This window comes from Triturus cristatus, chromosome 7 (genome assembly GCF_964204655.1).
Source record: "Triturus cristatus chromosome 7, aTriCri1.1, whole genome shotgun sequence".
In the NCBI taxonomy this organism is placed as follows: domain Eukaryota; kingdom Metazoa; phylum Chordata; class Amphibia; order Caudata; family Salamandridae; genus Triturus; species Triturus cristatus.
The window spans coordinates 1,819,678,636-1,819,750,724 of NC_140590.1; the positions used below are offsets into that span (position 1 = coordinate 1,819,678,636).

At 44.4% G+C, this 72,089-nt stretch overlaps 1 pseudogene across 1 annotated transcript; it reads left to right on the plus strand.

Moving 5' to 3' along the window:
- The first annotated feature begins 1,647 nt into the window (after positions 1-1,647).
- On the plus strand, positions 1,648-59,923 carry LOC146813265 (epidermal differentiation-specific protein-like; annotated as a pseudogene). Its single transcript, XR_014966968.1, has 4 exons — positions 1,648-1,713; positions 3,809-3,926; positions 7,239-7,335; positions 58,706-59,923. The product of XR_014966968.1 is annotated as an epidermal differentiation-specific protein-like (transcript).
- Positions 59,924-72,089: the final 12,166 nt, after the last annotated feature.

Below are 72,089 nucleotides of genomic sequence, written 5' to 3' on the forward strand. Positions count from 1 at the left end.
TGCCCCTGTTTCATAGATCGGAACAGGCACATCAGTCATGTTGCGTGGATCAGATCCAGCGCATCACCACTGTTGTGTGACCAGAACATGTGCATCGCCTTTGCAGTGTGGCTCGTCCCCCATGAATCACCTTTGGAACTACCACTGCACAATGCTCTTCCCAGCAAAAAGTCTTCGCATCTCCATTGACGGTATCCTCATCGATTAATCTCTGCATCGCAGCTCTCTGCTCATAGGAGCCTACTCATCATTGCTGCTGCGCAGATCAGGACCAGCGCACTAACATTACTGCGTGGATTGACACAGATGCATCACTTCAGCTGCACCCCTCATCTGATTGAGATCAATGCAGCAAGGATCAAGGTTTCTGTTCAGTGGGCCTCACTGGGTCCCTGTATTCGGCATGTGCTCCATTGAGGTCGGCCTGAACTTTTGGCTTTGTCTTCGTCTGGCGCAACCAGATTTCCCTAGTCAGCACTTACTGCTTCTAAGCACTACATTACACTACATTACAGTTTTTTCATTTACTTTTGGGATTTTTGTCTTTTTGATCTTGTTTTATTTATTAAATCAAAGTCTGTTTTTTAGCTTAGTGTGGAATGTTTTTGTGGGATGCTTTCACAGGTCTACTCTTTAAAGTGCTGCACTAATACTTTACACATTGCCTCCAAGTTAAGCCTGACTGTTCTGTGCGAGCCAACAGAGGGTGAGTGTACGTTAATTTAGGGTGTATTTGTGCCTTACCCTCACTAGGATTGTGGTTATGGATTGACCCATACTTACACACCAATCAACCAGGAACCCATGGGCATATTAATGACCCCCCTTGCACCGCCATAGCGTCACATTCTGTTATGCTCCAATGGCGCAAACTACAAAATAATATTTATGAGGTCATGCAAAGCCACTTTGCATGGCTTTTAATTGCCACATAGATATGGAGTAAGTCGAGGCAGCACAAATCGCTACATTCTCTAACTCTGTACCACAGAGGCGTTCCATGGACGTGGTGGTTTGTGTTCCCACACAACACCCATGGGTTTTGACACTTCCCCAGATTTATAAAATCATGTAAACTTGGAGATGTGCCAAAACCTTACACCTCCCCCGGGATGTGCAATGAGGAAAAATAACTTTATTTCTCCTCATTTTTACCACTTTCCATGTGTTTTACATTCTACAGCACACATAGAAAGAAGAAAAAGCCTCCAAGCATTGTTCTTGTGCAGTAAGGTGTGACTTCCTGTACAGAAACAATCTTGCTGACAATACAGGCACCCTTTCACTACTGTGAAGAGTACCTGTGTTGGTGCTAGGCTGCCGAAACGGCACAAACACAGGAGGAAAGGACAGGAAATCACCGTATTGGATAAATACAGTACATCTCCTCTTTGTCATAGGTCAGTGCAGCAAGGTGGCTTGCTGCACTGCCCTATGCAAAATCCTCATAAATGAGGCTCCCAATTTCTGTGAGTACTGCATTGCCATGCTGTTTATTTGCATTACCAGAGTAACCAGGAAGCATGACTTTCTGAGAAGCACTCTGGCAGCACACCAATATTAGTTTTCCCGTAAATGTTTTGATCTGTTCCTGGAGGCGTGACAAGACAAGCAGGATAAAAAGCCACCAGCTGGTGGTGTAATTTCATGGAACCAGAGACTCCTCTTCATCTTGTACCACAGAGACCTTCGCTAGTATTTAGTGAACATTCGGTAAGTTTACAGAAATGTAGCTTATTTTGGTATTTTTCAAGAATGTTTTGTCTTCACTTTTTATTCCATTGCTAGTGCTACCAAAAGTGTTGCCCTGTGGAATTAGGGGAAAAAACACACACACACACACACACGCACACATGCGCACACACACACACACACACACGCGCACAAGCACACACACACACACACACACACAGGGTCACACACAATCACATATAAACTCCAGAACTGAGACTGCACACATGGGCGGAATCTGTCCACCCCTCTATAACATGTTGCCTATTGTGAGACAGCAAGGCATAGAAGCGAGCAAAACAAATGCAGCTGACACAGGTGATTGATGCACAATACGCCCGGCTGCTGTGCAGTAAAACATATGGGTATTTCCAAAGTCTTATTAAAATGTGACTGCAATGAGTCACTGAGGTGAAAATCCAGGTAACGGGCATCCAAAGTCATGTGTAGGAGGGGCACAGTAAAGGTCCAGGACTACTTTGCAGCCAAACACCAACATCTACATATATTTATCAGTATCTATTATTGAATTCTCATTTGATCTTGGAACTTTGGATGTGGTCAAGTGTCTTGTGTAGTCTGTGTGCTTGTCTGTGTATGTGTGCATGTGTTATAATCCCACAGAGTCACCCAGTTGTTTCAACACATGTTCTAGCTGCAGGTGACAAATGAGGTGTCAGTTCGGTGCTGTTTAGTGTAATCTGTCAATTACATCTTGGGTGTCTGTGCAAACGTTCAGTTTTGTGAGTACATGTGTGTTAACTCCCAACCATACCTGTGTGGCTTATACTCGGTGAAGGTGGTTCCTCATAATATTGGGAATGGAGCTCTTTGAGAGGATCATGCTGTCATAGACAGACCTAGGACAGTATATAGAGCAATGATTAAATGGTAATTTAACATCACTGGTCCTCTGCACATGTAAGAGTGTATCCTACTCCTCTTGCAGAATACACACACCTTGCCCTTGGGCAAAATAGGATGTGTGGACAGTCTAGAGCACCAAAGACATCACATGTGAATGGAATGGCTTAGAAATACCCTGTTATGACATTTTTAAAGTGAATGTTATTGCCTGCATACATCAGTAGGTCATTCATCGCTTCAGAGAGGATTTGTGAAACACTGTGTGTGAAGTCTTGCTTCCAAATGTGTCACTCTGTGGGTGAGAACAGTGAAGGATGTGAAGCAGATTGAAGGCTAGCTATTTTAACTGCTGTCTTGCAACTTTTGTAAGGCACTTGTAAATGTATATGACTGCCAGTATTCCCAATAACCAAGCAAATTGCCCTCAGTATCTATGAGTGTTCTCATTTTCAGTGGATTCAAATTTGTAGGGTGCCCCCTCTCAGGCCTAGCAGCTGTAACATGTCCTTCCTCTATGTCTATGTTTTTGGCATCAGGATCAACAGGGACTATCTTTGAGCTCCAGAAGGGTGTTTGCTGCTGGCAGATCCATGGTGGTATGGGTGTCCAAGGTCATTGCAATCTTTTTATCATTTCCCTAAATGAGCAACCACCACCAGCTATTGGGAGATACATTAATGTGACCCCTCAGCAACCCAATGTCCAGAATAACAATACATGAGTACAGTAAAGTTTATTTGTGCTTTGTCTTTTTATTTTACTTCTTCTTCTTTACACTGTATTAGATGTTCTCAATACATTCTGTAGTCACTCTGGTAACTCCAGTGGCCAGGAATTGGGAGATGCTTTACGTCTGCTCAAATGTAGTTCACATGTTCCTTCAGAGGGTCCACTGACTTTATGAGTTGCCTCAATCGCACTGTACTTGATGGCATACTCGTGATCACATGAACAGCAGCCTGAAAAGAAGTGCCCTTCAGTGCCAGGGCTGGTATTTGTGGGCCGCTGGCGTTAGGCAAGCTATTTATTTTTTACAATTTTGAATATGTTTGCCAAGTTGTTTTTCATATTGCATGTGTTTGCAAAAGAATTGTAGTAGTGGATAGTGGTGGATGAAAGAGGTATGAGGTGGAATCAAGAATTCACAGCTTTCAGTAGGTTCTGAGAAATGCTTACGCCCAAGCCTTATTATGGTCTACTTCCACATCAGAAAGTGCCAGACGGTGACATACAAGGAGTTCACATCCATCTTATGAGCGCCTCACCATAACCCGGAACAGACACACGTTGGGCCGCATCATGAATGGCTGGGCTCGCTCAACACAGAGGTGAGCCCATGTTTTTAGTTCCGGCCTTTGAGACAGTTTTACTTCTCTTTCCAAAAAAGTACATAATACATACTTAAAGGGGCTTTTAATCAGGCTACTTCATCCATTGGTCAGTTAAATTGTCATTCACATTTTGCTCTCGCCTACCACAGGATACCGCATAGTACATTGTGGCAGACCACTTTAGCCTTTGCTTCTTCTATTTTAAGCAATTGCACAAAACCTGTGCACGCTGTTCACATCCATCTAAAAGTAGTCCCCTTGTTTTCCGTGACAAGTCTAGCTCAAAGTATATTTTATTCTATTTACCATATTGACTTATAGATGTTTATTTTGCCTGTACTGCGGGTGTCCAGTTAGAAGGTATTTTATTGTCTGTTTCATTTTAAAGTTGTTATTATTAAATGTTTATGTGGTATTGTAATATTGGAGCTGCGAGTGATTTGAGTGGTTGGTTATTTGGTGATATATTCTTGTCTCCTTTGCAAATCATATTGACAAAATGCATGGCACAACCATAAGTGCTGATATTTAAAAAAAATCACTAGTAAAACAGGTATTTTGGTAAATATTTTTTCATTTTAATTTGCTTATTGCTAACATATGTCTTCCACTTTAGGTAGCTGCATATATTGTTTCTGTTTATTTTTGTAAAAATGCTTGTAATAAAAAATGTAATCATCTCAAAAGCATGCCAAGGCCAGACTTTTTGAATATTGTGTATTGCTCTCATAGTATGAACGTATACTAAACACATTTCAACAAGGTTGTGTTATAAATACAAACTGTTGTTTCCCATATCATCCCAAGCATAGGGCAGCCACACGCAGGTGTGAGTGTTCGATCAACGCATGGGACAAGCACTGGAGAGATGTCAGATCCCTCTGACTGGCTCTGCACGAAAGAAAACAGGGTAGATGTAGGATCTCATTTTGCAGTTGCAAATCCTGTGATTCTCTAAATCACAGGATTTGCAACCACCAAATGGATTTGCAACCACTGAATGGCTTTCTTATCCAAATCGCAAAATGGGTTTAGAAGGGCACAATGAGGCATTATTTGGAAGGGGTTTGTTTAGGGTGGGCCCTTATTTATGGGGATTTGCCATAGGACACTGCAGCAAGTCATCTTACTTCGCTGCTCTATGACAAAGTGAAAGGGCAGAATGCACAGTATTGATGCAATACGGTGCATTACAGTCCTTTCTCCCTGTGCTGGTTCTGTTTTGGCTACCTAGTGCCAATTCAGGCACTCTTTCACCATGGTGCAAGACTGCATGTGTTGTCGGCAGGATTGTTTGCCTCTTCCTACACAAAAAAAAAATCCTAAGAGGCATTTTCCTCTTTCTATGTGTGCTGCATTCAGAATGCAGCACACATAGAAAGAGGAACATATGAGGAGAATTAAAGAACTCTCTCCTCGTTACTCCTCACCTCGGGAGGCTTAAGGATTTGGCGCCGTCCCAGTTTCACATGATCTTGAAAATCTGGGGAAGCATCAAAATCTATGGGTGCTGCATGGGAAAACCCACCGCAATGCCCATGTCAACAAAGTGATTAGTCTTGCCTTACTACATTTCTATGAGGCCATCCAAAGGCACTGACACTGGCTTTGCATGGCTTCATAGATATGATTTAGTAATCTGCTTTGCCAGAGTGTCACAAAAAGTGATGCTTCAGCGGCGCAGGGGCCTCGTAAATATGCCCCTTGGTGACTAAAATCTGGTGGAAATAAATTAAAAAGTTAGGGAGTTGAAAAGATTGAGACTCCATGGTTGTGGTAACACATTCTCAAAAAGTTAAGGGGTCCTCTTCAGACACCTTTCCTTTTGAGACTGCAAAAAAACTCTCTACTCTCAAAACAAAGTTAAGAAAAAAAAAATCTTTTTAATTGCAGCTCCATTTCCCATGAAGGCATTTATTCGCGAATAGTCACAATTTGCAAACTACCTCTTAAATATTGATTAGCTAGGTTAGTTTGCTACCCACCATAAATCTTAATCATTAATAAATAGGTCTGTTTTCCATTCGTGAAAAGTCGCAAAGTAGTTTCCATCCTTTTTTTTTAATATAAATGTTATACATCTGGTCCATTGATACTTAAACAGGGCTTCCACCCATCCACATACATTTTCCTTAGCATACTAAGTCAGTGCTTAATTTGTCTCTAAGATTTTCTTGTAAAAGAAAATGCCAGGTCACTAAGATTTTCTTTTTTTTTTTTAAGTGACATAGCCCTAGGTTTTTTTTGTTAAAAATGTGCCTGGCAATGTCCCTGCCTGATGAGACAGCTGGTGCCACATTGCTGAATGGTTCAAAGTGAGGCGTGATGTAATCGTTTCGCTAACCTGGCTCATCATTTTGAGACATATGAAAGGCACTACGAGAGACCTTGTGGTAGCAGTGCCAATCTTGAAATAAAAATGTGTGCACTCTTATCACAATTAGTGAAACTGCTCAGCAGCAGCAAATCTATCATTTGAAGTTTACAACCATCTGACCACTGCATAATCGGTCCAATCATGAACACATGCACCTCGAGTAGGCCCTGGGACTCTTAAATGTGTTCCAGACCTGAACACTGGCCAAACCTGGCTGATCCTAAGCACTGCACTGCAGCATGCATTTTAGAATGCTATAATCCACTCAGCCTGTCTCTATGCCTGTCTCTATGCTGTCCCACATAGAATGTGTTGATAAAGTTGAAGAGGGAGTCTCTTGTTTTTTTTAAGCTTGAGGTAAGTTTTCAATGAGTATGTCCATTTTTTCTGTGGTGCAACACAGCAGTAGGGATCCCCACTGTTCCATCAGTTTTATAGGTGGCTTTAAGGTAATTATCCACACCTTCTTCAAGGAGGCATCAGTGGTGGGTGAGTCTAGTTCACTGAATGGGGTGAAGGGCATGGGGTGGTGTGCAGCGAGATTCTCATCGTCTAAGTAAGTCATGGTCTCTTTATTTCCCATTAATGGCACTTTAGGAGGTTCTTGTGTATTTGCTTCTCTTTTCTGATATGGATCTCCTTTCTCATCATCAGGGTGTTTTTCTTTGACACACTCTCGTTGCACACTAGGCCAGTTGTTGCCGGCTTGTTTCTCTGTGCCTATTTGATATGACCAGTTAACTCAGTATAATCAGTTCTGAAGCACTTACACTGGTCTCAAGAAGATATTTTACTGGTTGCCTCATGAACATTCCCCAATAGTAGCAAGGCCTGGTGGCTACTGCTGTGGGGCTGTTGATTTCACTAATTCAGCTTCAATTAACTTACCTTAAAATGTTATTTTATCAACATTGTTTCTCTTCTCTTTGTAGATCTATCCATAATTGCTGCCTGGTGGGCAAGTTATTAAGAGCCAGTAGGAGTCTACTGGAAGCCACCAACATCTTTAGGAAAATCTTTTGTGGAGAGGTAAGTGTCATAGCTTTAGGTTCTTATGTAATAGGTTTCTTAATAGGAAGCAAATGAACAAGGAGGCATAAGAAATGAAAGGGCTCTGGTGTCCATGTTGACTGCTGAAGTTACACGAGACTAAAAGACACACAGATGATTGACGGAAAACAGAGCAAATCAAACATTCACCCCCAGTCAATAGATCTGGGTAAAATCCCTCATTCTTTTGCTCACCATGCCACCATAGTTTAGACCCAGCCATATGCAAAGCAGTCAGACATGAGTCTATTGCTCACTTTGCCACTGGATTCAAGCTAGTCTGGCTGATGAGGGTGTTATTCAGAAACCGGTCCCAGGATGCTTGTTTCTGGTCCAAGGAAGACCTGGCTTGGCAGTTCAGAATGGACTGTTCCCATAAGGAACAGGGTCAAGACTGATTTGCATATGGCTGGGTCTGAACTGGATTAGTGATGTGAGCTAAAGAAGGATGATGGAGTTCAACCCAAATCTGTGACTATGCATGAGTGGATGAAAAGTTTCAGCGCTCCATCCATCATCTCCTTGTGTTTTCTATGTTCACACTAAGTTGGCAGTGTGCCCAGACGTGGGTACCTTGCTCACTTTACCACTGGGTTCAAGCTAGCCTGGCTGATGAGGGGTGTTACCCCAAAACCAGTCCCAGGATAGTTGTTTCCGTTCCAGGGAAGACTTGGCTTGGCAGTTCGGTTTGGACTGCTCCTATGAGGAACAGGGTCATGACTGATTTGCGAATGACTGACAGATATCGACGGACAGAAAATCAACTTCCAAAAATATTGACACAAAAATATCGATGTAAAAAATATAGAAGTCCTATCTACATAATGGTAAGTGCAAAAATGTCGAGAAAAAAATATCGTCGTCAAAAATATCGTTTAAAATTAAGTAAATAACACATACAATTAAAAGAATCATAGTTAAAATTATTAAAACATGTTTAAAAATAATAACTAATACATATAATGTTAAAATAAATTAAACATACATGTAAAATAATATATATACTTACTCCACATAGTGCAACAGTAGGGAAAGCGTTAGATAGCATAGGGGTAAAATGTACTATTCCCACTCCAGAGAGACTGCAACAGTAGGGAAAACGCTGAATAGCATATGGGTAAAAATTACTATTCCCTCTCCAGTGAGTGTAACAGTAGAGAAAACGTTGGATTGTGTAGGGGTAAAAAGAACTTTTCCCACTCCAGTGAGTGCAACAGTAGGGAAAGCGTTGGATAGCATAGGGGTAAAAATTACCATTCCCACTCCAATGAGTGCAACAGTAGGGATTGTGCTGGATAGCGTAGGGGTAAACATGACTATTCCCACTCCAGTGAGTGTAACCGCAGGGAATGTGTTGGATAGCGTAGGGGTTAAAATGACTATTCCCACTCCAGGGAGTGCAACAGTAGGGAAAGCGTTGGATAGCGTAGGGGTACAAATTACTATTCCCACTCCAGTGAGTGCAAGAGTAGGGAAAGAGTTTGATAGCGTAGGGGTTAAAATTACTAGTCCTAATCCAGGGAGTGCAACAGTAGGGAAAGTGTTGGATAGCATACGGGTAAAAATTACTATTCCCACTCCATAAATATAACATTATTAATAAATACCAATAAAATTTAAATATTTACTTAAATAACATTAAATTACTCCCCACCCTATTCCCCCATAAACACACAACACACTACACATAAAAATAACACAATTAATGTAATTATCAATTAATCAATTAATAAAATTAATTACCAATTAATAATAAATTACCAATAAATTAATAATCAATAACAATTAATAAAAACATAATAATTCGTTAATTATAATTAAATTACTTCCCACCATATTCCCCTATAAACCCACAACCCACTACACATAAAAATTAACATAATTATTTTAATTATCAATTAATCAAATGATAAAAATCAATTACCAATCAATAATTAATTAACAATAAATTAATTATAAAGAATATAATGATAAATGAATCAATTAATAAAAGTAATAATTAATTAACAATAAATCAATAAGCAATAACAATACATAAAAACATATACATTAATTAATTATAATTAAATTACTTGCCACCCTATTCCCCTATAAACCAAAAACCCGCTCTGAAACCAAAATGCAAAATTTATTTTAAAAAAATGACTAATTTCTAAACATTTAATGCATATATTTAAAATTAATAAAAATACATTACAAAAAATGTTAAACATACATAAACAATACTAAAATACATAACACTAAAATAAATATCGATAAAATTAACAACGTTATTTTTGCTAACGGTATTACTTACTTCGATATAAAAAAAACTATATTACTTACCTTAAGGTTGATATTCTGGTCACCGATATTCTTGACATCGATATTCTCTCCCTATGATATTAAAAACTTAATATTAGTGTAGGCCGATATAAAAAAGTCGATATTTTGACTGTGCACCCTAATTTGCATATGGCTGGGTCTGAACTGGTGTGGCGAAGTGAGCTAAAGAACATTGGTGGATTCAACCCAGACCTGTGACTAAGGGTCCATCAACTCCTTCTGTTCACTTTGTTCGCCCTTAGTTGGCAGGGTACTCCCAGACATGGGTCCCTTGCTCTTTATGCCACTTGATTCAAGCTAGCCTGGCTGATGAGAGGTGTAACTCCGAATCTGGTCCCAGGATGCGTGTTTCTGGTCCAAGGAAGACCAGGCTTAGCAGTTCTGGCTGGACTGTTGCCATGAAGAACAGAGTCAAGACTGATTTGCAAATGGGTGGGTCTGACCTGGGGTGGGGAGTAGCTAAATAATTATGAGAGATTCAGCCTAGATCTGTGACTAGGGGTGAGTGTCTGAAAAGTTTCAGCGCTCCATTCATCATCTCCTTTTTGTCAGAATCTGTGCACTTCTCGGGGTCCGGTTGATGCAATAAGGGGTCCACCCCTTTACATTCCCAAACTCCAACTAAAAAGTTATAGAGCTGTAGGGCAATCATATCAGGGAAAGGAAAGGATGGGAACAGCGGGGAGGAGAATCTGAAATACAAAGGCACACAGAGTAAATAAACATACAATATGCTACTCTCATCAAGTTTCGCTAGGAAATCACATAAATACCTTATCCAAAATAGTAGTAGTAAGCAGGTATATCCAAGTGAGAACAACCCGTCTCCAAGGGTGGATTAGTCTACCAAAACAGAACACATGTACATGAAATTACACGTTTGTCAGATACATACTCTCTTAAGTATTCAAACACCCTACCCCGGGATCCCTATGCTCACCTAAACTAAGAAACTATGCAAAACGAGAAAATATAAGTCTTGTACTCAAAGAAGGCCACTGGAATCTTTATTTCCAATAGGAAGAAAGTCTAATCTGTGTCTTCTCCATACTTTCACCAGAAAAAGGATTCAAAATGAAATGAAATGCACTCAACAGTTTTTCCCACTCTAAGTGCACTGCTAGGAACGTAATCGGAATATGGAAGCTTTTCCTCTAATCCTGCTATGCAACGCTTAATCCTAGCACTGAAAAATGTATACTTCAATAAATTGACCTCACGGTTTAAACACACCATGGTCTAAGCCACAAAGTACTTTCCATGCTCTTTGCGGTTCAAGCACCGCGTCTCAAGCCACAAAGAAAGGTTCATGCGCATCGCGGTTACCTCACCGCCGCCAAGCCCACATCCACCTCCTCCAAGTTGGGCTGTGCGCTGCCGGAAAGTCGCGGAAACTCTCCGTTCTAAGGAAACCGGCCAGAATACAAACGGCTACATTCCATGATGCCTATTTCCGCTAACCTCCAGAAAACGGCCTCCGACGTCCTGTCGAGCCGAGAATGATTCAGGAAAAACAAAACAGTATTACGCACTCCTGTTGACATGCATCGCGTCTTCAGGTAGACGCGGTGTCCACCCCGCCTGCCTCTGGGAAATGTAGTCTATAGAGGCTACGTAGGCACGGAACCAAGCAATTCCTGGCACTTGTGTTCGCTTTGTTCACTCTGAATTGGCAGGGTATGCCCAGAAGTAGGTCCCTTGCTCACTTTGCCGCTGGTGTGGGTGTTACCCTGAGACCGGTCCCAGGATGCTTGTTTCTGGTCCAGGGAAGACCTAGCTTGGCAGTTTGGGCTGGACTGTTTCCATGCGTAACAGGGTCAAGACTGATCTGCATATGGCTGGATCTGAAATTGGGTGGCCAAGTGAGCTAAAGAATGATGATGGATTCAACCCAAATCTGTGACTGGGGCTGAATGTCTGGAAAGTTTCAGTGCACTGTCCCTCATCTCCTTGTGTTTGCTTTGTTCCCCCTAAGTTGGCAGGGTATTCCCAGATGTGGGTCCCTTGCTCCCTCTGACACTGGATTCAGGTTAGCCTGGCTAATGAGGAGTGTACCCTAAAACTGGTCCCAGTATGCTTGTTTTCGGTCCAGGGAAGACTTGGCTTGGCATTTCGGGCTGGACTATTCCCATGAGGAACTGGGTCAAGACTGATTTGCATATGGCTGGGTCTGAACTGGGGTGGCGAGGTGAGCTAAAGAATGATGATGGGTTCAACCCAGATCTGTGACTGGGGGTGAGTGTCTGAAAAGTTTCAACACTCGTCCATCATCTTCTTGTGTTTGTGAAGGTTCACAAGAGGACATACTCTTGTGAGACTTGAGAGAAAGCGTGGTGGAATCTGATGGACCTCCACTGAGAGGATGTTTATGCACTGCAGCGACTCCACTCTTTTTTTAGTGAATTGCCACTTGATGGTTAATTTATTTTATTTTGCATGTGTGGGCAGCTTACCTGGTGCCCAGCTTTACTTCACAGTGTTGATGAACTAAGCATTGGAAATGGTTTGTGTGTTTGTGAAAACATGACAGTGCTGTTCACATTTATGCATGCTAGGACAGGTGCCTAGCCTACTGTACCCATATGGTACTGGATAAGGTGGTCCTGGACTTTACCCCATTTTCTAGGGTCTGCCCCAGGGTCTGTGTTAATGGGACATAACTGGAGGAAGTGCAGTGCAAGCTGAAGGATATGAATCTGCGCTGCCAGTTCCCAGCATCTTTCCTCCCAACCACATGTTTTCCAGTGTATTAGATCAGGGTAACCCTAAAATCTTACATGGAATGTACCTCATAGTGCAGGTCAGACACCATCCTATCAGGCATGAGCATGTTAACTGTGTCCCTAGTTCCAAAGGTATTAATAAAAGAGTTTGAAAAATGGATGGACGTGAAGATTGGTGGTAGGGCAGTGGTAATCCTGCTTATGGAACAAGACCGCCTCTTCTAGTTGAGTTTTACTGCTGTCAGACTTTACTTTTTAATGTTTGTGTTAGAAAAAAAAAAACAAAGAGGCAATATAAAGGACAGAAGAAAATTTAACATATAAGGCAAAACATCATATCCATTCAGTCCATGGAAAAGAGACAAAGATCTTGGCCATGATAAACACTGTGCAAAAATTAAATGCAGAATAAAAAAATATATTTTAGAATCAGTGGTGTCAGTTAGATTGCTCAGAGTTTAAGTCTCCACACCGTTCTGCTGTCAGACTGTTTGCCAAACATTCTTCATGGCCTTAGTCTTCTAGTATTTTGAGGGACACCATAATAAATGTAAAAAAAAAAGAATTATCTAAAGGAGTACTAAAATGTAGGCTAATATGGTTCACTTCTTTGTTTTATTCTTGGTTTGCAAAACCGCCCTTTAGTGAATTCTTTAACCCAAAAGCACAAAATCATTGCTTTGTCCAAACAGGTTCTGAGATCTTTTAATTGCTTCCTCAGGCCTATAGATAATCAATGTTCTCAAAATAGGATTACATTCAGAAAACACGCTGGTCACATATCAACCCTTAATCATAATCAGCATTTGTTGCAAGTTATATCTCTTAAGTCAATTAATCAATCAATCAACTAATCAGTACTTGCTAAGCACAGCTACTTTCCAGTGAGGGTCTCAAGGCACTGGTGGGTGGGTGCTCAAGGTCCTGATGGGCGCTGTGGTTAAGTCGAAGAGCCAAGCTTTGCGATCCTTCCTGAATTGGTTCAGTGACGAGGATAGCCTGAGGTGGAGAGTGTCTAAGACATGTATCCCTTCGATCCACGGCACCATTCTCAAAAGCTTCAAACTTCTGCTTTGTTGAAGAGATGTTCCGTGAGTCCGCTTCTAAAATTGGGAGAATTCTAAAATGGAAGATGGCTAGCCGTAGGAGGGATGGACATTTTCTCTGCTCTAGCACAAATAAAACTGGAATTTCTGCAGTTCCATGTTCACTGTTTTAGGCTGCCCAACAGACTAATAATGATGGAACTAGGGCACTTTTATATCTACATCAAGTGCAGAGCAGAAGCTGCACACTCCTACCTCAAGAACTGAGTTCAACTTTTAAATACTACTTCTGAAAGAGGTGTACTAAGTGTTGAATGAACAATTTGTTATTTTGACTTGCTAGGGGTATTTGTTAGACCGGGTTTAAATAAAATCATATTGATTATTACCCTTCCATTTAGAGCTGTGGTCAGAAGGTAGACCCCAACAAAACAATGGAAACAATATTGCCAGGAAGTACGAGTGTGGGCAAAAGCCTTTGAAGGCCCTTGGGTCTTCGTTGGTAACCCTGGCTTTGATGCTCAATGCACAAGTAAAAGCACTGAAAGCTGCCAAATCAGGGCCTCCCTGGGACATCGCCCCTGCCATAGTCCCAGCAGCTCTGTCCAATCAGGTCGCCTCAGCCATCTTCTCCTTACTTAAGTTTTCAATCAGCACTGGGAAACTACCACTAGCCTGGATACCGCTCAGGTCATACCTACCCACAAGAAGGCTAAACTTCCAGCTACAGACCTGTGCAATTATTGTCTAATCTTGCTACTTCCCTTATTGAGTAAGCTGCTGGAGGGGCAAATAAACAGCCAACTTATGGAGTTCCTAGAATCTAATATGATTCTTGACACTTCCCAATCCGGGTGCAGGCCTATGCACAACACAGGAACTGTGCCTACTGCAGTTACAGACCACATTAGATGTTCTTCAAATGAAAATGTCATCTTTGCTTGTGCTGCTTGACTTGTCCACAGCCTTTGACACTGTGTCTCACCATAGATTACGTCTGAGGCTGCAGACAATTGGAATTCATGGAATGGCTCTTCAGTGGTTTGCCAATTTTCCATCTCAAAGAACCCAGATCATCAACCTGGGTCCTTTTAAATCACGCACCCTAGAGCTTGAGAAAGGGGTGCGGCAGGGCTCCTGTCTTTGCCCCACACTTTACAATCCACATCGCCCCCTTGCCGAAACCATCAGGGCTTTTGGTTTCTAACCTCCTTCATATCCTGATGATATTCAGCTCCTAATCTCTTTTGACAAAGACCTGAATAATACTCAAGCATGTTTTGGAGCCGGAATGAAAGCCATCTCTTCCTGGATGACCGATAACTGTTTCCAGGTGAACACCAGCAAAACGGAGATCATGCACTTTGGCAGAGCCCAACTGCTTTGGTCCCGACAAGTGGCTTTCTGAATTAGGTGAACCACCAACTCCTTAAAAGTGGCAGGAAAAAATCTGGGCCTTCTCCTTGATCAGGCGCTGACCATGAAAGAACTGGTAGTGGCTACCACTTCACCTGCTTTCGCGTGATACAGCTGTTGCGAAGAGCCTTTCCTTTACTTTCACTTTCTGTGCGTAAAACTTTGGTCCAAGCATTGGTTATCAGCCACCTTAACTATTGTAACACCCTACTAGCCGGTACCAATGGGACACTTCTTCCTAAGCTACAAGTGGTCCAAAGTACAGCAGCTCGCCTCATCCAAAATCTTTCTTCCAGAGCTGCCTCTTTACCTCTTTTATACTTGCTTCACTGGCTCCCGGTGCAAACAATTATAATGTACTAAGATAGACAGTTCTTGTTCTCTTTGTCAGTCCACAATGTTTTACACTTCAGGTTGACTGTTGATTTCGTAGGAACAGTTACTTCTTTCACCATGCTCTGAGGGTGCCTGCTTGTTAGAATAATCCTGTCTAATGAAATTGAGAAATCTGGATGAAATCTGGCTTTCCAGACATATTCAGAATTCCCTCAACTTATTTTAGGATTGGGCATCTGCCTTGCCAGTTTCTCGGCCTAATTAGAATGCTATTGCAAACTTGTACTCCATGAAAAAGAGTCCTCATCATCATTGTACTTCATTCATAAAGCTAAATTAGCATATTCGGTCCTCATTTGTAATCAGCATTAGGAACAATATGTGCTCTGCAGGCAGACTAGTGTACCTAAACCACCTGTGTTTGGGCTGCTAACCCCATAAAATGAAGTTCATGGAGGTAGGTATATCAACACCTTTTCTCCTTTACTGCCAACAGCCAATCTGAATATTATCAGCAAAGAAATCTAATCTTCAAAGTATAGCCCATCAGATTGCTGATATTTAGGCAATCTGATTGGTCACCCTTCCACCAATCAGAGGAGGACACTTGTTAGGCTTATTCTGAATAGGGCCTGGCAGCCAATCATAATAGATATTGGATGAACTACCCCCAACTTGGATGTGGAAAATGGTTTGCAGTGCAATATATCCTGCTGTTTGTATTCTTTTCCTGTCCTTTTTAAATGAAAGTGGATTCTGGGAAAAAGGCATACTGCCCAGCGAATGAAAGTTTGCCTAGCTATAATGCTGGTAAGTTTCACTTCTATTACGGACACAGAGGCAAGGATTATTTTAAACATAACCAAGTACATTTCCCATGAACAGTAGGGAAATAAAAGTCTCAAACAGGAGTACGTCCACGCTGTCCGCACTCCATCAATTGTGTGTCTTTTGCTTTCTCGCCCTAAGTGCACCAGGTATGCTCAGACGTGAGTCTTGGGCTCGCTGTGCCACTGGAATGAAGCTATCCTGGCTGAAGAGGGGTGAAACCCCGAAACCGGTCCTAGGATGCTTGTTTCCGGTCCAGGGAGGACCTGGCTTGGCAGTTCGGGCTGGAATGTTCCCACGAGGCACAGGGTCAAGACTGATTTGCATATGGCCAGGTCTAAACTGGGGTGGCATGGTGAGCAAAAGAATTATGAATTTAACCCAGATCTCTTGACTGGGGGTGAATGTTTTGATTTGTTCTGCATTCCGTCCATCAATTGTGTGTCTTTTGCTTTCTACCTCTAAGTGCACCAGGTATGCTCAGACGTGAGTCCTGGGCTCACTGTGCCACTGGAGTCAAGCTATCCTGGCTGAAGAGGTGTGAAACCCCGAATACCGGTCCTAGGATGCTTGTTTCCGGTCCAGGGAGGACCTTGGTTGGCAGTTCGGGCTGGACTGTTCCCATGAGGCACAGGGTCAAGACTGATTTGCATATGTCCAGGTCTAAACTGGGGTGGCATGGTGAGCAAAAGAATGATGGATTTAACCCAGATCTCTTGACTGGGGGTTAATGTTTTGATTTGTTCTGCATTCCGTCCATCAATTGTGTGTCTTTTGCTCTCCAGCAACCCAGCATGGTTCTTTCATGCTGATCCCTCTTCCTCTGTCGTTGCACAAATCATTACCTGTCGGATTTCACTCTTCTTGTTTGGATCCATCGTTAACTGCAAAAACAGGCAGTGTCAGAGAACCGTACCGGAACCAATTAAATTGCAGAACAACAAAATCGCAGAACATGGTCAACGTCATCACATGAGTAAGCATCACATTTCCAAAAGACCCATGAACGGATTACTTACAGCAGAACGGGGAGGGTCCACGTCTTCAGTGGTAATTGGGTGGGATAATCCTTGCCTCTGTGTCCTTAATAGAATTGACACTTACCAGCACATTTTCATTCTATGTCAGAACCGGAGCCTCAGATTATGCCAGTTCAAAGCCTGTCATCCACCAACCACTTCTAGCACCGGTTTGAAATAGAACCTCTTAAAGGTAAAGTCTAAGGACCAGTCGGCAGCGCGCATCAGATCTTCCAAACGCACCCCTAGCGAAAAAGCCTTAGAGGCCATCGCTCTCTTTCCAAGTGGGCACCAAACTGCTTTGTATCAATCCCCGCCTCCTGTAACACCCAAATCACCCATCTGGTGATGGTCTGGGATGAGACCACTCTGTATGGTTTTTGTAGCAGCTGCTTCTCAGACGGAGGTTGAGCTTCCTCTGTCAATTCTTCGTAAGCACAGAGCCACTGCACTACACACAGCTTAGGGGAGTCTTGGAATGATTTGTACAAGATGACCCTGGAATTACACTTGGTCCATCTACTTACTGTAAATGAACATTTTGGCCAAGATGTTCAATGCCTGTACGTACGAGACATGCCTACACAAAACTTTGCCATCACTTCCTTACGGGACAGAAACCTGTTTGGTTGCCATGAAAGAAAAAGATTCAACTCTAGGTTCATGTCCCATAGGACAGAATACCGGGCTTCCGGTAGAGAAAGGCAATCCCCCTGAGGAGCCAGCTAACCAACGGGTGTTCCTCCACTGGAGAACCCTGAACAGGGATATGACCCACTCAAATTGCGGAGCGGAAGGTACTAATTGAACGGTAAGCCAAGCCGTCTTCTGCTAAACTCACCAGGAAATTAAGGACGTGGACTACATCCGCCCCTCAGGATCGACACTCGTATTCACCAACGACGCAATCTGTTCCATGCTGATCGGTATTTCTTGGTAGGACTGTCCGCCCATGCCCTGGCAAGCAAGGTCTCAGCTTGCCCTGTGAGGCTTGTGAGCGACCAGCGATGCTGGAGATCTGCCAGGCCATCATCCTCAACGTCCCCTCTACCACCAGCTAATGGGGAACGAGATCAGGATTGCTGAGAATGTGAGGAAAGTGGGGGAGTTGGATAGGCGAATCCCGAGAAAGTTCCAGTATAACTGGAATCTAGACTTAAGACCTCCATAAGGGTTTGATCAGCACAATTTCCGCCTGTTGGTGACGAAGAAGTGCAGACATCCGTGTGATCATTGAAAAAGGAGGAAAGGCATAGCCCTGCTCCTGCTGCCGGTCCTGAATAAATGCATCTGTTGCCTCTGCTTAAGGATCTGGCTGCCTAGTTAAATACATTGGTAACTGATGATCCAGATGCGACCCAAATAGGTTAACTTGGAAGGGACCCCATCTCTCCGCCAACTTGGAGAAGACCTGTGGATCCAATTTCTACAAACTGGCATCCAGTGCCAATCCGCCACTTTGTTATCCTGACCCGGCAGGTATTCCTCACTGAGATCTAGTTGTCGAGGTAGAAGTTCCAAAACTCCTGGGCTAGGCTCGCTAGTATTTTGGACCTGGTGCCACCCAGATTGTTGATATAATGGACTCAGAGATATTGTTCATCTTGAGGAGGACACATGATTGAACCCTGTCCTTCATCCAGCATTGCACCGCAAATGACCCGCCAGAAACTCCAGGCAGTTTATTGCAAAAACTGTTTGTGAGTGGACCAGGCTCCACCTGTGGACAACTCTGCATATCTGGCCCCCCATCCGGATTGGCTGGCGTCGGACTCGATCACGATATCCGGAGCTGAGCGGAATATTGCTCGGCCATTCCATGCCTCCACTTGGGTAAGCCACCAGGCCATCTCGTCTCTTACCTCCTCCATCAGGGGTACCGAATGGGAGTAAGTTAGACCCCTTCTGAGATGGTGCACTTTGAGGCGCTGCATGGCCCGGTAGTGTAAGGGCCAAAGAAAAATGACCTGGATCAAGGAGGAGAGGAGGCCCACTAGGTGTGCCAGCTTACGTACTGAAATCTTCGACTTTGCTAAGGTCTTGCACAGCATGTGCCTGATCTTAGCCATGTTGCTTCCCGGGGGACTCAGAGTTCAGGCAACTGAGTCTACGGAGAAACCCAAAAAGGTTGCACACTGGACCGGGACCAAAAGGTATTTCTTCTCGTTTATGACAAACCCCAGTCCCTGAAGCAGATCGACTGCCATCCTTAAGTGGCTGGTCAGTCTTCTGGGGCACTGGTCTAGGAACAGCATGTCGTTCAAGTAGACAATCAGCCAAATTCCCTGTGCTCGCAGGAACTCCACTGCCAGTCTGAGGACTTTCGTGAAGCACCACAGAGCCGAGGACAGTCTGAAAGAGAGAGTGGTGAACTCGAAAACTTGTCCTTCCCATCTGAACTGAAGAAAACAATGATGAGGTGGGAAGATAGGGACCATCAGGTACGCATCTTTCAGGTCAAGGTAGACCATCCAATCGAGGAGCTGCAGCACATCTCTGAGGAGGTGGATACCCTCCAATTTGAAGTGGCGGTAGACCACCCAGTCGTTTAAATTCTTCAAGTTGATGACTGGTCACCGACCCCCGTCAACTTTATCGACCAAGAAAATGTTGCTGATAAAGCCACTGGGGTGCTCTTCTGCACAACAAATCGCCTCTTTTTGGAGTAGGGCGGAGACCTCTTCACGTATCAGCTCTGTGTCCCGTTGGGAAAACAAAATGGCTCAGACCGGTTCAGATGATGCGGATGGCCATGGAACTCCAATTTGAAGCTCTACACCGTCTGCAGCACCCAATTGCCGCTCGTGAGTGAGACCCAGGCTGGAAAAAAGAGTGCTAGTCAGCCCCCCACAGACAGGCGCGCTGAAGGTAGCACACTCCCCTTTTCCAGAGTTGTTTGGCTGGCCTCGGAAGCCACCATGGCTGTGGAACGTCTGTTCCGTGGTGGGGTAGAATGTGCTGAAACAGGCATTGCCTTAATATGGCCAACGCCCGAAGCCTTGCCCCCTGTCAGGGTTGGAGGTTCACCTCACTCAAAAAGGCCCAGTCTAATATAAGGAAAGTCTTTACACCCTGGGTTTTCCATGTGGCCCCTGCCATAACTGGCCCCATGGAAAACCCAGGGTTTACCTTCCTTATATTAGACTGGGCCTTGTTGAGTGAGGTGAATGTCGCCATGAAATTGCCAAGTAATGAACGGGTCACCAAATAAACACCCCTGGGCCACAGCACCAGCTTCCCAGGAAGCCAGGTCACCCAATTTCAGGTCCACCTTGATAGGGAGAGAAAGCCGCCTCTCCGTTGAGAGAGCACAATTAGCGTTCCCCAAAAATACCTGAGAGAACCTCTGGGGAAATTAGGGCTCTGTAGGCCTTAGCGTCTTTGCCCATGACTAGGATCTTGGTCACAGGACCCACTGCATCCAACATCTTGTCCTGGAATGAGTGCCAGGAACGATAACTACCCTTCTTAGGGTCCCTCACAAATGTTGCTATTAGCGTTGCCATCATTTGATCTATCTCTGGCCTAAGGGCAACCTTTCCTTCCAAACTGGTGCGGGGGCACTTCGCCTGGGTGCGGTTGTAAGCATCCTTCTCCATTGGCTTGTGTACGCGGCTCACTACATATTGGGCTACTTTGTCCCAAAGGATCCAATCTGTTGACCTAGGGTGGACAATATCATGTGGGTCAAGCATGTCCCGGGACAGGTGGAGTGGAGGACGGGAGCCAAGGTCTAGAGGGTCCTGCTTCCTCATCCGTGTCAACAGGGGAATCAAAAGTGTCCAGGGGGTCAGGGGAGGCGGTACGTGGGGGGTGTCAAGGTGTTCTCCACAAGGGCTGCCGGCTCTGACTGCGGGGGCACCTGCGCTAAGAAAGCCTGTTTTAAACTGGTGAAAGGGTCCATGTCACCCATTGGGAACACTGTTTCTTAGCAGGGGGGTCTGTCGACCTGAGGCACCTGGGGAGACTTAGGGGGATCTGGCTCGGGAGCAGCCCACTTGGCGCACTCTTTCGCGATCTGTGCTGAAAGGTGCTGCTCTAAAGGCTCTATGGCTTGATTAACAGCCTTGTAGAAAAGCATCCACTCGGGCCCCCACCAACCCCTGCCCCCCTCACATATACCAAAGGGTGGCAGCCACCATTGCACCCAAACTACAACGCACCATCAACTCCACCTTCAAAACAGGCACCTTCCCAGATGACTGGAAGTGCACAGAAGTCAGACCCCTGCTCAAGAAGCCCACAGCTGACCCAACCGACCTCAAAAACTATCGGACCATCTTGCTCCTCCCCTTTTCAGCCAAAGTTGCAGAGAAAACAGTCAACAGGAAACTGACATGAATTATTGAAGTGAACGCCGTCTTTGACCCGTCCCAATCCAGATTCCTAAGCAACCACAGTACAGAGACTGCCCTACTCGCCGCCACAGAAGACATCTGCACCCTCCTGGACCGAGGCCACTTCTCAGCACTCACCGTACTCAACCTATTAGCGGCCTTTGACACCGTCTCCCAGTAGACACTAGTCACCAGACTACATGCATACAAGGAACAGCCTTGGACTGGATGCGATCATTCCTCACTGGAAGAAGCCAAAGGACAGGCTCCCACCCTCCCTCTCCGACCCCATGAAAATCACCTGCAGAGTCCCACAGGGTTCATCACTGCGCCCCACCCTCTTCAACATCTACATGGCCCAACTCATAGCCATCGTCCGACAACACCACCTCAACATCGTATCCTACGCCAACGACATCCAGCTCATCCTCTCCCTCACCAAAGACCCCTCCACTAACAAACTCAACTTCCAGAAAGGAATGCAAGACGTCCCAGTCTGGATGACCAACAGCTCCTGAAGCTCAATGCCGAGAAGACAGAAGTCCTCGTCCTCGGTACCACCCCTTCTGCATGGGACAGCACCTGGTTGCCGACTGCCCTCAAAAGCCCACCTACCCCTCAGACCTCGCCAAGAACCTCAGTATCATACTCCACTCATCACTCATCATGAAACGAAAGGTCAACGTCGTCACCTCCAGCTGCTTCAACACCCTCCGCATCCTCCGCAAGACCTTTAAGTGATTCCCCCTGAGTCAAGGAAGATAGTCACCCACGCACTCATCACCAGCAGCCTGGACTTTGGAAACGCACTCTACACCGGGATCAACAAGTCCCTACTCCGCAAACTCCAGACAATACAGAACACAGCCGCCAGACACGTCCTCGGCGTCACCCAACATGAATACATAAGCCAACACCTACGAAGTCTCCACTGGCTCCCCATGGAGAAAAGAGTCACTTTGAAAAAATCCTCACTCACGTCTACAAATGCCTACACAACAACGGGCCCAAATACCTTAACAACAGAATCAACTTCCACGTACCCAAAAGAAATCTCTGATCTTCAAACCTCGCACTGGCCGAAACCCCACACATCCACAGAGCCAGAGCCAGAGCCAGAGCAGGCAGAAGATCCTTCTCTCACACTGCAGCCAAGACCTGGAACGAGCTACCGGCAGAAATTAGATGTGCCCCCTCCCTGAACACCTTCATAAAGATCCTAAAGACCTGGCTCTTCGGCTACAACAGATCTGCAGACCCCCCCTCAGCACCTTGTGCCCCTCTCGGGTGAGTACCATGCTTACAATTCCCTAATTGATTGATTTTAGATGGAGTCATCCACCACCTTTTTAAAATCACCATCCCAAGGTATGTTGGTAGGACAAGGGGTCCTCCTCCTGGAACTGATCCTGCTCCGACTGCTTGGCAGGTAAGTACTCAGACGCAGGCAATACCCACTGAGGTAAACAGGCAGCACAAGGTACCACACAGTGCAATTACGATCCGTAGGGTGTTAATAAGAATATACAGACCCTCACAAGGTTGTTCAACAAAGCAGGGGAGATACAGACCCACTCGGGTGTCAAACCGGGTGACAGGAGGTAAGGCCGAGCTCTCAGAGGGGCAGTGCTCATCAGCACTCTAATGCCAGTGCTTGACTTGCACTGCCCATAGAGAGTGCACTAGGCCCCCCGGCGGTGGAAGGACCTCACCGCACTTCTGTGGGGAAAAACCAAGTTGTGTAAGGTACGCCAATGCGTTCCGCAACTGAAGAGGAATCTGTAAAAAACAGAGATATAGCCAACGCAATCAAAACACCATATATCAAACCATTTCTTAACCTCCCAAACAGAAGAAAGAATCAAATCGACTTATCATGCTGCTGAGTAGCGAAGAAATAGGAAGAGGAAACAGTGTGAAAGGACTATGCTGGGTTGCTGGAGTGAGGACACCGTAGAAGGTCTCCTATTTGAGACTTTTATTTCCCTACTGTTCATGGAAAATATAGTTAGTTATGTTTTAACAAAAAAAATGTGCTGCTGTGAAAATAAAGCAAAAGGAAGAAGGCATAATCTGAGCCTCCGGTCCTGACAAAGAATTAAATTTTCATGCAGACTTATAAGAAGTATTGCTCAGCCCTAATTAAGGATATCTTTGAAATATAAAACAGCAATGGTCTTTGCAAAGCCTAGGAACCTTTGTATTTTGTGGACTGGGCTTCAGTTAATCTATCACTATCCATATTGTAGCTGGTAATATGATGAAACCACTTTTATGTAATACTATGTCATATTACGTTATGTAAAAATATGTTATGTTATGGAACGATTATACCTGTCAGCCTTAGAGTGTTCTTCCAACATATATTTTGCCTTCCTCATCTATTTTTTTGCTTATCTCGTTTTTGCTGGCCTTAGGACTCTGCACACTTTATCACTGTTAGCCAGAGCATAAGTGTATGTGCTCCCTCCTTAAAACATGATAGCACAGGCTTGTGCCTAATTGGCATATTTAATTTGCTTGTAAGTCCCTAGTAAAGTTTTGCAACATGTACCCAAGGCCTGTAAATTAAATGCCACTGGTGGGCCTGCAGCACTTAGTGTGCCACCCACTTACGTACCACTTTAAAACATGTCTCTGGCCTGCCTATGCAGTATGAGTGTAGTTTCAAACTGCCAATTTGACTTAGCAAGATAACCCCTTCACCATGCCTTAAATTCCTCTTTTGTTTTGTATAAGCCACCTCTAAGGTGGACCCTAGGTAGATAGTAGGGCAGGGTGCATTGTAATTAGTAGTTGTGACTTTCCTTTCACAACATGAGTGGGAACCTTGACCCGTACCCAATCCCCCTCTCTGATACATGTAGTATTTCCTGTAACCCTATGTTTGTTGTCATTTTTCTCCAGAAATTCCCTCATTATTTATTAAACAAAATGCACCCAGTTGTCAGACACTATTTCCTTGGGACACCCTTCCCTAAGCAACCGTTTCTTGATGATCCTTAGAAAAACAGCAGCGTTGGGTTCCTCCAGAAATTCTACTTACCACCACTTGCTGTAATAATCAACAATGACTAGCGTAAACTTGTTCCTGCGTGGTAACACATTGAATGGCCCTATGCAATCCATAGCAATCTTAGACCATGGCCCTTCAGGTATCACACACGGTTGAAGAGGCAGACTAGGAAGCTTGATACTCTTCTCACTGTTGGCACAGATATCACATGCTTCCTTTTTGTTAATTATGTCAGAATCTATTGTTGGCCACCAGTAATCCTCTCTAATCTTCCTCTTAGTTATAGTCTATGTGAGATGCCGCTCATGGCCTATTTTGATAATCCTTTGTCTCAACCCAAACGGAGGAACAAACTTGTTTCCTCTCATCAGCACTCCATTCTTTTGGACATGTAGTTCCTCAGCGATTTTAGCGTACACCGGAAATCTCACAGTCAGCGTTCGTTCTCTCGGCAATCCTTCAATCACATATCTCTTCACCATCACCAGGTTTCCATCCTCTCTCATCTTCATTATCCATTCATACTCACTGAACGCCTATCCTTGACAAACATTCACGGCAGCTATCAGACACTCATCAAAATCCTCATCACAATCGGTGATGCTCACATCATCAGTTACAGGTGAACGAGATAGGTACTCCGCCCTGACGTTTTTTCCCACCTGAGATGTATTCTATTTTCAGGTGATATTCTAACAATTTGAGGCTCAACCTTGACAATCTTGGGGTGTGATCTCTGATGAAAGTACCACATAAAATATTTACCAACGGCTTATGATCTGTCTGTAAAACAAACCTCCTCCCCCAAATAAAACATTTAAAACTTTCCACTGCCCAGCAACACTCCAACAACTCCTTTTCAATCACTAAAAATATTTTCTTGTTCTCCCTCAACGACCTTGATGCGAACCCCAAAGTGACTTCTTTGCCAGTTTTGCATCTCTGTTACAGTGTAGCACCCAATCCATTATTCCTCGCATCATCTGTTATTATGCATTCCCTCAAAGGATCGAATGGTGCCAAAACTCCAGCAGAGCTAATGTCTTTCTTGAGATTGTCAAACTCATCTTGATATGCAGTAGACCATGCAAACACCTTTTTTACTTTAATAATACCCTCAAGTTTACTGTTTTCGCAGAAAAATGTTCAACCAATTTCGCATAGAATTCACACACCCCTAGAAAGAACGCAACATGTTCCTTGGTTCTAGGACACGGTGCATCAGTGATGGCATCCACTAGACCAGGTCTAGTTGATACCCCCTTTTCTGAGATCACATGACAAAGATACTCTATGCTCTCTTTCGCAAACTCACATTTCTTAAGATTGGCAACAATTCCTGCTTTCTGTAATTTCCTAAATACCAATTCCATGATCTCATCATGATGGACCAGATCTTCAACCACCACCAGTATGTCACTTTGAAAAGTACCCACTCCTTTGACATGACCCAACATGTTTTCCAACACACGTGGGAAAACAGAAGCAGCGGAAGCCAGTCCAAAAGGCATCCTTTTGAACTGGAAAGTCCTGATAGGGTAAACAAATGCTGTGTAATGTTTAGATGACTCATCAAGTACCACCTGGAGATAGGTGGACGCCAAATCAACTTTACTGAAAACCTTGGCACCCTCAAATGTGGAGACAATGTCATCAATGCATGGTAGGGGATTTGAGTCCACCCAAATTACTTTATTCAAATTCCAGAGGTCCACACAAACCCTAAGCTGGCCATTTTTCTTCCCTGCTATAACTAGAGAGGATAACCAGAGGGAAGACTCTATGGGCTCCATGACTCCATCTTCATACATTTTTAAACAAATTTGTGATAACTCTTCTCATATGCTGCAAGGGACATTCCTCAGCTTGTGCTTCACAGGAGTGGCACCAGGAGTGGTTTTAATCCTGTGCTTAAAACCTGCAATCTTTCCATGCTTGTCACAAAAAACTACTTTAAACATGCTAATCCATTTTTTACTGCTTTTCTCTGGCACTGTTTATATGTTAACAGGACTCTCTGCAACCAATGACACCTGAACCTTCCTCTCCAGCCTTAGCGGCATTCCGAATAATCCTCGGTGATGCCACCAAAGGATATTCAACACTTTCTTTTCAACGTAAGCTTTTCCAACAATCACCCTTTCCTTGAACTTCAACTGACACACAAAGTACCCTGTTAACTCGATTTTCCTCCCATCATATGTAACCCGGCTCCTGTCAGGAGGATGTAAATGTTTCTTACCCCATGTTTTCCTGAACAAATCATCTGTGACCATTATCAACCTAGCACCTGAATAAATCAACAAATTGACTATTTTACGATCAACCAGAAAGTCCTCATACGGGTCAACACAATATGTCTCACTCCCTGTACTACCAAAACCAAATCGTTCTCAATTTGTTCACTTACTGAATCACCACTCACTTCCCTGTCAGCAACTGAGTTCACTTTGACCCTATCCTTAGGAGATTGTCACAATTTGGCAAAATGTCCCAATCTACCACACATCCTGCACTTCACGTTCATGGCAGGACAGGGACAACCATTGATGCCATGTCTTGTTGCACCACAACTGAAACAAATGCTCTTCTGGTTAAATAAATATGTCTTTCCCCTCTTTTCTCTTGGGAAGAACCTTGCTAGGACCATTTTGTGTGACACGAGTGTTCTCCCTAGTGTTCTCCTTGACCGCTGACACCCTACTCTCGGTTTTACGGTTTTACGAGTCAACTCCCTGGACGACTTGCGCAAGAGTTCTATACTCTTCACGATGTCAATAGAATCTGTGAACATAGGGTTTTTCATTGTCTACAACTTCTCCTGAACTTTCTTATCCCAGCACCTGACCACAATCTGATCTCTAATGAGTTGTGACATGAAAGCCTCAAATTCAAACTAATGTACGCAAAACTGACACATCTGTGACAAAGGACTCATCTTGTTGCTGTTCCCTGGTGAAAAATGTGTGCCTGTTAACAATCAAGCTTGGTTGGACATCAAATTGTTTTTCAATTTTTTTTACTGCCAACTGATACCCATTAATGTCATCCTCTTCCTCACTCACTTCATATGGTGGTAGATGCTCATATACTGACTGCCCCTCAAATCTCAAACTATGTTCCAACAAAAACCTTTTCCATTCAGGACAATACCTGTTGCCACCAATTGGTCCAAGATATTTTGTGAAAGCCCTATACCATTAATGTCATGGAATGGGTGGATCTCCAGGAACCTGGTGAAAAGGAGGAGGTGCATTGATGCTCTGCATACTCAACCAGTAGTGAGTAATAGCCTTTTTAAACTGTTCAAAAGGGGAGTGTTGTTGACCCAAAAACAAACATGCAGAGAGAGATATGTGTGTGTCACAGTGCTCACTTTAAAATGTTCCCAACCAAATAATTGACACAGAGAGAGAAGTATGCGTGTCACAGTGTTGCTCACACCCACTGGGGAAAAATCACTTGACACGCAAAACGGAAAATGTGCACGTCACAGTATCACTCTTACGTCCACATGCACTGGTTGATACTGTTGCACATATAAAGTTTATTGACTTGTCCATCAAGAACTAACAAGGGTGCCATAGTGCTCGCAAAGGCTTACATTAATAACCTCAGACACAGCACAGAAATGTGTATGTTACAATGCTGCTCAGTCAATAACTTGACACCCAGAATTAAAATGTATACGCGTCACAGTGCCTGTTCAGTCAAAGGCTTGAAACGCAGAATTGACATGTGTGCATATCTCAGTACTGCTGGTTGACCACTGGACGCACTCGTGAAATTGAGACGCCTCAATATCCTTATGAATATGGCCACCACTGAAATGCTGTTCTTATAGGTGGGAACCCCCATTCACAATTCCTTCCTGTAGAATTATGGACGCCACACAACACTGTCTCCGATAACTGAGCATGCATGGCTACATCAATGTCAATGTTAGTAATGGAGATGCCTGGCCTGTGACGCGATGCCGGATGCTCCTCCGTGTTGAAGCGCCTGAGACAGCATAGGAAATCACCTGGCTTTGCCCGGCCCGTACCGCTTGTGGTGTGGGAAGCTGACACTCGTGTGATAGGCAGCAGAGCTTATGTGGGAAGTTAAGATGCGGGTAGCGCTTAATTGTAGAGTGATCTTGTCAGTATGGGGACGCGCCATACTTAGAGTCTGCATAGCGGTTCGTAACATGGAGTATCCATTGTAAGTTTGTAGCATGCTTAAGTTTCATGTCACGTTGTCGCATTGTCTGGGGCTGTAGCTAGCAGTTCAATCATCGCCAGATTTGTTATGATGAAAATAACGAAGTTCGATCCGGTAATCCTTAGTTGTAGGTTTATTAGCTCAACCCTCTCCAGCTTTCCAGCAGCAACTGCCACCAGGAGAACGTTACAGGCTTAATCCTTTCTCATTCCACATTCCAAGGTTCTACATCCTGGTAGGCGGAATGCATCATATCACAACACTATGTCATGTTTGGTGTCTTTGGAATCTTAATGAAAAATCTTATTCAATGGTTAAGATGGGTTGTGCCACCCACCTAAGTGAATGAATGATCATAGAATTTATAAAACACTGTCATTCCCGAAAGAGCCTCCTGGTGCTGAGATTGTAACTAATTGAATTCAGGAGAGGAAAATAGAAATAAAAAACAGTCATAAAATAAGGGAGTAGCATAATGTGTACAGGGCCTGGAAAATACAGGTCTTCAGAAGCTTTTTGAAGAGTATTTCTTATTCTCTGAAATGCAGATGGCTAGGAAGAAAATTCCATGCCTTGGATCCTAACACTGAGAAGGATTTACCTCCCCTAGGATTGAATCTGAAAGAAGGGGCTTAGGAAGATTGACATGGGAAGGTCTGAGAGCTCTTGTAGGGATATAGGGCCAGATGTATCAAGCTAAATTGCGATCTCAAACCCTGAAATTCTCAGAATTTCAGCGTTTGCGATCGCAATTTAGCTGTGTGCAATGTAGGAATGAAAAGCCCTACTCACAAAATAAGGAATCGCTAAATTTGCGATTCCCTATTTTGCGCAAGCATTTAGAGAATTGCAATTTGCGATTCCCTAAATGCTATTCTGGTAGCTATCGCAAATGCCGATATTGTTGTAAGGAATCCCATATTACCACCAACTTCAAGTTGGTGATAATATGTGATTACCTTGGTAAATAAACTTTTTTGTATTTTTCAAAGGGCCATGTGGCACACACACATGCACATTTCAGGGGAGCAACAGGGTGTCCTTTAGGAACCCTAGCACCCTTGAAATTAAGTGCACAATTTGCGAGTTGATATTGGGTACTCGCAAATTGCGCACGCAATGCCCATTCATACCTATGGGCCTCTTGACCCATAGAAATGAATAGGAAGCCATTCCTTATTTGTGAGTCGCAATTTACGAGTCGCAAATAAGGAATGTGTAGTAATCGCAAAATATTAGCATATTCCTACATACATTGCATTTTGCGAGTCTATAATAGCGAATAGGTAAAATTCGCTATTATAGACTCTCAAAATGTAATGTTGATACATCTGGCCCATAGTACAGAAATAGTTCAGAAATGTAGCTAGCAGGGAGGTATTAGGGTCCAGTACCTTTGAATGATCTGAAAACGAGTAGGAGGATCTTAAAAAGGATCCTAATATGTACCGGTAGCCAGGGTATAATTTTCAAGGGGGTTGAGGCAGAGCTCCGTGTGGGACGTTTTAACACAAGTCTGGTGGCTCCATATTGCACTATATGCAATTTATGCAAAATAGCTTCCGAGGCTCCAGCATATAGGCTATTACAAAAGTCAAGCCAGGAGGTGATAAGAGCAAATTCATCCGATTTCCTTGCAACTGAAGAAAGTAAAAAAACGTTCTAAGAGACTCAATAAGGTTGAAGCACATGCCTGCCGCTGCAATGGCTTGTGGAGGTAACACTTTAGATATGTCTCTTACAGTAAAGAGCTTAGGTGTGCCTGGGTAGGCCATCACTGGCAGGATGGGAGAGAGGAGATGGGCAAAGCCTGACTTGCATGAGTAGCTGTGTCCTGCCTCCACAAAAAGGGCTGAATACACCAGTTAGTCTGGAGCCAAGACCAGAGAGGCAGGACGCCTTGGGACTTGAAAGAGAAACCTTTAGAAGTTTTTCCACCACCTCATATGCACAACAGGGTAGAAATATAGGATCTCAAATACAAACTATTCACTACTCTTCTGAAACTGTGTATATTGTGCCTGGAAGAAAGACTGTTCTGCTGCTGAAAGGACTGCCACTCTGGTGGAGTGCTGCTCTGAAGGAACTGCTGCCACTGCTGTGCAGGACTTCTGCTCTCTGGGTGAGAAGGACTGGTACTGCATCTCTTGAACCCAGAACCCAGAATGACTGCACGGGATAGTTGTCTGGCCTCCTGAACTGAAGCCTCAGTGACACAACAGGCTTCCAACAAACTCTGCACTTGCATATGAACTCTGCCACGTGTGAGTCTACAATGTCAAGTAATGCCACCCCAGTCCTGGACACTTGGAATTGGGTTTAGGATGCTTGCCAGCCTCGTAACTTCTAGGAAACTATGCTTTGCCTTGACTGCACTACAATTCTTCGGCACAAACCCTTCCATCTCTTTGAAGCGGCAGCCTCAATTACGATACCAGAATCTGCATTGCTGCTTCATAGCTTCACAGAACCAACGCATCACCATGACTGCATGCCGCATTAGACTTTGTTTTGCAAGCTCCAATTGATGGGATCCTCCACCACAGTGCATGACCTTGCATCGGAGCCTCACTTCATCTCGGCTTTGACACGGGTCCTCTCAACACTCCGCAACCAGGATTTAGGATACTCTGTTAAGTGGGCCTAACTGTGTCCCTATTATCGGCTCACACTATATCAGGGTCAGCCTGAATTTGTGACTTTGTCATGGTCTGGCGCAACCGGATATCCAGAGTTGGTGCATTGTGCATGTAGGAGCTATTTTCATTAACAGTCTTTAAAACTGAATACCTCAGGTTCTACTAATTGTATTTTTATTGTTTTGGTCTTGTTTTAATTATTAAATATTACTCTACTTGTCTAAACAAGATTATTTTGTGGTATGTGTTCACTGTATTACTGTTTGAAGTGTTGCACAAATGCTTTACACATGCCTGCTCTGTGCCAAACCACCCGAGAGTTGAGCACAGGTTAATTTAGGGTTGCTTGTGACTTCATCCTGAGAATGATTCTGGTTTCTACTTAACCAGAGCTCACACCCTAGTTAACCAGCAACACCCTTTCCTAAAGTTATGTTATGTTATGTGTATTTGCCAGGTCTTCACCTTCTTGTGGAATCCAAAAAGGAGAGAAAGCCCCGAAATTCTACAAAGGTAGTAACATGGGAATTGTATTTCCCAGACGAATGTACAGCTTATATTCACATAATTTTTCAGTAATGTCAGGTGGGCATGGTGAACATGCTCTGACAGAGTACTTAAAAACATCAATACGCTGTCAATTCAGACCACACTTGTAATAGATCCTTCACAAAGAAGTGGCAGTTAGTTATGGGTTTATATAGAACACATTTTAGCAGGAAAATGTAACCTAATTCTGGAACTAATATTAGTTGGTATATGGATTCGAAATGTTCACAAACATTAAAAAAAAGCCTTGGTTTAAAAGCATTTAGGGGGAATAATAAACTGTACTGAAAAGTAGTACACTTATTTCCTCCAATGAATAGTAGTCATTTTTATTTCCCCTAAAGACAGGAATTCGACCCAATGCACCTTGAAGATCTCTAAGTAGATGATCCTCCTCTGCACCCCCTCTTCATCAGCAATAAAATCTTTAGGTTTTATGCTGGGCTTCTTACCTTATCTGTAATATCAGTCAAACTTGTGAAAATTGCACATTTATTTCTCCACCCTCTCCAAAAACACACTTCTTGTCATCTACCCATCTAAAAACAGCCACCCCTGCTGGTAGTTTCATCACTGGACATTGGAAATGATATTCTAGCTAGTCCCTGCAATTCTCACTCATCCAGCATGGGTCCACACTGCATTATCTTTCACGAGAGTAGGCTACGATAACCATCTCCTGAGGCGTTTAAGCCGGGAGCTACGAATCTTTTTTTTAATTACTTGTGTGTGTGAAATACTTTGTGTATTTTAACCTCACCTGAAGCACTTCCCTGATCCTTCCTCCCCGCGCAGCCGAGCAAGGCGCTGCAGCGGGGTCGCAGGAGGATCCCCGTCACCCACGGAGCACAGGCCACGCCCACCGACCTAGGCCACGCCCCTTCCCCTGGCCTATATTACAATGTGCCTCCCCCGGACGCGCATCGGGCGGGCGCATCGGGCAGGCGCAGCGGGCGCGCCGGCGGTGCGCCGAAGGCGCGCCAAAGGCAAGCCCGCCTGCGCCCGTCCGCGACCGGACGGGACCAGGGGCCATACCCCCTATATCCCACTCCCCACACACCAGGACCTACAGCCCAGAGACCATCTATAACGCGAGGACAAAAGGTCCGGTATGTTGTATGCACACTTACACGCCCACTTGACTTCCTCTATACTGCTTCGGTTGCGGACATACATTCAGAACCAACAAGTTATCAGATACCAGACAGGTATTTAGTATGTTCCTGCTAAACTGTAGGTCTTTACCAAAACACAGGACAGAAATCGCCCTCCTGTTAGAAGAACGCAAGCCCGATGCAGTCTTCCTGACGGAAACCTGGCTTACACCCTACTCTGAGCCACATATAGTCACAGCCCTGCCCCCCGGTTTTCAAATTAACAGATTGGACCGGATGGAGGGGAGAGGGGGAGGTCTGGCAAACATACTCAAAGATCAGTATCGCTGCTGCACCACTCCCGAATCAATCCCGGAGTGCGAGAGTCTAGCATTTAGTATAGACTTCTCTCCTAACAACTCCTTTTCTGGCACTCTGGTCTATCGCCCCCCAGGTCCACCCAAACTATTTCACAGATCACTCCCCACCATTTTAGCAGAACAAATTAGAGCCACTTCTAACTTTACACTATTAGGCGACCTCAACCTACACTTTGACACCACCATATTGCTATGGAACTGGTGGATAACCTAGCGGCATTACAGCTAGATCAGCGGGTCATAGCCCCCACACACTCAAAAGGTCACCTACTGGACCCAGTTTTTAGCAATTGCACAGAGTTAGTAGTCGGCCAACCGATCAGCCTTCCCTGGACCGACCATTCTCTTATCCCTTTTACCTGGTCCACTTGCAAATCTACACCTCCTATACCTCTAGTTAAGAACACGAGGAATTGGGCCAGATTACCCATCGAGTCCTGGATTCACAATTTAGAATCCACCTGCCCGCCTCACAATGCAGACCCTAGCGTAGCACACCAGGAATACGAAGACTGGATTATAAAATCTCTTGAAACCTCCCTTCCACTTCGTAAGATTACACCTAAAAGGGCACATAAATCGGTCCCCTGGTTCTCAGACACCCTCAGAGACAAAACACGTCTTTGTAGGAAATTAGAGAGATTGTGGCGTCTGGATTCTTTACCAGAAAAAAAGTCTCAATATAGAGAAGCAATCAAGGCCTACAAAGGCGAGATAATGGTCGCTCAATCAGCTCACTTCGCCGATAAAATCATGGCAGCTAAATCTAAACCCAAGGAAATTTTCCACTTAGTGAAAAAATTTACCAAAGTGGATAGTTCAACCGTACCTCCTGTTAAGACCCGAGCTCAATGTAATGATCTAGCAGAATTTTTTTATAAAAAAGTCACTCAGATCTACTCCTCATTTCCAACGGCAGTCACAGATCTAAGAGTACATGACCAGGTACCACTGAGGCAGGCCCCCCCCCCCCCCGGATCGGGTATCACTAGATCAATTCCCCCTTCTAGATCTTGAAGCTCTTGACCAACTAGCCCACCAAGTAAAATCAGGATCCCCACGTGATCCAGCTCCACCAGAGGCTATGATACAGGCGAGCCAGGCTACCCTGCCTGTAGTACTGAACCTCTTAAACGCTTCCATCTCATCCTGCACTGTGCCCATTGCATGGAAGAAAGCCATGGTTCGGGCCCTGCTTAAGAAGCCAAATCTCGACCCAGAGGATCCTAGCAGCTACCGCACAATTTCGCTGCTCCCTCGGGTTAGCAAAATTCTAGAGAAGCACATCAATGTCCATCTGATGAAGTTCCTCGAGAATAATTTGCTACTGGATGCTACCCAGACAGGCTTCAGACCCAGGCATGGAACAGAAACCGCCTTACTGGCGGTCACCGAAGAAACCCGAAGGATTCTGGATCAAGGAGGATCAGTGGCAGTGGTCCTCCTTGACCTAAGTGCCGCCTTTGATACGGTCAGTCACGCCACTCTGCTGAACCGCCTCTTTAACATCAGAGTGACAGGCAATGCACTTAGATTGCTCGAATCATTTCTGAGCAATAGATCATTCCAGATTTTTGACGGGGATACGGTGTCTGCCAGCAGATCACTGAGCTGTGGGGTACCCCAGGGCTCCTCCTTAAGCCCTACGCTATTTAACATCTATATGAAACCACTGGCGGAGGTCGTCCAGCCGTTTGGTATTAAGATCATTTCATATGCTGACGACACTCAGCTAGTGGTTTCCTTGGCGCAGGAGGGCAACAGACCTCTTTCATCAGGTCTTATGAAATGCCTGGAGGAAGTCAAGGAATGGATGACAACGTACTCCCTAAAGCTCAATGGGGATAAAACAGAGCTGATGCTCCTAGGACCAACATCTCCGGTACCATTTAATTCCCTCTGGCCCCCATGCCTGGGCACCCCCCAGCACCCAAAGACAACATAAAGAGCTTAGGGGTATGGCTTGACAAGACCCTTTCCTTTAACACCCAGGCCACCAAACTGGCTGCGACCTGTTTTGGCCTCCTCAGAATGTTGAGGAAAGTTCTTCCCCTTCTACCGATGGAGGCCAAACAGGTAGCAGTTCAGGGTCTGATCCAGTCCCGGTTGGACTTTAGTAATGTCCTCTACCTTGGTGCCCCGGAATTCACATTGCGAAAGCTCCAGGTAGTCCAGAACTGTGCAGCTCGCACCCTGCTGCAGCTGCCTCGCAGACAATCAGTAAAGCCCGGACTTAGCAAGCTGCATTGGCTACCGGTACGACAGAGAATTGCCTTCAAGGCAATGTGCATCTCTCATCAGGCTTTCTGGCAGACGGGACCAGCAATTAGCCGCAATTTAATAGCTCACTACCACCCGACCAGAAATCTCCGCTCCACCCAGGCCTTTCTAGCCTAAATACCCAAAGTAAAAAGAGCGAGAGCTGGTGGCAGGATGTTCGCACTAAATGCTGCCAAGTTGTGGAACTCTCTCCCTCTTCAACTTCGGTCCAATCCCAATCAGCTGTCATTCTGGAAACAATTAAAAACCTTCCTGTTCACTACCCCCCTTTAATTCTTCTGGCTGGTCCCTCCTCAGTGCTCAGTTACCACTATTCTACACTAGCGCTTGGACGCCCTTGGGCAGCAATTCGCGCTTTATAAATTCACTTTTCATTTCATTTCATTTCATTTCAGAGTCTTTTACCACATCAATTCTGTCTTTCCCAGCCATCACAGTTTGTCAATTGAAGCAAGGATAACATTTACAATAGGACGCTCATTCTACAATGCTCTTCACCAAAACAAACCCAATACATTGCCACGTAGTGCAACACATCAGGTGGACTGAGAGGGCTAGGAAGCAGAAACATTCATTACTGGAAAGTACCAAGATTCAAATAACATGGGTAAGGTATCAATCCATCTTTGCAGTCACCAGATAAACCTTTCCTCATGTCCTTTAGAAGATGACAGTTACTTATTCATTCAAGTACTTGGTGACATTTTCAGATCAATTCTACTAAAATGGCCCCTTCCTAATCCAGGTTTTAAATTCAAGTGATGCAGTGTGGAAGAATAGAAATGATGGTTGACTTGGATGTGCTCCCTGGTCAAGCAACAGCCACAATCCCTTGCAAGGCCAACAACAAAAAGTCACTAAATTACCTGTGCTTATCCATTGGTAGCTTGGCACAAAAAGCAGTCAGGCTTCACTGAGAAGCAATGCATGAAGTATTTATGCAGCACAGAAACATTAACGAGGAAACACAACATAAGAAAAATCCCACACCAATTTAGAAAAATAGAGTACATTTTATTAAATCATTTGACACAAAAATCCATTCAGTAGAACTTGAGTAATGAATTTCTAAAGTTTTAGCAAAAACTAACACCTAAATGATCAAAGCGTCAACTATTCACATCTAGTCAAGCAAGTCCTAGTCACAGTAAAAAAATATGACCTACCGCAATGAAGCACGGTTTGAATGCAAAAACTGGGTTTGGCTTGGTCAGCGCTTACCTTTGGACTTACAAGTAATTTTAGGGGAAAAGTGTTTTGAGAATGTCATTTTCAGTGGAGCAAGGCTGCAGGATGTGTCAAGGAGAGATCGTTGTCATCAGATAGATTTGTGTCGAAGCAGCAGTGAAGATTTCTATGTTTGGACTTAGTCTCCAAAATGAAAGTTGAAAATCTTCAGCAGGTAGAGACAGAGGGCTGTAGGGGAAGAAATTCAACCCTTAGTTGAAGGACTACTGAACAGGATTTGCTGCTGTAGAGAAAAACATAGCTGGAGAAGTCACAAAGTTTATCTGACTGGCGATGCAACTAGGGCCGATATGCCAGCAGGTTGGTCCAAGTATCCTCCTGGTTTTCAGAGCAGTTTTTGATCAAAAATTGTGTTAAGTCCCCGATCTTGCATTTTGGCTAAATGGTCACCTTCAGCACCACGTGCAAGGATCCAGGACTAGTTGGGCTCTTTTTTGTGGGCAAGATTCACTCAGGCTGGGTTGAGGGGTGTGTCTGAGGAGAAGGGAGCATTTTGTGTCCCTGAGCCTCAGATTATGAGGCCAGCAAACTAGCCTTTTGGAGTCACTCTGGTAGTCCAGAGTTCAAGTTGCAAGTCTAGTTCATCTTCCCCAGGCAAAAAGGGCAGCAGAGGTGAAAGGCACCAATTAAGTAAGGCAACAGCAGGTTATCAGTCCAGCAGAGTACTAGTCCTTTCAGCAGCACAGCAGTTCATCTTCATGGCAGAATATACTCAGGCCCAGAAGTGCACTGGTTCTATTTGTATGCCCTGGTGACCTTCTTCTAGAATGTTCAAAAAGGATCTAAAAAGTTCTTTACTCCCCTGCCCAGGTTCTGAACTGGCTGTAGTGACCGTGTTGAGGTGAGAGGTCCTTTGAATGAAGGTAGAGTACACTCTATTCCATTGCAAGCCAGGCGGTGCTCACCTCTGCCTCCCAAAATCATGCAGGCAGATGGTTCATTCAGGCACACCTAATCCCTATGTTGCGTAATTGTCTGGGAGGAATTCACAAAGTCTACCTGTCAGTTACACTCAGTTATGTGACCCAAGGGAGGCTACAGACTCAAAAAGGCTAAAGGCAGAAAAAGAACAACTTTCTAAAAGTGTCATTTTGAAAATTGTAATCAAAACACATCTTGGCCATTAAACAGCATTTTTTTTTACAATTCCAAAGACACCAAAGATGACATAGCTACCTGCTCCCAATTGAAAATTATAGCCTATTGGATATAATAAGCAATCTCCAATGAAAAGGGCAGGTCTCATAGAGGCGAAAAATGAATTTAGTTTTTCACTACCATAACATGTAAAACTGAAAAGTACATGTCCAACCTTTTAATTAAAATGCATCCTGCCCTACGAGCTACCTTAGGGATGACTTAATATACCATAAAATGGGAGTTTGAGGCTTGGCAAGGCGGATATCTTGGCAAGTCAAATTGGCATTTAAAACTGCATTCAGACTGCAGTGGCAGGCCGGGGACATGTTTTAAAGTGCTACTTAAGTGGATTGCACACTAAGTGCTGCAGGTCCACTGGTAGTATTTAATTTACATGCACAGCACTCTATAAGGGACTGAGTAAAGTAAATTAAATATGCAAATCATGTGTAAGCCACTCAAACTATGTTTAGTGGTGCGAGCAGAAGCACTTAAGCACTGGTTAGCAGTGGTAAAGTGCACAGATTTAAAGGTCAACAAAAACAATTTTCAGTAGTAAAAATGGAGGTAGCTAGACAAAAGGTTTGGGAGAAGTTCACCCTAAAGCTGATAGGTCTAAAACAATGCAAATGTATAATGTACTGTTCTTTTATCATCAATGCATGTAACTGTTGTGAAAATGTGAGGAGTCACAATGCTTAGGCCCCCATTGGGACGGCAGGCAGACTTCAGTCCGCCCACCAACCTAGCGGTGCGGCGGTCATGCACCCCCAATTAGGATGCGAATGCCTCCCTGGCGGTCGCATCCCTTATCTTTAACATTGCGGCGGGCGGTGCTGTAAGCAGCACCCACCGCAATGTTAAAGAGTCATGTTGTGCATTGCCATGCACAATGTGACAGGCACCGCACGGTGCCTGTCACCTTGTGCATGGCAATAAAAGGGGGTGACATAGGTACTACTCAAGTGCAGCCATCCACCCCATCCCCCGGGGGCCCGCAACGGGCCGATGCAAAACACCGTATGCCGTTCCATAGCGACATCGCTGCCATGGAAAGGCAGGTATTTGCCTGCATCCTAATCTGGTGGACGGTGCCTGCAAGGCACCGCCACCATTTTGGGCTCCCTCGGCCGTCCGCCAGGCAATCGGAATGATTGCTGGTGGCAGACGGTCTTTGCCTCCGCTGTGTACGCATTCCTGTTCCCACCGCCATCCTATTCTGGCGGTGGGAAATATCCAGTCGATGGTCCTTCCTCCATCCTAATGGGCCACCTAGTTTGTGCAGGAGCATTAAAGAAAAACATGAATTGAGTAAAATTCCAGAGTGGACTTATTTTTAAATTCTATGCATTATTAGTTACCTAAAATAAATACATAAAGGGAGATCATAATTTAAGATCATGCTGATCTGACTCTTGATTTGCAGAGGTCTTTGATTAGCAGCAATGCCTTTGGAGATGTAGGGCCTTATTTAAAATATGGTGCGTGGTCTGTCCTTCTAACCTGGTTCTTTGGCTATTCTGTTGGTGATCATCACAGCCATATTTTTTGTTTCCCCTGTTTACGCATTTTGATGAAAGAGCTTAGATGTCATGGCGGGATTACTTCTTGCAAAACTGTAATGCCGTGTAGGAAACGGCCATTTAAACACTTACATTGAAGCAATGATAGTATTTCCGTAGAGACATTTAATGAGAAAAAAATCCTTTAGAATATATGGCAAGATAAAAAAATGGCGAAAGTGCAAATCTGAATTGTCTACATACAGCCACAGCTGTACCTGAGAACATTAATCCTTTGTTGTAACTAGGCTCAACTTTCCTTAGTAATTGAAGGAACATTTATACTGTCTAAAATTTTGCTGCTTGCCTTTTGATGGCTACTAGCAGTATTCCACATACCTTGTTAAGCAATGACATTTGGCATCCTGTGACAATGGTGTGCAGATCAAGGGCTTCATCCTTCCCCATAAGTCCTTCTATGGCCCGGCTTCCGTTTTCATTCTCAGAAGGTTTTACGAGTACAGACTGAATTTATCTCTAGTCCAGAATCTTTAGTAAAGTGAAGTTTAATGGCAAAGCTAAGACAGAGGCCGGTTTCTTTTGTGGCACTTAAGCTGTGCCCATTTGGCTACTTTCTTCCTACACTATTTGATAGAACACTCTGACCAAGAAGAACATTGAAATATGGCTCTTTCTAGGCTTTGACCTCCTGTTTCCTTCTGACCCTGCAATCTCAACCGTTTCCAGTGGCAAAAAGTGCTCTAAAGATAAACACATATAATAAGTAAATATGGCATAATAAATAAATATGGCTTCTGGACCTGATAGCAGACAATAATTACAGGTGTGTTGTAGTATAACAGCTTATTTCTCCAAACTACTCTTTCACTGAGGATGATGTATGTGGATGTGCTGTGGTACAAGTTAGCACCAAAAGCAGACATACAGCCCTAAGGTAGGTAGTTATCATATACACATTGCGATCATGGCTGCACCATACGTGTACTGTACTGGATTTCATACTATATGCCTGCTCTTTTTGACTGGCATGGTTGATATAATGCTATTTTATAGTGTGGCCTGTTAGAGAAGAGTTGGGTTTCATTAGTGTAGCTCAGTGAGGTGCTTCAGTCATGTCACAGTGAACTTGTGGTTGCACCGCGCCCTGAGGTAACGAAGACATACATGAGATAGACAGTTGCACTGCAGATACTTACCTTCCTATTGGTAATTGAGCAGGAAACTATCCTGCTTGTTGTTCTTGGTTGATATGGTGTGGTTTTGTAATGTATATGTGGGAAGCATTGGTTCTTTTTTGTATGTGAAGTTTGGTTGAGGTGCTAAGATCAGGATATAGCGATCATCCTGCTGTGCATGTGCATAAAAAGTGGCAAAGACGTGTATGATAGATAGATGCATAAGAGACATATAATTTGTGAATAGGACACGTTACAACACAAACTTTTACAACGCAAGCCGCAACATCCATTACAACACATGATTTTACAATGCATGCCATCACAACGCATTTTTCGAAACTACACTTCCAACACATTCCATTACAACAACGCAACCGTTGGATGATGTCATCAACTAACAACAAAGAAGGGTCCATTGGGGAAACATGGCGGCCTCGAGTTAGCGGTCGCGGCACCTGAATCTGTGTGATGCCTGGCGCTCGGCATAACTGAATCAACACGATGCCTATACGTTGAAATTGTGAGGTTGAGAGCCCGAACCAATTTGTTTTTCCTACCTTTTTGCCCTAGGGAGGGTTACTGCTACCGTAGTTGCTGCCGTTGCTAGCACCGTGGCGTTCAGCCCCCGATTTCATCAATGTGCGGATTCCCGTCCGGGCTTTCGCTGCAGCGTTTGATTCTTCCTGGCGTTCCTCGCTGGATTCGGGCATCACGGGAGCTTCGGAGAGCGAGGAGCGGACTGCAGTGTTTTGCGCGGGGCCGGACGCAGGACTGTTACGCTCAACTCGGCTTTCGGGAGAGGCATCATCCTGGAGGGAGACACAGGAAGCTATCCAAAGGCGGCTGAGCAGCTGCTGATTACTGAGGACAAAGTGTGCGAGGTGGTAAGCCCATTAGGGGAAACGGTAAATGTTAAACAAGTTAAGACTGCCTGTGCCACCCGCAGTTCTAAACGCCAGGGCGGGCGGGTGGTTGCCCAGGATAAACAAGAGCCTAAAAATAGAAGGAAGGGGGTGAAAAGGAGTGTAGCTAGACCACTCAAAAACATCAATACCACTGTTGCTACTGAAGCCACTGTTAGGAAACCACTGCAGAAGACGGGTTCTACAAGTAAGTCTTCTGTCCAGTTTAAGACGGATAGCTCGAAAGTCCTCTCAGACGCCACTTATCCTATTGAACCAGTATCTTCTGCACCTGCTGTACCTTCTGTACTAGCAGCTACCCCAGTGGCCTGTAAGGCACGAACCTTAAAACAGAAGCGAAGAAGCCAACTGGGGGGGGGGCTCTCAAAATTACACCATCCTTGAGGTCCTATTTTAACGTGCTACCTCAGATTTTGGCACTTCCCAAAAGCCCTACTTCTTGCACTAGCTCGATGCAGGATTCCTTAGACTTCCCTGTCTCATGCTCCTCGGAACTACCAAGTTGTTCTTCTCAGAATGACCAGGTTCTTGGGGAACCCTCGCAATCTCAACAGGGGGTTAAGTCTCAGTGCGGGGGCGCTACAACTGCTACATCCGATATAACCAACTTGCAAAATGGTACAATCGTGACCTCTCCCAGTGGGGAGCCCCCTCTGCCTCCAATAGATGAACATCAAGAGTACTCCGTTGGGCAAATGCTGAGAGCACTTTCTCAGGATATTAAATTAGGTTTTCAGGCCTCAACTGCTAATCAGCTGGAGATTAGGAGTTTTTGTGAGTTTTTGGAGACAAAAATTGATCTTCTAAATATTAGAACGGCAACACTAGAAAGTAATGTCACAAATTTAACCTCGAATCTTCAACAAGCTGAGGACAAAATAGAGTTCTTAAAAGCTAGTGAAGCTATCCAAGCTGAGAGAATGGAGGCCCTGGAAAACAATAGTAGAAGGAACAACCTCCGACTTCTTAATGTTCCGGAGGAAAGAGAAGGGGGCGATATCAAGCAGTTTATTGTTTCCCTTTTAAAAGAAGCTCTGGGTCCAGATATATCGGAAGAGGAGTTATTGCGGGATATACAAAGGATCCATAGAGACCCATTTCGTAAATCCCCACAAAGACAGAAGCCCAGGAAAATTCTAATTAATTTCATGACATACACCCTTAAGGAGAAGTTATTAACTCTGGCTCTCAAACAGAAATCACTCTCAGCTAAAGGCTTTACTTTCCAGATCAGATCAGACCTTTCAAAAGTTACTCTTGAAAGACAATGGGAGTTGGGCAAAAGACTGGAAGACTTCCGTAAGCTAGGTGCTGTGGCCCAGTTGAAGTTTCCCGCTGCCTTGAGAGTGATGTACAACAATAAAATGTACAATCTTAGAGCTGTGGAGGCAACGGATGTGCTTCTTCAACAACTTAGGGGAAGGTAACTCAAAAAAAAAAAAAAAAAAAAAAGAAAAATATATATAAAAGAGTCTTCTCCTTTACTTCCTTGGCTCTCTGGATGACAAAAAAAAAAAAAAAAGATAAGAAAAGAATAGTATAGGCATGAAGCTCAATACAGTCGAGTGCTTTGCACTATGCAGCCAAGGTGTCGAATTCTGGACTAGGTCCAGATTCTTGGGGCAAGGGTTTCCACGGGTGGGTGGTCAGGGGTGGTAGGGGTTGGGATCAGGGCACTGGGGGGTGATTGGGGTGGGTGTTGCATTGGGAAAAAAGAAAAAAAAAAGTCCTCATTCTCTTTATTATACTCCTTTTTGTCTTTTTCTTTTTCTTTGGAGCTAGAATTACGATAAGTTCTGTGTGGGGTCTCCAGTTAAGAGGATTTTCTTTTCTTTGCATGATGAGGATGACTCGGTAATATGAATAGTTTAGATATTCTCTCCTGGAATGTTAATGGCCTACGCACTAATTCCAGGAGGCATCAGATTTTTCAATATCTACGGGATAGTAGTGCGCGGATCATTATACTGCAGGAGACGCATTTAACTGAGTCAGAATTATCTGTTCTGGTTAAGAGGTTGGGCTGGTTGGACTTCGCTGTTTGTACCACTCAATCAGTTAACACCAGGGGTGTGGCTATATTGTTAAAAAAATCGGCCCATGCAACACTTCTTTCTAAAGTTGTGGACCCAGGGGGTAGATGGGCCATAGCAGAGTGTCAAGTAAAGGATGTAAGAATAACAATTGCTGGGTATTATGGTCCAAATCAGGACGACCCTGTACCTTTTAACAGCATGACATCTGCTTTAATAGCGTTTTCTAGCCCAACTATTTTGGCAGGAGATTTTAACATGATATTGAATCCCCTGTTAGATAAGACCTCACAGTACAGGGCACCTATATCCCACAGAACTAGAACATGTCTTATCGATTTTATGAAACAAATGGGTTTCTTGGATATATGGAGGATAAAGGCCGGCTCTAAACGAGAGTACTCTTTTTGCAACTACAAATACAGGCACAAATCTAGGATTGATTTTATTCTAGTGAGTCAATCAATAAAAAGCTGGGTGGGGGATATTTCTTATCTACCATCTCACCTCTCTGACCATTCTGCGGTTAGCCTATTCATTAACAAACCAGCACTCCCAGTAGAGAGGACATGGTCAATGGACCGTGCTCTTCTTATGCTGGAAGAGACAATAGTGGACCTTCAAAAAGAAATGGAACTGTTCTTAGTTAGAAATGCCCAAACTGCTCCAACGGTAACTATATGGGAGGCTCTTAAGGCCTATTTGAGGGGACATATGACAAGTATCTCCTCTTATAGGTCAAAGAGGTACAAGGCGGAAATTGCGGATATCGAGAGTAAGATCAAAGCAATCCAAGTAGTAATTGATCTGGGCGACCGAGATAGTACCGAGGCTGCTCAAGAGATTCTACGGTCTCTGAAGGGAGACCTGGAGTCTGTTCTCAACTCTAGATTATTACAAAGATGGGAAGCTAGTAAGATCGCCCACTTTGAGTACGGGGAAGGTGCTGGGAAACTTCTTGCCTGGAAAATTAGATCAGATCGGGCAAGGAACTACATCAGCTCAGTTACTAAATGCGGGGTATCGTACACCTCTGATGAGGATATTAAAGCATAATTTTATTCCTTCTTCTCGGATTTATATAGGGAAGAGGGAAATTCTGACCCTGCTAAAGCACAGTCCTTGTTAAATAGTATAAATCTCCCTGAGTTAAACTCAGACCAACAAATAAAAATAGATACACCAATCACCTATGACGAGGTATTCAGGGCTATAATGAGCTCAAAAAAGGGGAAAGCAGTTGGGCCGGATTGCCTTCCTTCGGAAATATATATATGTTTGGCTAAAGAGATTGCTCCATTTCTGACTATCTTGTTTAATGAAATCTTACAAGAAGGTATTCCTCTCCCTACCTCTTGGAATAAAGCAACAATATCATTGATATTGAAGCCGGGGAAATCGGCCTCAAGTTGCGAATCTTACAGGCCAATTTCAATTTTGAACGCCGATTATAAGATCTTTGTGTCCATTATGGCCAGTAGGCTTGGAGGAGTCGCAGGTGAATTATTACATCCAGACCAAAAGGGTTTTGTTAAGGGCCGTCACCTGTCAGATTTAACCTATGATTTTATTGGAGCCATCGACATGGCCACAGCAGGGTTTCTCCCCTTGGCAGGGATGACACTGGATGCGGAGAAGGCCTTCGACAGGGTCAACTGGCTGTTTATGTCGGAGGTCTTGGCCAAATTCAGATTAGGTGATAAATTTAGACGAGTCATCTCCCTTATATACTGTAATCCATCGGCTAATATTCTGGTTAACGGTTCCCTCACAAAATCCCTTGCGATAACAAGGGGCACGCGTCAAGGATGCCCTCTTTCCCCCTTACTATTTAATTTATATATTGAACCCTTCGGTCAGATGTTGCGAGATGATACCAGGGTGTCTCCATTTAAATATGGAGAGTGGGAAAGGAAAGTGGCATTATATGCCGATGACATCCTCATTTTGACAGCAAACTTAAATATGGCATTTCCGGCAGTCATCGAGCTTGCCCAGAAATTTGGGTCGGTTTCAGGCTATAAGATCAACACTTTGAAGACCGAAATTACGGCCTGGAATATGCACGTAGACTCTCACCTTCCTTCCTTAAAAACTGATATAAGATATCTTGGTATCCATGTTCTTCATGAAATCGATAATATCCCCTCTCACAGTTTACTATTAATCATAAAAGAAAGCCGAAAATTATTGAAAAACTGGGCCAACTTACCTCTGTCTATGTTGGGTCGGGTCAATTTGATCAAAATGTCAATCTTACCAAGGTTTACTTTTCTTTTTGATTCTATTCCTTTATTTTTTGAGAGTGCTCTTCTTGCAAAAATACAGAGTGAACTCAATACTTGTATTTGGGCTTCTCGGGGGTCTAGGATCGCCTGGAAGAAAATAAGAAGACGTAGAGAGAAGGGCGGCCTGGCTGCCCCAGACCTGCAAATATATGCTTGGGCCTTTCAACTTGTCCACTCGCGGATGTTACTAAAGAGGCCAATAAGTAGCGGTATGGGTTTGATGTTCCTGTCCATGCTAAGAGTGAGCGGCTTTTCTGAAGACGGCTTTCTTCTTAAATATGGAGATCCCAAGTTTAAAAAAAAAGTTAGATTAAAGGTATTATGGGGTCTGCTAAAAACTTGGGTTAAAATGCGTGCCACAATGAAGATGGGGTATTTTTCCAGCTTAGCTCCTATCTGGGACTCTCCTGGGACACCAGAGTGCCTAAAAAAGACAGTTTGTCCTTACCATTGAGGGCAGCTGGCATAGCGAGGCGGGGTGAACTTTTTGTGGAAGGTTCACTGATCCCCTGGGAGGTCCTCCGGGAAAACACTGGTTCTTCTCTCTCTAGGTTTAAATATCTTCAACTTTCTAGCTGGGCCAACACAAACTATGCTATTAGAACTAATTACATCTTAGGTAGGGATACACAGATGGAGACACAGGCCATGCAGAAACCTCCATTTAGAAAAGAGGCTGGATTTTGGTATCGTACTATCCTTGACGAGATCGATGGAGATTTTAAACTCCCATCTTCACTGTGGAATAGTTGCATTTCACAGGTTGACCTTGAGCTGTTATGGCTTAATTCCTGTAAGACATTGTGGGATATTGTAAAACCTTATTATCACAAAAAGCAACCACTATTGAATTGGCAGGATACCAGATTCAGAGTAGTGTTAGAATATTGTTCAACTATCTACTTTACAGGTGGAATATCAAAGATATTGAAGTAAAAGCCTCACTCACATAATAGTGACATGCTTCATCATAGGCAGTTACTCCACACCCAGAGAAGGTGGTACTCTCCGGGCGGACTCAACCAAAGATATACTGGGAATTCTTAGATAAATGAACAACTGGTTAGGCAGGGAACCAGATCAAATTAAAAATACCTATGAGTGTACCCTCTTTCGAATCCTTTATTCCTGGGCACTCATGATATCAATAAAAACTTGTTATCGGGGTTTTTTTGAACTCAATTCTATTCAATTGTACCCTCAACCGTGTGCCAACATGTTTCGGCCCGTCTTGTAGCCCAATCGGGTCTGGGGGCCTTCGTCAGGGCAATATCTTTCTGTTCCTTATGCTCTAAGGTCCCTGCGGTTTAGCCGTACATGTGATTACATGCAACCCATTCGTACGTGAGGCCTAATGCACTCACCTGTCCGTATGTACCATCCGACTTCAGTAGAATTTTTCTATTGGACATAGAACAAAAAATAATAACATGTATTTCTTCAACGACACAACAACAGAATCTGTCTACAGCCCGTCTTGTGCTCGTAGTCATTGATTTCTAGTTGTAGTGATGGTGTGCCACCTGTCTATGTGCTCTCTATTTTAGGGCTTAGTGTAATCCATTATCCATCTCAGTCTACTCACCGCCACATCACACCCACATCTTTTCACCACACAACGTGATCATCATACTAATTGTGTCTGACTATGAGTGAAAGGATTGTGGCTAGGTTGTTTCTCTTAGTCACCGATCCTATTAGTCTCTAATTTATCACCCGTTTTCCTTGTCGTGTTGTTTATTCATTCTTATATCTACAACCATGCGCTGGGATCGCGTGTATCCCTTTCATCCAGTCTAGTTCAACCCACAGGCGCTCACCTACTGCCCGATGCCTACTGGCATCATGCGGATCGCGTGTGTTCAGGTGCTGTCCTGTAGTCAAACACTGCGTAAAAGGTAAATAAAAGCAAATTTTGTATGGCCATTACGTTAAGAGTCGATCTATTGCGGTTAACCTAGTTCTCTACAAGATCGTTGTTTTTGGGCCATTCTTACCGTATTTTATTTCTTAGTTTGCGTTAAATATAGAGAGGGAGATGCTCGTTCTTATTCACGTGAAAGCCCTCGTTTCTGCTGAAGCCTTCTTATCGTGCGTTATATAGTGAACTCACTCCCTCTTATATAATTTATGTTGGAGAGCCCCTTTTCATTTACACTGCAGCCAGTCTTTTTTTAAATCAAAAGTGGAACCGTTAGTGGTTTAAAACTCTAAGAGAGTCCCTATCCTCATATCAGATAGTTTGGGGCGCCAAGCGTCAAAATTTACATAGTGCTCCCTCGCGCTCACTTACTTCGTCAAGGACACCGCACCGCCGTTGCACCTAGTCAACCACACCGTCTGCCGTCGGAGATGTGAGTACGGTAGTTTCGGCTTTTAAAAGACGTTCCACCAACCTGAATGGAGGGCTGTTCTGTCCCAATCCCGATTCTCTATGGTTGGGTAACGTGGTCACAGCTGTTCGACCGTGTATGCGGCTGAACTACAAGAGTTCTGGGAAATGTAGTTCTGTTAGATCCGAAAAGCGGTGTTCGATCCCCCTCAAACCGGAGAATCTGTTTTTTATAATTTAAAACATATTTTGCCAATCCCTCGAGTCGCTATCATGGGGAAAGTTTCTTATGTGGTGTGAGGTTAACGTTTCGCCGTTTTGGACGAACTTGCATGTCTCACTGTGTGACCTAATGATCCGTGATAGGGGGGAGATGTGGGCAACCCCAATGGAACCCGCCTTATCTACCTATTCACGGCGGGTAATTCTAATCAGTCGATTAGTCGGTTATTTAGGTTGTGTGCACGTTGTTGTCTGCTGCCCGACCTCTTTGGTGTTATTCCCGTGTGATCCCAATTTCTATACAACGAGGTCTGATCTTACACCCCAGTCTTTTGTTTTATATACGGGAGGCTGTATTTTGTTTACAGTACCTTTACTCCTGTCTCCTTGTTTGTATCGTATTACTTAGTGCAGGTACGACTCTTTTTACAGGTTTTACCTACTAGTAGTTGCAGCGAGATTTTATTTGTTTGCCATGTTCAAGGGATATTTGAGTTAAGTCATAGAACCCCACGGAATTTCCTCGTTAAGGCCTGATGTTGTACTTGACAGGCGATAAATCCACCTTTGCTCTAGTTTCAGCAATTGTTTTTCGTTGCAGCTGTCTGGTAGTCTCTCAATTACAGTCCAAGTAAAGTCATTTTCGTTATGTCTCTGTGTTTGAAAGTGTCTCATCATTTTTGTGATTGTTTTTCCGCATCTAAATGTACTGCGGTGCTCATTGATTCTGATCTTGACTTTACGTGTGGTCATCCCAATGTATATCTTATTGCAGATACACGTCATTAGGTAAACTACATTGTGGCTGTTGCAGTTGCTGAAGGACCTTTGTTCCCACGGTGTTCTTAGGCCAACGTCGATTGATTTCCCTCTCTTAAATGCAAACAGTGGTTTCTCTAGTTCTCCAGTAGGCCAATTCCTACGATTAAGGAGAAACTGTACTGAAAAAGCAAATTATGAAACTCATGCTAGAAAACTAACACAGAAACTAAAGACAAAATACTATCCTACAAAACTGATTAAACAAGCATATAAAAGGGCAAAAAACTGCAACAGAGAGGGGTTATTGGAACCAAAAAAGAAACCGGATGATAAAAAACTGGTATGCGTGACCACCTACGGAACAGATTCCAACAATGTAAAGAACATTGTTCTACGACACTGGAGAACACTGAATTCTGGGGGACTAAAACTAGAGAAACCACTGTTTGCATTTAATAGAGGGAAATCAATCAAAGACTCTGTTGTACACACCCGACCAAAAAAGAAACAATGCAGAACAGGCCAACAGAGCACACTCTGGAATCTACCAGAGGAAATTGGACACTACCCGTGCGGATCGTGTAGTGTATGCAAACTAACAACACCGAGCAAAACAATCGACGTTGGCCTAAGAACACCGTGGGAACAAAGGTCCTTCAGCAACTGCAACAGCCACAATGTAGTTTACCTAATGACGTGTATCTGCAATAAGATATACATTGGGATGACCACACGTAAAGTCAAGATCAGAATCAATGAGCACCGCAGTACATTTAGATGCGGAAAAACAATCACAAAAATGATGAGACACTTTCAAACACAGAGACATAACGAAAATGACTTTACTTGGACTGTAATTGAGAGACTACCAGACAGCTGCAACGAAAAACAATTGCTGAAACTAGAGCAAAGGTGGATTTATCGCCTGTCAAGTACAACATCAGGCCTTAACGAGGAAATTCCGTGGGGTTCTATGACTTAACTCAAATATCCCTTGAACATGGCAAACAAATAAAATCTCGCTGCAACTACTAGTAGGTAAAACCTGTAAAAAGAGTCGTACCTGCACTAAGTAATACGATACAAACAAGGAGACAGGAGTAAAGGTACTGTAAACAAAATACAGCCTCCCGTATATAAAACAAAAGACTGGGGTGTAAGATCAGACCTCGTTGTATAGAAATTGGGATCACACGGGAATAACACCAAAGAGGTCGGGCAGCAGACAACAACGTGCACACAACCTAAATAACCGACTAATCGACTGATTAGAATTACCCGCCGTGAATAGGTAGATAAGGCGGGTTCCATTGGGGTTGCCCACATCTCCCCCCTATCACGGATCATTAGGTCACACAGTGAGACATGCAAGTTCGTCCAAAACGGCGAAACGTTAACCTCACACCACATAAGAAACTTTCCCCATGATAGCGACTCGAGGGATTGGCAAAATATGTTTTAAATTATAAAAAACAGATTCTCCGGTTTGAGGGGGATCGAACACCGCTTTTCGGATCTAACAGAACTACATTTCCCAGAACTCTTGTAGTTCAGCCGCATACACGGTCGAACAGCTGTGACCACGTTACCCAACCATAGAGAATCGGGATTGGGACAGAACAGCCCTCCATTCAGGTTGGTGGAACGTCTTTTAAAAGCCGAAACTACCGTACTCACATCTCCGACGGCAGACGGTGTGGTTGACTAGGTGCAACTGCGGTGCGGTGTCCTTGACGAAGTAAGTGAGCGCGAGGGAGCACTATGTAAATTTTGACGCTTGGCGCCCCGAACTATCTGATATGAGGATAGGGACTCTCTTAGAGTTTTAAACCACTAACGGTTCCACTTTTGATTTAAAAAAAGACTGGCTGCAGTGTAAATGAAAAGGGGCTCTCCAACATAAATTATATAAGAGGGAGTGAGTTCACTATATAACGCACGATAAGAAGGCTTCAGCAGAAACGAGGGCTTTCACGTGAATAAGAACGAGCATCTCCCTCTCTATATTTAACGCAAACTAAGAAATAAAATACGGTAAGAATGGCCCAAAAACAACGATCTTGTAGAGAACTAGGTTAACCGCAATAGATCGACTCTTAACGTAATGGCCATACAAAATTTGCTTTTATTTACCTTTTACGCAGTGTTTGACTACAGGACAGCACCTGAACACACGCGATCCACATGATGCCAGTAGGCATCGGGCAGTAGGTGAGCGCCTGTCGGTTGAACTAGACTGGATGAAAGGGATACACGCGATCCCAGCGCATGGTTGTAGATATAAGAACGAATAAACAACACGACAAGGAAAACGGGTGATAAATTAGAGACTAATAGGATCGGTGACTAAGAGAAGCAACCTAGCCACAATCCTTTCACTCATAGTCAGACACAATTAGTATGATGATCACGTTGTGTGGTGAAAAGATGTGGGTGTGATGTGGTGGTGAGTAGACTGAGATGGATAATGGATTACACTAAGCCCTAAAATAGAGAGCACATAGACAGGTGGCACACCATCACTACAACTAGAAATCAATGACTACGAGCACAAGACGGGCTGTAGACAGATTCTGTTGTTGTGTCGTTGAAGAAATACATGTTATTATTTTTTGTTCTATTTCCAATAGAAAAATTCTACTGAAGTCGGATGGTACATACGGACAGGTGAGTGCATTAGGCCTCACGTACGAATGGGTTGCATGTAATCACATGTACGGCTAAACCGCAGGGACCTTAGAGCATAAGGAACAGAAAGATATTGCCCTGACGAAGGCCCCCAGACCCGATTGGGCTACAAGACGGGCCGAAACATGTTGGCACACGGTTGAGGGTACAATTGAATAGAATTGAGTTCAAAAAAACCCCGATAACAAGTTTTTATTGATATCATGAGTGCCCAGGAATAAAGGATTCGAAAGAGGGTACACTCATAGGTATTTTTAATTTGATCTGGTTCCCTGCCTAACCAGTTGTTCATTTATCTAAGAACTCCCAGTATATCTTTGGTTGAGTCCGCCCGGAGAGTACCACCTTCTCTGGGTGTGGAGTAACTGCCTATGATGAAGCATGTCACTATTATGTGAGTGAGGCTTTTACTTCAATATCTTTGATATTCCACCTGTAAAGTAGATAGTTGAACAATATTCTAACACTACTCTGAATCTGGTATCCTGCCAATTCAATAGTGGTTGCTTTTTGTGATAATAAGGTATTTTGGGAGAACGCAACCACGTTGTTTATTCTCTCACTCTCTGTATGTGATAAAAGAAAAAAGATATTGTAAAACCTGCTTGGTTAAGAAGGAATCACATCTTCACGATCCATAGAGCCTACTTTTCACCACAGAGGCTAACTAATTTCTCAGAAGGTCCTCCAGTGTGCTGTGCTAGATGTGGAGAAGAGGCTGCTTCAGACGTCCACATGTTTTTGACTTGCCCTCTCTTATCGAGCTTCTGGTACCAAGTGGGGAAAGTGCTGTCCAGTTCTTTAGGGATATCTATTACTTTTGACTTACCTTTGATTTTCTTTGGGTTAATACCCAACCTGGTTGGCCCACCTAGGAATCTGCTATTCTACTCCATCCTAATAGCAAGAAGAGAGATTTGTATCAAATGGAAAGACCCTAAACCTCCGGAATTCCTAGATTGGCAGGCTTCTCTCTTAAGGATATCCAAGATGGACCTTATAAGACCAGGAAGTAAGAAGAAGCAAGAATTTTGGAAACTTATGAAATGGGGATAGGGTTTTTTTTTTTTGTTTTTTTTTCCCCTGTCCAAGGATTACATCGCCCTTCCTGCCTAGACAGATTTTCTCCTCCCTAAATGTAGGGGATTGATGAGCTGCTATCGCCTTTCGGGCTGAGCAATGGGCCCCTCAGTGGATATTGCCTTCGGCCAGTGTTTGAGTAAAGGAAGCACCGGTAAGCTTGTCCGTTGATAAAGTTTACAAATCCAGTGTACTGAGGCAGTGTTACTCTCTTTTCTCTCTCCAAAGCCTGGGTGGTTCCTAATGGGCTGAGTATGAGGACAAAAAAAAACAAAAACAAAAAAAAACCAAAAAAAAAAACCAACGCAACCGTTACAATGCATACCATTACAACGCATAATACTTTCAGGTAACAGTTGTGTAAATGATGGTTAGTGTACGGGTAAAAATTACTATTCCCACACCAGAGCGTGCAACAGTAGGGTAAGTGTTGGATAGTATAGGGGTGAAAATTACTATTCCCACACCAGAGAGTGCAACAGTAGGGTAAGTGTTGGATAGTGTAGGGGTAAAAATTACTATTCCCACTCCAGTGAGTGCAACAGTAGGGTAAGTGTTGGATAGTGTAGGGGTAAAAATTACTATTTCCCATTACTTACCTTATAATGTGTTGTAATGGCAAGTGTTGTAGTGGCATGCGTTGTAATGGCATGCATTTTAGTGACGTGCATTGTAATGGCTGTGTTGTAATGGCATGCAATGCAAAGGATGTTGCATAGTAATGACTGTGTTGTAAAGGTAGTGTGTTGTAATGACTGCGTTCTAATAGTTGTTTCCCATAATTCGTCTTTAAACTTACGATCAGGTCATCTATTTGCTATCCGGCACCTTGTGAGCCTGGTCTTGCTTTTCAAACCAGAAGTTTTGGTCACCCAGCTGCAAAGATAATGATGTGTGTAATGGCGCCAATGAAGGCTAGATTGTTCTGGGGCAGTAAATAACTCATAGTAATCAAGAAGCTTAGGTTGGAGAAGATGATTAGTAAAGGTTTGTAATCTGTGGATAACAGCTGCAGGTGGATAAGGAGTTCTTAAGGATGACCACAACTTTGCTGCCAGGTTTCAGTGTAAGTTAATTTCATATGACATTTTAGTAGCCTAGAGGGTCAGCCTCATGAAAGGATTGCACAGTGTCAATGATGATGAGGAAGTCTTGTGCTTGCGTTACAGATCAGGTGATATATGTTCTCTTTGTTTTTTATACATCGAATATGAATTTTAAAGCATGCTGATAAATTGTGTCTAGCAATAGGATAAAGGGTGATTAACCGTATTTGTGATTAACAATTAACGGTGGAGAGTAAGGAGGAGGGCAGACCAATGCGATAGAGTCATTGTTGAGCTTAAGTACATGGAGCATTGATATGACTCAGTTTAAAGGGACAGGTTATGAAGGGGGAGAGTGGGCGTTTTACGCAGGATACACTTAGAATAGAAGAGAGATGTTGAAGGGGAAAACTTGTAGGTTGGAAGGAAATGGGAGCAAGAGGAAAATGGAAAAGATTATATGTGAGGTTCGTCAATTGTAGAGAACAGATGTGAATGAGAAAATCTCTTCTTCTCTTACCTAGTGGTTTCTTTAGTCAGTGCTGGGTTGAGGGGATGTGTAAGGTAAAATGCAGGAATGGTCTAAAAAGATGTAAAGGTTGAGGTGAAAGATGTGTGTCGATGCTCTGAGAGTGTGGTAGATGGAGGTTTGGGTGTGGAAGCCAACAGCAGGAGGGAGTGCATTAAAGGGATTATTATTAACTGGTCAAGTGGAGAGAAAGGCTAGGCTGATGAGAAAATGAGAATTAAGGAGAGCAGTGAGGAGAGCCAGGGGGAAGGAAGGGGTTACTATTATGAGAAGAAGGGTTGTGCTGGAGGACACACCTTGAATATGAGATGCAAAGAAAGAATGATGGCATGAGGAGTAGAAGGAACAAGAGAAGAAGACATAGGAAGATGAATTGCTTTCTCAAGGAATGCCATCTCTCCAAAGTGATTGCACAGGCAGCAATATTTCCTAATTAATGGGTGTTCTTTCCAGCTGATTGATATTGCAGCTATGGATTGTTGTGGGAGGCCACTTGGAAGGTGCACCACCAGTTAGTAAGAGTTGTTGGGGTGATCCAAAGGTAACACAGGCCAAGCCTCCTAGAATAAAGATACAAACCATCTACAGGGGGGGTTAGATACATCACTCAAGAAGGCACAACTTCTTAAAACAGTTGTTATTAAGGGTAAAAAGCAGCATAGAGCATCTGCAAACCACCAATTAAAAAGAAAAGGATAAGAATTAATAAGAATGTATGGGTTCCACCAGTAGTGGTGTTGGTCCAACATACTGCAAGGTACAGCTTTCTAAAGCCAGGAACTTAGGTGCAACCCACTACAGATAAAATAAAACTATGAATCGAGGTTACTATCCCTCAGTTGTGTAGTAATAAGAAGCACAGGCAGGGGGGTTTAGATACATCACTCAAGAAGGCACAACTTCTTAAAACAGTTGTTATTAAGGGTAAAAAGCAGCATAGAGCATCTCCAAACCACCAATTAATAAGAATGTATGGGTCCCACCAGTAATGTTGTAGGTCTGACATACTGCAAGGTACAGCTTTCTAAAGCCACTAGCTTAAAACTTTGAACTGAGATCCGTATTCTACAGCTGTGTAGTAACAAGAAGCACAGTGGAATGATAAAAGAAATTGCAATAGCATATGAGAGGAATGTGGGTTATTTTTTCAGGTTTATGTGCGCCTCAAGGTCTAGAATGGGTTCTGCGCTCTGGTTGTGGTTCAAGTGATGTATTTTCCCTTTCATTCACTCTAATAAAAGTTGCAGACAGGGTAGAAAGAAGAGGAAGACAACATAGGGGCTGATTAAGATGGCGGACGGACTTCAGGCCGCCCACCATCGTTTTGGAGATTGGAACCACCCACCTACAAGGCGGCAGTCCCACAGGGCCAATTACAGTGTGACCCCCACCGTGGGTGGCACATTGGCCATGTTTTGTATTGCGGTGGGTGCTGTGCTCTGCAGCAATACAAAACAGAGACCACACACATATCCCTGTACTCCATGGCATGCACCATGCGATGCCTGCCACATGGTGCAGGAATATGTAGGAGGGAATCATAGGTGACCCCCAGGTCCTGTTTCTGTGGGCTAGGGTGGAAGGGGGGCCCGCTACGTGCCCCCATTGTGTCTTTCTGCCAGCTTTTCCATGGTGGGTTACCAGCCATGGAAAGGTTGGCGGGTATTGGACATCAAATCCGTGGCGCTCGGTCTTTCCGACAGCCACACAGCCCCTCGCCATCAAAATGTGGCAGGCGGTAAACGTTATTAAAATGGCAGGAAGACAGCCTGTCAATGGCTGTCTCCCCGCCATTTTTTTGCGAGTTTTATGTAGCGCGAACTAGACCCGAATAGGGTATCAAGGCGCTTTACATGAGCACCAGTTTCATTACAGAAGGACACATTCCTTTTTGTTAGGCACATGGAGATTAAGTGCTTTGCCCAGAATCACAGGATGTTGATCTTCGTTTCCGAGACTCGAACCCTTTCCCCTGCTTCGAGGCCGACCACTCTAGCCGTAAGGATACATCCTTTCATCCCATTATAATCAGCCCCTTAGTCACGTGAATTGTGGGAGAGTAGGATATGGTCTGGGACTAGGAGCTTGGCTGGGCTTATAAAGCAGCAAAAACATGTTATACACAGATCCAGGCCGAGTGACACAATGCTCAAACACACTAGAAAATACCATTTTTTGGGCTAGCGGGCAAGCAGCCCTTTGAGGCTTATAGGTACGGTACTACAACAGTAAGAGATGCAAATTAATTCCGAAAAGGTCTCAGCTGATCAGAGGGTGGTTTGCAGCATATGTTCCTGAAATGAACACAGGATGTGCAGGATTAGCACAGACCACATCCGTTTACCTGAGGCGAGAGCCTTAAGTTTGAACGTTAATTGGTCCATCAATGGCTTCTTGCATATAACACGATGACCTGCAGCAGCTTGCTGAAATTAGTGCAGTAAAGAAAGCTTTTCCTGGCTTCCTTGTTGCATCATTTGTTGATTCAAAGCAGAAATAATGCACCTGATACAAGCAGACCTTTTGTGGTACTAGTGGGCAAACAAACCTTGAGGCCTATAGGTACAGTACTACAACAGTAAGGTATGTGAATTCATCCCAGCCAATCTGAGTCAGTCAGAGGCTATTGCAGGAGCTTACCTTTCTGAAATTAACACAGAAAGTGGGGGATGGATGCAGACCACATCTTTTTGCCTCAGACGAGGGCAAGTGCCTGTGGCCTTGAAATCTGTTCCAATTATTGCTTCTTTCATGAAGCTGGCTTACCTGCAGAGCCTTAGTGAAACTAATGGGGCAAATAATGAGTTTGGCATTAGTTGATTCAAAGCAGCTAAACTGATGTAATTTAATGTGTAGGAAAATGGTGAAAGAACGAGCAACTCAGACACATGCAGGGGAGAGGTAGGAGATGAGGTAGACATGGCCTCCAACTATCTCAAATGCGAACCCTCCATCCAGAGTTAATGCATGTCTATGGAGGACCCTGGTATGTGGTATTCAATCCACCAATTGATGCTGTAACATAGACATCTAACACACTGAGATAAGTGAGGCATTTGCATAATAACAGACTTCACAGGTTTACCAGCAGAGTCAAACTTCATCCTCCCCACTAGAGTTACAGAGATTAAGCCCAAACACAATGAAACCAATCAGGTGTCGTCTGCTATATTTTTTTCATGGGCCAGCAGGGAGGATGGTAGTCTCTCTTGTAAGGTAACAAAGTAGGTTATACCTCCATCTCTAGATAAGTACTCTGCTGGGAACAAGATACTTAAATAAATTAGTGCACATCACAACGACCCCATGTCACTGGTCTCCTAAGCAGAAAAACATCGGTGTGGTCAGAAGGATGGCAGATAAGTACTGCACCAGTCACAAGTGACCCTACACATTTTATGGGAAACTTGGGTGCCAATGAGGTTTGGCATCCCTCCAGTTCTGAAAGAATAACTTTGGTCAGATTGAACACCAGGTGGCACCTGGCTAACATACTCAAATCAAGTTTTGTCCCTGCTTTGACTAGATTCTATTCAATATGTGCCTTTGATCTGCTGACTGGTTTCCTTACATTGCTGTTGTATTCCACTTTGCCAACTTGAGGTTGAATTTCTGCACTTTCAAAATGCAACATTTGTTTCCTTTCCATCTCACTTCAGTTTTATTAACTAACACAATTTACTTGTTCCAGTGTCACTTCACATTCATTTTTGTGCTGAGTGAGAGATGAGAAAATAGAGACATTTTACGATTATTTAAACTAATTCTGATTGATGTAATTTGCAAGATTACATTTACTGCAGACGAAACTGCTATTGAGACCTATTGTGATCATGTTATGAATAGTGGCAGCATCTTTATTGCTAGAGTGAAAAAGCAAAAGGACTCTGGTCCATCCAGTGTATTCCTCCCACTGTTCCTTGTGGCTTCTTCTCATCTTCGCTGTTAATGAAATTTGAAGAAATACAGATGTAAACTGCTTTGTCTGTGATGCCCCTCGATGATTGGGAAATTAAGCTCTTATTCTTGAAAAACATTTTTTCAAAACACACAGCAGAATGTATCATTCAGAGTAATAAAAGATTTCTTTACAGGAGAGAATAACTACTGGAAATGTGCACAAAACCCTGCTTTTCCTCCACTGACTGGCTTTTGTTTTGTTACAGTGTGAAATAAGGGAGCACATTCAGCCTCGACAGCTGATGACCATTGACTCAATCACCGTCTATCAAGGGTGTCAGTTCAAGGGACTCAATAAGACCTTTACTGCAGATGTTCCAGATCTGACGAATGAATGCTTCAATGACTGCACCCACTCTGTGAAGATCGTCGGGCAGCCCTGGGTCCTGTACGAACATCCCAACTATCAGGGGCGGTGCAAAGCCTTGGAGGAGGGAGAACACTCATGGGATTCCATAAAAGAAAACTTCATAACTTCTTTCTTTAAAACGTGGAGCCAGATATCTTCTCTGAAGCTGATCACTGACGACTTGCGCAATCCCAAGATCACAGTCTATGAGCATATCAATGAGGGGGGTCAGGCGTTAGTGCTGACTCAGGAGTCCAATCTGGTGTTTGGAGGCATGGATGACAAGATAAGCTCCCACAGAGTCCAGAGTGGAGTATGGCTTCTGTACGAGCATATAGACAGAGGTGGAAGATGCATTGTAGCCAGGGCTGGTGAATATTTGGAAAATTACTGCGATATCGGTTTCAGTGACCGAGTCTCATATGTGTATCCTCTGCGCCCTGGGCAATGCTCTGTGACAGCCAAAATTCTGTGGGACAAGCAGAAGGTAGAGAGTGAGAGAACCATTCAGATAGAACAGTATTCATACACCAACAGTTCAGATATCGAGCAGGTGTTCACCGCCACTCTTACCAAAGAGTTTGAAAAATACACCTCCCACAAATTCGAATTCAGCAATGAGACCACAATAAAGGCTGGAGTCTCCTTTACTTTTTCTGGAATAGTCACTATGGAGACAGGGGTGTCCAACACCTTCACAGTGAAGAAAGGAGAGTCTCAGTCATTCACCACGAGGAAGAAGTCAGAGTTGAGCTTGCCGGTGAAGGCTCCACCACGCACAAAAGTGATTGTGAACTTCATGTACAAGGAGGTCACAATCACAGTGCCAGTGGAGATGAAAATCACCCGGGCCAATACAACTTATAACGAAACTGGAACATACCGATGTGAGTCTGGCACTGAAATCAGCATCATTCTGGACTCACTGCCAGTGGCGAAACACAAAACGATGGAGCCCCCCTGTAAAATGTGATAAGGGGGTCCGTCGTCTCATAGATGGCACACATATTCATTAGTCTTGGGCTCAAGGGGATCTCACTGAAGGGCCGGGCCCCCGCCCCCGCCCCGCCCCCTATGATGCATGTGGCCTGCTCAGGAAAGCATAGTGACTGCCCCCCATTTCTCAGTCCATGCCATTGCACACATTCTGCAAGGCATGAAATGGCATGGCCTTTGGAGGTGATGGGACCCCCCATAACAAGGACCCTGGGGCTCACCCCACATTGGGAGGCATGCGTGGCCTTCGTTAAACCCCTGGACCCTTCCCATAAGTTGATCCTAGTGGGAGCCACACATTTTCTCCTTAGTAGCCACATGTGAACATTGATTTGCTATTCTTTCGGTGATTGTGATCGCATTTTGCTCAAAACCGAGAAATCTGTGAATAATCCTTTCCTTTAAAGATGCCATTCTCCCAGACGTCAGCCTGATACAGAATGTACTATCCGCTAACCCAACTCTTATTAAAGGCTGTTAAAAGGGTTCCTTCTGTAGAGTACCGACAAGCTATAATTCCCTACCAGAATATCCAAGAATGCCATATTTGAATTGGGGACTGGTTGTCATTGCTACTTAGTGTACATACCAGCCCCTCAAAGCAGGAAACCAGTAACCGGTCTCTGATTAGCAATCGGATGTAACAGAGTTCCAATGGGTGAATGTACCCTACATAACCTCCGCCAAACCTGTCCTGTGATTGGCTAGGGTTCTGTCTGCTGCTCTCCTCAGGTCCTTCCTGATACAGGTCACTTACTGGCAATGCTTCAACTGTGTGACCCTGAGCTTTACTGCTGCCCAGTTTCTATGTATTGCTGTGTCCGATTCCTGCCAATGTCATACTCTGTCCACAAGGTGTCACTGCTGCAGCAATATGTGTATTTTCAGAACATGAGACAATGTAACATTATGAATATCCAACAAGAGTCTCTGCACCGATCACCTGTGGATTCAAAGCTGTTTCACTCCTGGAGAAAAGTTACACTGCTGTAGTAAGTGTACGCGACACAGACATGACTTGTGCTTCCAATATCCCAATCATCGAGTTCTAATCAATCATGCAATAAAAAGAACACAAATGTCTAACTAAGTAAAGGTGCCCTGGATAGTGTAGCGGTTGAACGGGCAAAGTGCGTCAGAGTAGTTAGCAAACTTGGCTCTATTTATGATTTTACTTCTAAACACCCAATTAAAATATACCATCGGAGACATTCAGTAGAAATAATTGGTACAGAAGCTGTAGGGCCAATGACGCATGACTGAGCAAGGTCATAACTGTTTTATTTAGTGATGTCACAAAGACGTATGGGAGCACAAAACACATTTATGGCAAAGACTGACCTACTGCATTGTACCAGCTCTTCATAACAGACAGAACATTTTAAAACTTTTGAAAATGATTTATTCTTCATGAAATGTACTTGCCTTTCATAACAGATGGGACAGTTCTGAGCCTTGCTTGTGATGTACACCATCATGAAATGCAATGGCTGAGCCGCAAAAGCTGTTAACATTTTGTTGTATAGATATGTGGCAAGACAGTGAACATTGGTAATATATACAAATATAGGTTGGCTGGTTTCAAATGTTTATGGTTGTGTTGGGTAAATACATGAACTAAATGAAGCAGACTGGATAATCCCTATAAACACATTTATACCACAAGGTTGTAATGAGTGATCTGAAGGTGCAGGCTTAATTGACATCATCAATGAGTTGCAGCATCCATTCTTTCAAGAACATTTATGGCATCTCTGCTGTATGTGTTGAATTGGTGGTTCTTATCAGTTTTTCTCTTTTAATGTTTGCTTTTGTCATATTGCATCTTACGCTGGTACATTTAAGGGTTCTATGCTCTCATTTTAAAACTGTAACAGAAATCACAAATATGTAATCTGCCTACCATTAAGATGAAGCTAAGAAAGATAACTCATGTAGTAATTAAGAATTCATTTTAGCAATTCATTGATCAGGGTTTGGTTCTATGTCTAATTATTTTTGTTATGACTAATAAAAGTCAATTTCAACGGCTCAAGCCTCGTCTTGTAATGAACTTTTCTTTCACTTTGGAGTCCTACATTGTCAATATCACAGCACTGATGTGTTGGCAAGGATGGTTTGAGGAGCACAGGCTCCTGCTGGCTTTCGGGGACCGCGGCTTCCAGAAGACAGATAGAGTGTAAGAGAAGGTAAAAGGCGCCTGTCTCCAAGAATACTTATCCCACACTTAGGGGCTTATTTACAAGGACATTGCGCCATTGGATCATCACTTTTACCGACGCTCTGGTGGTAAATGCCCTGATTCATAGTTACAAGTAGGTGCTAAGCCAGTTGTTAGGTTTACAGGCCCGGATGTCACATGGTTCGCCTTTTTTTAAACTGACTCCGTTATGGCGCTCGCATAACCACACACCTTAGCTGTTGGAATCTTGAACCCCGCCAAGGCTCTGCACAACTGTTCACATGCAGGTAATTGAATAGTCATACACGACTGGTTCATTGCACTGTTGTTTCGCTTGCAAGAGCGTTAACAAACCCACATAATGATTATACCTCACACGTTCTTTACACAGATGCTCCAGGGTTAATGCCGTAATGCACCTCCGTGAGAGGTTCTTGATATAGATGCCACACATACAGCGTTTAAGTAAGTGGAAGGTTTTTGTTTTGGGGTTTTCTTTCAGCACTTAACGACCTTTTGTGCACTAAATGTCCGGTTACATTTGGTCATAGATTTTTGTCTTTTTTTCATGTTAGTTGCAGCACGGTCAATCCATTCGCGTTCTGATACTACCAAGCGCGTTAAAGATGTTTGGAGGTGAGTCCTCCTTATTATGCTGAGTTCATCACTTTAGAGAGAAGGTGGGGATACAAAAGTATGCTCGCAGACGATTATTTTCTTTCTTAACGTTCACTTTGGTTTCGTTCTTTCGGTTTCGGTGTTCCTTCACTGTGCACTCCCACCTTTTGACACCGATAAATACATTGGCTGTACTACGTCAATTTATTTCTTTCATGGACTGCTCTGACATACACCATCGTTCGTTTTATGTCCGGACACGTTTTATTGGCTGGCAAAAATACTGGATGTTAATTGCCTATACTACGTCATATATGTAACATGATATATGCTCTGTTTACCTAATTTGTTTTGCATCTTTAAAGACGACAGTTGTACAAATTATATATATATATAATTACTTTTACAGAATTCCCCTGATGAAGTTTTCGACACCGAAATGCATTGGGATACTATGACGTTTTATGAAAATACACTATGCTCTCTGCATAAGAAAATAAAGAAGAGTTTTTTACTTTAGCTTCACAGCCAGTTCTGATGTTATTGTTGAAGAACATTGATACGGATTAGCAATTATGACCTCATTGTTGATGTAGTTACCTCTTAGGTTTCATTTTGTTTCACAATTTGTTCGTATGTGAAATTGGCTTGCACCTTACACTGTCATTAAGTGTTGGTTTCTTTTGGGACAACTAATGTCTGTTCACTATCTAATTTCACGTGCAGTTTATTCTTGGAATTCAATCATATGATTATATCGCACCTTATAGGGCGGGTGGATAGTGCGCCTTTGCTCAAACTGTTGTTTGAACGGTCTCTTGGTCCAGATAAAGATACACAAACCCCCACTGCCAAAAAGCCCTTGTGTGCTTACACATAGGAACACACACACAAGTATTTTGTATTTATTGTTAACTGTACAATTAATTAAAATCATTACAGTAAAAGCAGTAAACATGTTACAGCTAAAACAATGAGTAGAAAACATTTAAAACATTTGGTGAAAGGTATTTGCCACCCATCCCCAGTTCCACCACGATCAGCCTTCCCCAGGGTTTGTGGATGCAGAGGTATGGCTTTATGGCAATCCAAAAGCCCACATTGTTCTATAAGGATGGCTAGCATTGTGCAACTGTGGCAGGTGACCATTGATCTTGGGTCCATTTTCCAATGTGGCTCTGTCCTTGGGGGGATGCTAGAAGTGCGGAAAAGCGTCAATGCAGATTCGAGACCACTTCGTCGTCATTCCTTGGGTTTGTAATACATTGCTCCAGAGTTTTGTTTCGCTCATTTGCCTTTTTTAAGGCGATACTGATACTGTAGATCAATTTCCCCAGTTTTGCTAGGGTCATTGTGGTAGACTTGGAGAAGCACATAGCTGACGCTTCGCTACAGGATTATATTCCATAGATGGTACAGATTGGACGCAGTAGTCGCCTCCGTCATCGTTGAGATTCGGGCAGCAGCATAAGAGGTACAGCCACGATTCCTTCTTGTATGGGCAGAGTCTGCAGTTTGTGGCATCTCCCCTTCGGGCCAATGCCGGATTGAAGTCCACAATTCCTAGAGTGACTAATCTCATGGACAATATTTTACTTCGGGTTGATGGAGTGAGAGCGTCACTTAGGTAAGCCAGGGCTTTGCCTGCCATATAGAAGCTATTCAGCGGGTCTAGGTGTGGACTTGAACGGAGGGATTTACAATTGAGATTGAATGAAATTTCGCCCAATTGTTTGTTTATAGCTCTTTTCTAGGTGTTCATTGGAATTTCCAGCCTCGATATGCTCTCTTCGACTGTGTTCAATGCCTTGATTGCTTTATGCAGGGCGGTGTGCCAGAGCGTACGTGGCTCTTCAAAGATAGATCTCAGTTGGTGTTTTAGTGAATTTGCTGAGGTCCTTAAAATCCTGAGATAAAGTTTTATAAAGCCTCCCCGGCACATCAAATCGGGCCTTGCCAAGCCTAGTTCCAGCCTTAGCCTTGTGTTCCTTGCTGACCTCGGAATTTGGAGCACAGTTTTATATGCTTTAGATTGTGTTGAATTTAAGCTAGCGTGCTGCGACCCGGGGAAAGCAAGGTGGATGCTGGTAGAAGTTTCACTTTTAGAACTTTCAGTATTGGGCCGGCAGTCGTGCTGCTCAGGTGGTAGTTTAATTGCTTGAGTAGATGTATCACCATGTTGGCCTTAGTACTCTGGTGTTTCAAGTGGGTCTTCGCATTTGCCCATTCCGTCAGCCAGACCCCCAGATAATTGTATGACTCTGCTGTATTGATGTGCAAGTTGCCCATTTGCTATTGCGCTTTCTTTTTTTGATGGTAGGTCCCGAAGATATCGACCTTGGTCTTTCCTTGGTTTACTGTCAGGTTATTGACTCTGTTGAAATAATTTAGTGCAGTTAGGGCTCTTTGTAGGCCAACCTTTGTGTGGTCCATTATGGCTGTATTGTCGGCGTATTGAAGCACCAGCAACCTCAAGTTACCTAGTCTCGGTGCTACTAGGCAGGCTCCTTTTAGGGTGTCACCCAGAGCCGCCGTGTATAGGTTAAACAATATGGGTGCCAGCACTCACCCTTGCTTCAGCCCGTTCTCTGTGATTATTTTCAAGGACACTGTGCTGGTGCTGGTTTTAACTCGTACCCAGGTGTCCTCATAGAGCGATCTTATTGCCTTCAGTAGAGTTGGAGGAATTCCCCAGTTTCCTAATTCCACCCTAGTCTTCTGCGAACAACTTTATAGAATGCTGTGCTGTAATCCACAAAGCAACAGAAGAGTGGGGGGTGGTTCTTCCGGGAAGCCTGGGCAGATAGGTGGGTCAGTGCCAGAACATTATCCATTGTCGATGTCTGTGACCTGAAGCCAGTTTGGTGAGGGGGCATAATGCAATTCTCCTCCACCCACTCCTCCAGGTCCTTTAGTAGCAGGCGGGCGTAGGCCTTGGCCTCAAGGTCGAGTAGGGCAATAAACCTATAATTTGATGGCTTTAGGTGGCCTCCTTTTTTAAAGATAGGAACCAAGATGGAGCCCCTCCAGGCATCAGGCGTTGTTGCTGTCTGCAAAGTGTAGTTACTACACTGTGTATGGCCGCCGGTGATCTATTACCCTCAGACCGGTTGCAATGGCTGGCTTTCGTGCCATCTGGCGTGATGTCTGGTGGCCAGCTTGGGCCATCACCTCTGCAGGACCCGTTTGAGCTATCTTTATATGCGGGGGTAATTGTGTAAAGCTATTTGACATAGATAAGCCAGTCCTTTTCTGCTGCTCCGTTATATCTTGAGATTCCTCTGCTGCTCAAGTTGGTTTATGTGTCTCCACAGATGCGCTGGGTTCTTCCGTTTTAGCAGGGAGAAAACTTTGAGCCATTCCCTTTCCCTGGTGGCGTTTTTATGTTCCCATATTTTCTTCCTTAGTGTTGCCCTCAATGAGGCAACTGATGGTCCTTCCAGTAAGCCTTCCCCTCTTTTCTTATTTGCGAGGGACTTGCGCAGGAGCTGTTTGCAGTACAGTATGTCTTTATTTAGCCCTATGCTGCCCCTACTTGGTTTCCCATTGAGCCTGGGGGGATGTGGCTGGGGTTTCCCGAGCTTGGCTTGTAGGTCCTCCACGATGTCTTCCTAGTCCTTTATGGGTGAGAGGGCCGAAGACGGATTGCCTTCCTGTTTTTCTTCGAGCCAAGTTTGTAGCGCGTTGACTGTATTGTCTGACCATTTAATCCTCCTCAGAGCACTGTGTTTTTCGTCCCCTCTTGATGTCCCGATGGTTTGGTGATAGAGAGATGATGGAACTGTCATCTGGAAGACCACTCTCAATGGCCTGTGGTCCCATTCCGACCTATCTTCCACTTCAAAGTCATCCAGTCTGGCCGCCAGTGCCTCACTGACCATGATGTAGTCAATTCTTGAGATGTCTCTGAATGTGGGGGGAGGATCCCATGTGTTTGAGAGGGCCTTTTTCACTGCGTGAGTTGAGGTCAGTTTATGGTTGCTAATGAAGTTGGACAGGGGGACTGCCCTACCGGATCTCAAGGTAGGGGGTTTGTTTGTGTCCAGATCTCTCAAGTTAAAATCCCCTGCTAGGATAACCTGGTGTGTTTTATATTTGCACAGGAGGTCTTCAAGTTTCCCCAGCAGTCCCTCCAGCTTCTTTTTCATGGTAGGCTGTGCTGGGTTGATGTAACAGTTAATTATTACAAGAGGCATTGGATATGAGTTATGGTGCAGGCCTCTAATGTGTAAGGCTTGCAATCCAGGTGTGTTTAAGTCGATTGCCGTAGCTTCCAGGGCGCTTTCATGCTTTATAAAAACTGATAGACTGCCAGCTGGTAGGCCAAATAGATTATTTTTATGGCTGGGATGAAGTGTTTGTAATACCCTGCCAATGGAGTGCTGGACGAGGCCCAAGTCTCTTGGAGGCAAAGTATATCACCTGTTTCCAGAAACTGCTTCAGAATTTTGTTGCCGCTGATTTTACTTATCCCTGCTATATTCCAGGAAATTATGGTTTGTTGCTGTTTGTGGGCTGCTCTTCGCCTTGTCGCTACCCTGATTAGCTGGAATTCTCTGCCGGTAGGGATACCGGTGTCCCCCATTTGGAATTCCTGATGAAATTGGAGAAAAGGGTCCTGCACTAATGACCCAATAATTATTTTGTCATGAGATCCTGATGTCCGTTTGGACCCTTAGGCCTGTGCGAGTAATGCCCGGGCAACCTGGGCTATTTGTCCCATGCAGGATCGAACAAGGGGCCTTTTCCCTGTTGTCTGGTGCCAAGACGTACGGGTATTTTGGATGTGGCACCGTCTGAACATCGATGCCCCACTCAGCAAGTTGTGAGGAGTTATACACGATGGCTTGTTGTATTTTTATGTAGTTTAATCCCACCACTGATGAGTCACCGTGTGTGTCCCCCTTCGTACTCTGGAATTTCACCCATTCTATGTCACCTGTTTGTATTTATTCTAGGGTGGCCAGATGTTTAAAGAGGCGGAGTATATAGCTCCTGTTCAAGATGTCATGCTGTCCCGTGCTGTGATACCTTGGGATGAGGAGTACCTCATGGACCACTGTTGGTGGGCTGTGGATTGGGGCCACTCTGCCCCTGTGAAGTAAGGGCTCTGCCGGCCTTGACCCTGCGCTTTGCCTTCCTAATTTAATCCTAGGCTGTCCTGCTTGGGACCGCTTGTTGTGGCCTTGCTTGACCCCAATGCCAATCTCTTGTCCAGATTCTGGTTGAGGTGGGGACAGATTCAGCTGTTCTAGCGCTATTGTGGGCGTCTCTGCTTGGGGGCTTGCCTTACGTACTGCCGAGCTTAGTCTGACTGCTGAATCGTGGCCGTTGGGCTGGTCTGGCCTTGTTGAACGTTTTTGAGCCGTCCCGGTGTGGGAAGTCTGGGAAGTCGGTTGTTTTTGCTCTTCCACCATAAGATGACGGGCCTGGGAATCCTTTTTGCTCCAGTTTTTGGCGATGAAAATCCGGTAAAGCTGAGGTGGATTGGTATGCCCTTGTGGAGGTGAGGGTATGGTCTTCATCAACTGCTGTTGTCTTCCTTTTATCTTCGTTTCTTCCATTGTTTCCTCAGCTTCTTTTTTGCTCACCTCGATAGAGTGGTGTCTTGTGCTTCCACTGTACTAGGGATGTGTTCCTACAGGTCTAGTGCCGGAGCCTCGTCCCCTCCGCTATACTCCTTGATTACGCTAGATGTCCCTTTGGTCCTTTTGGAGCTGCCCTGATCGTCTGGAGTGTTTGAATCCGGGGCCCGCTCGCCATCATACTTGCAGCCTTGCCTCCAGGTGTTTGCGGTTCATTAGTGCCATGTAATCTGCGGTGGATGTGCTAGATATCTCCCGGCATCCTTTGACTGTTTCTACTATAGTCGTTAGGATCTCAGGGAGGGAGGCCAATTTCTCCATAAGGGTTAAGCAACAGCAGGTGCAGTTGCCCTGACTGAAAGTCATGTACTAGTAGAGCTTGTTATCTAATTCATCCACTCTGGAACTTATGTTGACTAGCCGGGCTGCGATGGCTTGAAGGAGGTCTATTTGGACTTCTATTTTGGATGACTGTCATAGCAGGGCTTTGTTAGTGGTATCGCTCATCTCTGTTGGGGGAGTTTTCTCCCAATCTGCGTCCATGCTTACGTTGCAGAGTTTGTGGTCAGTTTATACATTGATAGCCCCTGGAGGTGTCAAAGACACCAGCCGATTTGGAGTTAGTTCAAGGGTTCTTTCAATATTCTGGCCATGTGCTTGTGCGATTTGCTTCAGGTTCCATGCTCTGGGAGTCTGGACCGTAGGCTGTGGCCCGATGAATTTGTGCTTTTGTTGTTAAAGTTGCTAAATTCTTGATTGGTACTGATTCATGTGACATGGTGGGTGCATTGTCTCCCCCCATGGCTAAGATTTGAGGAGGAGCTGGGCATGTGGTTAGACCTTTGGGTTGTGTTAGGTCGGGGAGGACTTGGGCCGCACCCTCCTTTTCCTTCTGTCCACTGGGTTCATTGCTCAGGAATAGTCCCACTCCGGAAGTGCGAGTATGCTCCGGGGGTGATCTGCCAAGCTCTTTGAAACTGCTGTCTTGTGCCATACTCAGGTCATGGGGTAGAGTGCCAGGGGTTCCCCCCTGGTCATGGTTAGTGTTGGAGGTATCCATTTTCCTCAGGAAGTGCCTTATCGAGCCCTTTTGTGCAGCGTCTTGCATTGATTCCTTTCAGTCGTCTGTAAGTGATTTACTCCTTGTGGTCCTCGTAGACCCCTTTTTTTGGAGGTGAGCATTGAGAGATTCCTCTGGAGTCATGTGCTCTCGTCCTTTTCTTTTGGGTCCCATATCTAGGTGGAGCACTTGGATGGCTCCTCCTGCTGTGTCTCTGCTCACTTACAGGTCTTGCCAGGCTGAGCGATCGTTCCCTCGTTGATGCAAAGGAGTTGCAGCGGTGCTGAGGGAAGAATGGCTTTAAAGGATCTTAACGTGTATGGGAGTATGCTCTGTGGACCCCTCATGGAATGATATCTGCTCCTATGTGGGGTGCAAGAGGGTGGCGGAGCGTAGTCAGGTGGGCGAAGCAGACAGGGGGCAGATTCTGTGGAACAGCTTAGACTGGTGCTGGTGATTGAGGGCAGTGCTTGATAATTTGATTAAGGCTGCTCCTGGCACTGTGACCCCCTCGCCAAACCTTATAATGCCTTTGTTGGTCTATGGGAGCCTCTCTCACCTGTGCCTTGCTGCGCCAGATGCTCCAGCTGAGGAAGTTTGCGGATCAGAAGAGCTCCTCTGCTGTGCCTCAGTATCTTAGCGCCTGTTTTGATGCTCCAGGCACTTTCGTCACACTTTGTCTGGCGGTCTGGGGTACTTCCCGGACTAGCTCTCATGGCTCTCGGCTCTCCCCTTGGCTGGCTCACACGGCACTCGTCTTGTCTCTATTAACACTGTTGGCCGCAAGTTTTGGTCTGCTCGCCTTTACTTTCCTGTCTCTTGCATTTCTGGTAGTCCACTACTATGGCTATGCTGTTGCTGTAACTATGGTCTCGCAAGGCGTGCGGGATGTGTGAGGGTTTTGGTTCACTATTGGTGTTGTAGAAAGATTGGGGAGCAAGCTGCACCGCACCGCACCATGCTGCTCCACTCGCTGCCTGGAAATCGCTGTGACAGCAGCAGGAGCCGCGGCGAGCACTTTTGCCTTCTGCTGGCTCTTACTGCCGCCGGTGAGCTGCCCGCGGCTGCGGCGCTCTCAGTCCGGTGATGTGGCAGTGCAGTAGTTGCCCCCTGTAGCTCCCTGTGGCCTCCTCGCCTCCCTACTGCTTGCCGCTTAATCTTCACATATTGCAGTGGCGGCGGCGGTGAACTGCTAGGGTGACTGGCGAGCACACAAGTATACACCTACAAATACATGCAAGGACTACTATGGACATTTATGTGATCCATTCCTGTCACAGGCACTAGGTCCAGGCACACAAGTGAGGTAGTGTTTTTATCAGGACAGGTGGATGAACAGTGGGTGGTAGAAAGTTTGAGGATCCCTGCACATTCCTGTTGTTTCCATCACAGAAATGCAAGGAAAATTACTGTTTTTCTTCGAAGTTTCAACTTTGCAGGGCATCTGGGTTAGAAAACGTTGGTGGATCCACACAAACAACACCACCCTGAACTTCCCTTGATGTCTCCTTTTCAGAAATATCTGGGTTTGATAGGTTATCAACATGGTTGCCAACCCCAGGATGAATTAGTGCACCTACCATAGTTATTATTACCGCCACAGAATGTTTTGGACCCTTCCCTGTTGCAGCCCATCCATACAAGTGAGGTAGCATTTTTGTGCAAGACAGTGGGGAACAATGGCTGGTAGAAAATATGCACAGGCTCGGTGATCCCACAACTTTACCACACTGAAATGTGAGGAAAATGTGACATTTTAGCTAAATTGGAGGTTTGCAGGGTATTCTGGGTGAGAAAACTTGGGGATCCACGCAAGCCATACCTCCTTGGACTCCTCCAGGTGTCTAGTTTTCAGAAATGTCTGGGTTTGGTAGGTTTCCCTCGGTTTCCGCCGAGCCCGGGACCAAAAACAAAGGAGTTCCCTTGCAAAACCTGGTTGTTGGTGATGGATAATTTTGATAAATCCACAATAGGTTCTAGGCCCATTTCTGTCACAGGCACTTGGCCCACCCGCACATGTGAGATAGCATTTTTATTGGGCGACCCAGGGAAACGCTAGGTGGTAGGACATTTCTGCTATCCTGATAATCCCACAACGTTCTCACAAAGAAATGTGAGAAAAATGTGACTTGTCACTAAGGGGGTCATTAGGATGGTGGGCAGAAAGTCGGTCTGCCGCTTTTCTGCCGGTCAGCAATCATTCTGATTGCCAGCCAGGCTGAACTGGGCCCTAATATGGTGGCAGTGCCTTGCAGACACCGCCATCCATATTAGGATTGGGGTTGAACAAGGCCTTTCCATAGCGGCGATGCCCCCATGGAGATGCTGGTGGTAATTACTTTGGGGGCCTGTGGTGAGCCCCCGGGGGGTGGGGGGCTGCACTGGGGGGTACCTATGGTAACCCCCTACATTGCCATGCACAAGGTGGCAGGCACTGCATGGTGCTTGCCACGTTGTGCATGGCAATGCACAACATGCCTCTTTGGCATTGCAGCGGGTGCTGCCTACAGCAGCATCCTCCGCAATGTAAAAGATGCGGAATGCGACCACCAGGGTGGCTGTGCATCCTAATTAGTGGTACGGGACCGCCACTTTGCTGGCGGACAGTCTCAGCACCGCTAGGGTGGTGGGCGGATGAAAGTCTTTTCGGCATCCTAATGGAGCCCTAATTTTGAAGTTTGCGTGAGATTCTGGGTAAGAAAATGTTGGAGGATCCATGCAAGCCACACGACCTTGGACTCTCTCAGAGGTCTAGCTTTCAGAAATGTCTGGGTTGGATTGGTTTTCTTTAGATGCTCGC